This window comes from Eriocheir sinensis, chromosome 7, assembly GCF_024679095.1.
Source record: "Eriocheir sinensis breed Jianghai 21 chromosome 7, ASM2467909v1, whole genome shotgun sequence".
NCBI lineage: Eukaryota > Metazoa > Arthropoda > Malacostraca > Decapoda > Varunidae > Eriocheir > Eriocheir sinensis.
This window is the reverse complement of record NC_066515.1, coordinates 1,170,895-1,236,159: the sequence shown is the minus strand read 5'-3', so window position 1 is coordinate 1,236,159 and position 65,265 is coordinate 1,170,895. Positions and strand designations below refer to the sequence as shown.

General features: G+C 43.3%; 1 protein-coding gene across 1 annotated transcript; it reads left to right on the top strand.

Annotated features, from left to right (window-relative positions):
• Positions 1-4,603: 4,603 nt before the first annotated feature.
• On the top strand, positions 4,604-36,579 carry LOC126995269 (uncharacterized). The gene is made up of 9 exons (XM_050854758.1): positions 4,604-4,702; positions 6,454-6,573; positions 7,331-7,487; positions 11,599-11,741; positions 23,017-23,084; positions 27,230-27,478; positions 29,268-29,444; positions 31,056-31,285; positions 34,801-36,579. Exons 1-9 carry the CDS (start codon positions 4,604-4,606, stop codon positions 34,980-34,982), a joined length of 1,425 nt encoding a protein of 474 aa, XP_050710715.1. The 3' UTR covers positions 34,983-36,579.
• Positions 36,580-65,265: the final 28,686 nt, after the last annotated feature.

Here is a 65,265-nt window from a genome sequence, read left to right as displayed (position 1 = left end):
GTATGGGTTAAGAAGAGGAGGGAAATAGGAAGAAGTGAAATTGAAGGAGATAATTTTGGCTAAGTGCCAGAAGTCTCTGGAAGAATTAGAGAAAGCAAGGTTTTGACATTTGCTATGGATAAAGGAGTTTTGGGTAAGTCGTAGAATATATATTACACGATTCCGGGCGGAAATGTAAAGATCATGGTTAGCGGTAGTTCGAAGGCTCTGGTACCTTTTGTGAGCTGCCTCTTTATCTTTGACAGCACGAGAACAAGCGTGATTAAACCATAGCTTTTTAGCATGGGGAGTAGAGAAAGTACGTGGAATGTGTGCCTCCATTCTAGAGACAATCACCTCTGTGATGCGCTGGGCACACACAGAGGGGTCTCTATCCTGGAAGCAGTAATCATTCCACGAGAAATCGGAAAAGTACATCCTCAGGTCGTCTCACCGAGCTGAAGCAAAATGCCAGAAGCATCGCCCCTTCGGTGGGTCCAGAGGATGTACAGGAGGGATAGGACAGGATACATAAATAAGGTTGTGATCGGAGGAGCCCAACGGAGAGAACAGTTTGACAGAGAAAGCAGAAGGGTTAGAGGTAAGGAAGAAGTCTAGTATGTTGGGCCGGTCTCCAAGACGGTCGGGAATATGTGTAGGGTGTTGAACCAACTGCTCTAGATCGTTGAGGAGAGCAAAGTTGTAGGCTTATTCACCAGGCTGGTCAGTGAAAGAGGATGAAAGCCAAAGGTGGTGGCGAACATTGAAATCTCTCAAGATGGAGATTTCAGCGAAGGAAGAGTGGGTCAAGATGTGCTCCACTTAAGAGTTCAAATAGTCAAAAATTTTTACATAGTTAGTAGAGTTAGGTGATAGATAACAGCACAGATGTATTTAGTAATAGAATGACAATGAAGTCTTAGCCAGATGGTGGAAAATTCTGAAGAGTCAAGGTCGTGGGCACGAGAGCAAGTGATGTCGTTGCGCACGTAGACGCAACATCCAGCTTTGGATTGAAATTTAGGATAGAGATAGTAGGAGGGAACAGAGTAGAGATTGCTGCCAGTAGCCTCAGAAACCTGTGTTTCGGTGAGGAAGAGAAGGTGAGGTTTAGAGGAGAAGAGATGATGTTCCACAGAATGAAAATTAGAACGAAGACCACGAATGTTGCAGAAATTTATAAGAAAGAGGTTCGAGGAGTTATCAAGACACCTCTCAAGTCGGCAGCCAGAAGGGGGAGTCCCTCCTGGGGCAATATGTGGTCCCCCCCACAGGCGGGGACTCCGAGGCATGGTTATGGTTCGCCATTTTGAATTTTGAATTTTGGGAAAAGGTGTGTGTGTTGTGTGAATGTAGTGTGGTGTGGATAGAGAGAGGATCTGTCTCAAGAGAGCATGATGAATAACTCTCTGGTGTTAATGAGACAATAGTGAAACGGTTTTAGAGGACATGGGAAGGGTCTTTGGAGGGCTTCAGTACCCTCCTCGCTTCCCATATATACCTCACCAGGAGTGGCTTGCGCCCGTTCGGTAGGTGTCTTACTACCTACTCGTACTGCCAGTACAGTGTATATGGAAACTGGAGTGACGTACTAGCTATGGCTGGCTGGCAGATCTCCAAGGCACACTCCGGACATAGCTGACCGCCACTCCTGCATTTTGAAACCATGCTGGGCTCTCCCTTCCCCCATCCCACTTTCTCTATCATAAGCTACTTCAATAATCACTTGATAATAATAATGAGCCGAAACATCTGTTAAACTGAAACTCAAAACACAGCAAACTCGTCTGTATGACTATTTCTCCGTACCTTCGCGGCCTCTTAGCTTAAGCGTTTCCTGCTTCCCCCGGTGGGGAGGATTCCACACACACAGCACTGTTGGACTGAGAGGAGTCAATGGCTCTTATTAGTTTCATCATATCTCCTCCTCTTAGTGACAGTCCTCTACGTCTTGAATCTACCGCTACAGAGTTGCCTCTCTATCTTCTGTCGATGTTTTCATGCTGGCTGGTCTTCTGAACTTGATAACTGCATGCCTCTACCCATCCCGCGGCCCCAATGCACATGACTTTCTACTCATGTCCATGCCTATACTGTCGAAATCCCTTATGCAGTAGTTAACCAGCATCTTCATTCTTTCATCCCTTTCGCTGGTAAACTCTTGCTCACCCCTATTCTGTCCAAATCTCTTATGCATTAGTTAACTAGCTTCCTCATTCTTTCATCCTTTTCGCTGGTAAACTCTGGAACAGTCGTCCTTCGTCTGCATTTCCTCCTGCCTACGACTTGACATCTTACAAGAGGGGAGACACCTGTCCATCCGAAATGAACCTCTTTTGGCCTATCATCTTTACTATATTTTTTTTAATAGCAGCAGCGATTAGCGTGTTTTTATTTATTTATTTTTGCCCTTAATAGAGCTGCTTCCTCTAATGTAAAAAGTAAAAAAAAAAATAATAATAAATACAGAAACGTTTGGCAAATATACAGCAGGCTTGGGTTGAGGCTTAGTTAGTCGTACCAAGTATAGGAACAAACCCATTGCAATATATACAAATCCATGTAGGCCTACATGTAAAAGTACTTTATTTATGATTGATTTCATTTATAATTAGGAATACTACAAGATTTTACCTTAGTTGAAGCACATGTAAAAGCGTACTTCATATTGAACATTCAAATACCATAATTTGCGTTACTCTCCCTATGCACCTCAACGTGAAATTATGATGCGTTATGAACACTTTTGTCACGTCCTTGCCCTTTCTTGTATTTGCCTCAACTCTTTACCGCTGGCCACGTGTTTACTCTCTATGGATTTTAAAGTAGTTGCTATTTTTGTTAAGTATATGAACTCCGAGGGAAATTCTTCACCCCGATTCCAACTAGTACTAGGCTATATATGAGTACATAAAACTATAGCTAAGTACAGAGGAACATACACTCGCCGGTAAACACAGACTGACTCAAGAGGGAATACACACGGACATACGAGCATACAAATTGTCAGACAGACGACTAGAAAGATGAAGACAGGCAAGCAGCGTGACACCGCCAGCTAAATAGACACACCGCTAAAATAATACAGAAAAATAAGCAGCCTAATATGTAAAAGATTGATAAACTTTAAGTAAATCAATAGTTTCGCAATGGACGGCTACATTTTCGACGTTTTTCATTTTCAGATGTCCAGACTTCGATCAGGCTTCTCGGCGTGTGTAGAAGCACGCTTCCCGCCGACGCCTGGTGCCACGTTTGGTTCGGGGCAGCGGCTCCACCGCACCTTGTGAAAGTAACTGACAAAGGTTTGTTCCTTTTACTAGCGTGGCTGTTAAGACAGGGGCCGGTCGGGTTTGTCTATTAACATTTAAGACAATTAAGAAAGCTTGGTGAAAGTCTGGGCCCGGAATTTTAAAAATATATGGCACAAAACCGTTTGACAGGACTACCTCTTTTCTCAGATCCAGTACTGTTTTGGGGCACAAAATTAATAGTGCGATACTCCAATAATTCTCTTTTGGGTCCATAGGTTCAAGGGCCCATGAGACGGAGATGGCGTGTGTCTATTTAGCGCATGTCCTGGAAAGCATCCTTACCCCAGTTACTCGTATCTCACCCCACCTCCTTTCCCTGGGAATCCCCCAGGGTGAACATAAGAACATAAGAACATAAGAACGCAGGAGTCTGCAAGAGGCCGGTAGGCCTGTACGAGGCACCAGCTCGTCGAGCCGGTCCGGTATTAACCTCCGACAGGTTTTCCGTGTGAGTGCCTGGAACATCCTGAGCCCCTCAGCAGATCAACGACTACTTCATTTGTCAGCTGAATGCAGGAGGCTGAGAGTGGATGTAGTGGGGCTGCCTGAGACGAGGAGACTTGGCAATGAAAAGATCAGTAGGGACAGGGTTGTACCTACTGTTGGTCAGGCCAGACAGATGGTGCCTGTTGTGGTGTCATCTGCCATCCACGCATCCTAAGACATCCCATCCTGATCTGCGCATGCGCGGAACCCTGTTTACAAACACAAAGTGCTGATATCGTAGTTTGTCCAGGCAAGAAGGCGGTAAGACGTACAAGGGGTGCAGGTTATCTCTTTTATCACATATATTGACATACAAGGGGTACAGGTTATCTCTTATCACATTAACCGACATACAAGGGGTGTAGGTTATCTCTTTTATCACATTTAATGAATACAAGGGGTACAGGTTATCTCTTTTATCACATTTACTAACATTCAAGTGGTGCACGTTATCACATTTATCACATTTATTGACATACAAGGGGTGCAGGCTATCACATTTATCACAATAACTGACATGCAAGGGGTGTAGGTTATCTCTTTTATTACATATACCGACATACAAGGGGTACAGGCTATGTCTCTTTTATCACATTTACTGACACACAAGGGGTGTAGGAAGAAACTTTCATATTTCAAACAATTTTCAAATTCAAAACATACGTCATCATTTTCTTTAAAGAAATAATTTTAGGTGGGACGGATCACAATAGGCAGTCGACAAAAGACACGGTACCGTGTCGAAATTCATCCACCCTCTGTTTGTAAACAAAGCCCGCGCATGCGCAATCAGGATGGGATGTCTTAGGATACGTGGATGGCAGATGACACCACACCGTCTCAGAGGAGTAGCTACAACCATTTCTAGCCGACTGCAGTCCTCTGTAGCTGGTGTTACTCCGGTTGATGAGCGTATGGTGCTGGTGAGGCTGAAGCACACCTTAGACTTCGTATCTTTGGTATATATATATATATATATATATATATATATATATATATATATATATATATATATATATATATATATATATATATATATATATATATATATATATATATATATATATATATATATATATATATATATATATATATATATATATATATATATATCCAGTTGCCTTCCTAAAAACAGGCAGCTGTACACGGCGGACCCTCCACGTGGGCAGCTTCCAGTTGCAGGTGGCGGACGCTGATCCACCCATCGACGAAAGCTCGCCCTCTCTGGCTGAGGTCAGAGAGGCTGTGGCAAAGTTGAGGCACCTGTCACCTGTAATATCAGTGCGGAGCTGCTCAAAGCTGGAGGTGAGGCCATGATCCGTGGGTTGCATGCGGTCTTGACTGCCGTATGGCAGTTTAGTAGCATTCCTCCTGACTGGAAGAGAGGGCTGGTCGTCCCTATCTGGAAAGAGAAAGGGGACCGACAATGCTGCAACAACTACCGTGATATTACACTGCTCAGTGTGCCAGGCAAGGTGCTCGCCCATTTATTGCTGATGCGAATTCGCAGTCAGCTGCTGAAGACGCAGAGACCTGAACAGTCCAGGTTCACGCCTGGTAAGTCAACAACTGACCATATCCTAGCGCTTAGCGTATTGGTGGCGCGCCGACGAGGAATCGACTGGGAGCCCTTCCGGAGTGACTTTTCCAACCCAGTAGTGTGTGGCGTAGGTTTTGAATGCAGTGATCTGTGCCTGTGAATGCTCGTTTATACTGAGAACTTCTTGGGACAGAGTCAACTGCTTCGTGCATCCGGTTGGCTGATATATAACTTATTGTCAAAAACTTTTTGACCTGTTTATTAATCGCATATTGTCGTTGTACAGTTGAGTTACCCGTTTCTGAATTTTTCGGTACAAGTTTTGTGAATAGTGGAAGTGACAGTCAACAATCTGAACCTGTGGCCAGCAAGACCGAATTGCTATACCAGAAATCTGACTGGAACCTTGTAGGAAATGTGGCTCGCTGCCTTTTGTGGTGAAGGAAATGACTAAAACGCTGTAGGAATTGTGACAATAGATTTTTGTGTAGATAAGTTGTATCCCTGTCGGAAATATGTCACTATTCTTAAAACTCCTGAAGTTGTTGCAGATGTGACGTATAGAAAAAGTGTTGGAAATGTGGCGCCCCCCCAGATGAGGCTCGGGTCGCTGGAACGAGGAACCAGCAATCCTTAGCCTTCTGGACTTTGCAATGTTCAGACGGTTTACGTTTACGTTCTTGTTTACGTGTGTGGTGCCATGGGGACCAACACATAACTCGAAGCCAACTCTGTGCCAAGAGCTGCATTGAAGCCGCCCAAAAAAATGAGTGTCCCGTGGGGGGGATGGGGGGCACTGTCCGATTATAGAGTTGAGCTTCACATAAAACGTGTCTTCCTCCTCAAGTTCACACATCTCGGTAGGGGCGCATACCATAGTAAGAAATATTAACCACAAAGTATGCTTCAACCTCACTGGCATCATATACACATGAGGCGGAGTAACTCCAACAACAGAGGGCTGCAGTAGGGTAGAGATAGATATAACTACTTCTTTGAGACGATTACCATTGCCTTGGTTTGACTTGTAATAGGTAAAGTCCCCACTCCTGATCTCTGTATTGCTAGGTCTCTTCGTTTCAGTCCCACTAAGGCCACTCTCAACCTGCTGAGTTCAGCTGACAGATTGGGTAGTTGAAGATCCTTCGAGACTCAGGATGTCCCAGGCACCCACACGGAGAACCTGTCGGAGGTTACCCCAAGGTTTGGCTCGACGAGTTTGCGCCTCATCTGTACCACTCTCAGAAAGGACCGGTGGGTTTGTTCAGTGGGACAGGGGTTCTTCGCTGCCCCAACAAAACGTATAATGGGAGGCTGGTCGTTGGATATATTAGCTCAATAGCCCCAGGGGTAGCAGGAGAATATACGCAGCCACTACCTGACATCATGGTGGCCGCATGGGTCGTAGCCACGCAGACTAGTCGATTAACCGTCCGTCTTGGCCGGTACAAGGGACCAAAGAGGTGTGTAGCTAACCGCAGCACAAGGTCAACCCCCCAGGCTCCCTTCCTTACAAGGACGCCACACACCGCAAACTTGTGAAAATACTAGGCTAACGGCGCACCAACCCGTCCTCAGGGTTTGGTACATCCAACTAAGAATAATTGTTCAGAAAGAGGGGAAGAGGGAAGCAGCTCGGAGTGGTTCAGTGCGCTGCGTTATCCATCCAAACAGGCTTACCCCCCCCTCCCCCCCCCCTTTGTGTGTGTGTGTGTGTGTGTGTGTGTGTGTGTATATATATATATATATATATATATATATATATATATATATATATATATATATATATATATATATATATATATATATATATATATATATCGATGTAACTGAATAACCTTACTAAAGGTTTCAGGGGCCGTGTTCCCCTGTTTTTCGCAAATAAAACTTTAACAAAGCGTCGTGTAATGTGTATATTATAACATACATGTGAATGTGTGAATGTATGTCGTATCGCCATGGCCCAGCGGCGCCAGGACGTTACACACAGACGCTACGTTGTGCTTAGGAGGTGCTCCTTGCCGTGGGAACGGTGTTGATTCAGCAAGCATGGTGCCGCTGGCCGCTCCTGTCCCGGGAGACGCCGGGGCAGAACAGAGCGGGCGGCGGGCGAGAGCACAGGACTTCTCGGAGTGTGCGTACGACTTACGACTCGTCCACAAAATACTGTAACTATTCTGCGAATATATTTAAAAAGCCAATACAACTATTTAATCAACCAGAGAGAGAGAGAGTAAATTAAGTGAACTCAAAGTGAACTTAACGGCTCCGCTCGGCCAACTCATAACCCACATCACTTAACTAAAAGGCTATTGTGTTGTCTCACGACTTCTATCAACTGGAGAAAGCAGGCAACGGTACACCGGACCTGACGTGAGATAACAGTTCGCGCCTTAATCAAAAACACAATAAAACAGCTAACAAAAAGGCTAACAGTCGGACAATGATGTTATTTTGGCAGTGGATGTTTGAGACCCCGACCTAATGGGCAAAAATATGATTTGGTGTCACATGTGGATAATGAAGCACTTATAAGAGTAAATTTAGGGTAAACTTGGCTAAAAGTTAAAGGCACTGTGAGCGAGGCTAGCCCCGCCAACGACAAAGGTGTTGTTGGGTAGTTGGGTGGGGATGATTGTGTGAGGAAGGAAAGGTTGGGTATGGGGGAGGTTGGTGAACCAACAAGGGATGAAACCAGAAACTACTGCTCGCTTACATACATGCAGCATGTACTACCAATAGTCACATTTTCCATGTAAAGGATAAGTAATTTCCTTCGAGTATAACTGTTTCTCCCCAACTGATAGTCCATATAAGGAACATCCATATTTACAGTAGATTAAATATTGCTACGGTGTGTGTGTGTGTGTGTGTGTGTGTGTGTGTGTGTGTGAAGCAGTAAGACATAACTGCCGATTGGATGGATGATTACTCATACGTCAGAGCTAAACGTCACATCGACGTCACGAGAAGATGAGCGGGGCGGGGCTAGATCTCGCTCACAGTGCCTTTAACTTTTAGCCAAGTTTACCCTAAATTTACTCTTATAAGTGCTTCATTATCCACATGTGACACCAAACCATATTTTTGCCCATTAGGTCGGGGTCTCAAACATCCACTGCGAAAATAACATATTTGTCCGACGCTTTGTTAAAGTTTTATTTGCGAAAAACAGGGGAACACGGCCCCTGAAACAGTTAGTAGTAACTTCCACATCATTTGTTTTCCTTTGTCTTGTATCGGGGAGCACCCTTTCCATCTTCAGACCGTAACCGGTTAGACCAGAGTAAAAACATCAAGTCCTACCTCTATCGGTACGAGGCACCAACTAGATGCAGTAATGATCTTATAACACCGAGGTGAACAGATCCAGTGGTTCTATTCTTAAAACTAAAGTGTAAAAAGTTTAAACTACAAAAATAATACTGTCAACTCCTAGCACGCTAGCCACTGAAGCAAGTGTTTGAGTGCGCTGCGTTATTCATCCAAGTAGGCTTGCCCCCCTCCCCCCCCTCTGTGTGTGTGTGTGTGTGTGTGTGTGTATCTATATATAGATAGATATATATATATATATATATATATATATATATATATATATATATATATATATATATATATAATCTTTTAATAGAACACCCTCCCTATAGGAATTACAGAACTTAAGTCTGAACGCTGTAGGACGTTTCAATGAAGTCATTTCTCCACCAGTCAACTCGACACAATTTCTCAAATCTTTATTCCTTATTCTTCTATAACTGTCAACTATTCCTTTCTTCCACAATAAACATTCTCGGCCAATTAACTCAAAATCTGAACTGGAGACGTCATTATTTCATCTCTAGCTAAATCACCTTCGTAGAGATAGGCGCTCTGTATCGTCTCCACTATTTTGTTCCCTTATCCCAGATGGTATTCATATGCAATGGCCTTGTCCGACCTCGTATGGAGCAAGGATCAGAGAGAGAGACAGAGAGAGGATATTTCTCTCCGACTTCATTGTTATGACGTCACAGGGAACGATGACGTCACGCCCGCATCTCGTGCGCACTGGTGCCCAAAGCCATGGCGAAAGCATGGGAAAGCCCCTGCTATTGCGTTATTTCAACGCAGCAGAATATGAAACTAGTACAGAATGAAAGTTTTGTAATAGGCCGGAACATTTATGCACCATATCGAGAAAATTAACCAAGAGAACAGCAAAACATGCTGAAGTTGAGCTGTCACAGATGCTGTATTTCGTCCATACTATACTGTATGTGTGTTTCATGTTTCCTTCTTGTATCCCTACCAAAATATCGGTGACTGAAGCAGTAAGGAATGCCGTACCATTCTCTTATAGTGATGCAAAAACTGGCCTAGCCTACTAATACATAATGTGACATATACCTCATTAATTTTCCAGGAATTTTAATGTTTTGGTTAATCTAGCCAACTACTGCTTTTAATATACTGAAAAAATTGCTTTGGGAGTGCATAGGATACTTCTTTTGCTTCACATTTGTGAAGGTTTTATAGGTATACTGGTCATACCAATTTGAGAACCCAGCCCCTAGTTGGTGTGACAAATTTGGTAGTATAATTATAAAGATGGTGCAACGCACGTACGGAGAATGTTAACTGTTAAACAGCTCATGTGACTATGAAAGTCTCTTGGCACATTTCCTGTCCTAAGTGACTCCCTGTAAATCAATGTGAGAGGCTTGCCCAAAGCAGATGCACAATCAATCAATCAACAAATCAACATCAATCAATAGCTCTGAATTAAGCCACTGGCACCTGTAAATGGCACTGGAGGAGGGCCTGAATCATCATCTGGGACGTGCAGCCACTCGCCTGTCCCTGCACCGACACAACACTCACCCCGCCACCACCACCAGTCACCTTCATCTTCACTGCTTTCACTATACATGCCTGCATGTGGTTTTGATGGAATATGTACAGATGGTGCAGCCCCTGGCTTCAGTGCCCTTGTAGCCTTTAGTCCCCAAACGGCACCATCACTCCTTGGAGAATAATCTCTTTTTAAGAAGTGACGAGAGCACACGCGGGCATTTCTGGCGTCATATTTATCTGCCCGTCGACACGTATTTTCCTCTTTCGACAGGTTTTCTTGTCTCTGGGGAACCTGTAAAACCTTAGGCCACTAAGTTCCTTGTGTTGCTGGAACACCCAAACACTGCACAAACACCCATTTTAGCTTCTTTAATAAGGGGTTTGGGCTCCAGTGGGCGCCAGTTAAACAGCTGGCGGGCGTGACGTCACACACGCGGTGCATGATGAGAAAACAAATGCTCAGTGAAATATCCTCTCTCTCTGATGCTTGGTATGGAGTATGCATGTCATGTGTGAGGGGCTCCACACACGCAAGCCTTTCAGAGAGACTCAAGGCTCTTCGTCTCATCAACTATTTCCCTTACAGACAGCTTTCTGCCTTTGACATTACGCCACAGTGTTGCCTCTTGTTCTATTTTCTATCAATGTTTTCAAGCTGACTGCATTTCTGAACTTTCTAACTGCATGTCTCCACTCGTCCCGCGGCCCCGTTGCTCCATACTTTCTACTCTAGCTTCTACTCTTCATTCTTTCATCGCTCTGTCTGGTAAGTTCTAGAAGAGCCTTGTATTGTTTGATTTATTCCTGCCTATGATCTAAACCTTTCCAATAAAGGAACATTAAGACACCTCTACCAGGGTTGGAGTAATTACACTGGAAAATAAATAATTACAATTACAATTACTTTCAGAAACTTTGAATTACAATTATAATTACATTTGGAAATAGCAATTACATTGCAATTACAGATACTTCAAAACAAATTCAATTACAGTTAGAGTTATAATTACAAATACAAGGGGTTTGGTTGTGAGGGTGAAGGTTAATCTTCGGCACAGGCAACAGTGTATGGAGGCGAGGAATCGAGCAAATAGGGTTTTATAATTCATATCCAGAAGTGTAAGTAATAAAAGTGCAGAGTCCTAATGGAGCTCGACCAGTACCACATCCATTTCATAATAATACAGTTAAATTACAGATTACTTCATCTTTTAATTAATTACAATTACTTTCTATAATTGCATTTTCAATTACAATTAAAATTACAATTGCAATAATACTGTAATTAATTATATTTCTATTAATTACAATTACAATAACTCCAACCCTGACCTCTATATACGAAATTGATTTTCACTTCAAGACACTTATATATCTTTACAGGATCAGCGTTGAACTGTTTCTTTTACTGTAAAAAAATAATTGATTGTATCTCTGCTTCGCCAGACTACCTTGACTACCAAGAGAGAAGCAATGACAGACAGATGCCCTTCCTGCTGAGGTGTCCACTGCCGCCAAACACAACAGCTGTCCCCCTCGCCGTCTCCCTCACCGCAGAGCCGTGTGGCGAGGCAACCAATCTACTGAAGGTGTGGAGGGTGAATTGCGTAACGTGTGTCTTCCCTTGTGTGTGTGTGTGTGTGTGTGTGTGTGTTTAAGTTGTTACTTGGCTTGGGTAGGGGTGTACAGTATTCTTAAGTTCATGCTGTGGTCCTCTTTGCGGTCACCTAGACACAAAAAGAAAGAATTAGGGAAAAGCCGAGAAGGAAACTCAATAATTCGCGTTCCTCCTCTATTCGCTCAGCTACACATCTTTCCGAACATCATTGTGGCGACATGTAATTTGTTGGTTAAACTATCGGAGCAAGTGTTACATTGTTGTGATACTCATCGTAGCCATTGCGAGTACTATAAGCTATGTCACCCAGGGGCGCCATTTCAGATTTTCTTGGGGGGGCAAGAGATGTTAGGGGTCAAGGTGTATTAATGTGGCTAATACTTGGGTCCAGGGGATGCCCGCCAGTGTCTTTAGATTCAAGGGTGTAAAGACAATTTCCTGCCTCTACAAGGAAAATTCAGATACAAACATGATAAATCCATTTATTCTTCTTTAAGAAAATACAGACTATAAATAAGAAAAAAATAGGCAATATAGATTCCTTGAGTGACATTTTCTGAAATATTTGAGATGAAGGAGCTTAAGGTCATAAATATTTTTGAAAGAGGAATATACAATTTTCAGGATCCATAACGAGTCACTAAACTATATTATATGATTAAGGCATATGAAAAGTTAATTACCCTCCACCTAAGCCACTCCTGTCTTGTTATAAAGCTTTTTTTCCATGCCATCACTAACACTCGGGGGCGTGGGGGGGGGGGGGGGAGGGCTGCCCCTTAGGACCTAAATTGCGCTTTTTCAAAGATTCACTGAGATCTGGGGGTGGTATCATTCCTGTGAACACTACTATTAGCCTACTCATTATAATGATAATAATAATAACACTACTACTACTACTACTACTACTACTACTACTAATAATAATAATAATAATAATAATAATAATAATAATAATAATAAAAGAAATAATAAACATACAATACAAATAATAGAAATCCTGCTCACCCCTACTGTACTGTACTCTCAGCGCCCCAGCCACGCAGCCAGTCAGTTGTCGCCTCGTGGGCATTCGTCAGCCTGGCGCAGGATCCAAAAAGCGTTAGGGAGCTCGCTAATTGAGATACCGATGTAAACACTCGTTAATGGCATCCAAGAAGCTAAACTATGACGTCACAGCGTGGTTAACTTAATGAGAGTCCCAGACCACTCTTAAACGTAGCGAGGTTCATCATGATAAACTTTTTTTATGATTTTTTAGCATTAAATATAGGTTTTAGAGTACACAGAGCAAATTCAATTATAGAATGATGATCTGTACACACTGCACACGACTAAATATCAACACGAGCGCTGCGTCTATGCCGCTTACCTCCACCCCGGCCCGTGCCCCGGCCCCCTCCCCGGTAAAGAAAGTGTCACTAGAAAATCTGGCATCTCTTAGCACCATTGCCAGATTGTCGTACTCAGAGCAACGTATTCACCGGTTTCTGACCCTTAACTATTGCCCAGAAGCACTAATAATTAATCATTATAACTATAACAATATATGAATCCAGTTATCGGGGCCCAGGAGAGAGTTTTTGTGTCGGAAATCGGCAAACATAAGAGGCTGAGGACGACTTGCTGGGTTCAACCATTTTCTGGGTAAAAGTACTTTCCTGCCGTGTGTAAGGTGAGGATTATCGCACTCAGAGCATAGTATTTACCAGTTTCTAACGCCTAAGTTGCCTAACTATTGCTAAGAAACATCAGGATCTAACTCTTTTAACGATAACTATAAATGAGTTTCGTTATTGGAGTCCATAAGACCGTTTTGGGGTAGGAAGTCGGGAAATATAAGCGGCTGAGTACGACAATTTGGTAAAGTTGGCCGCCACAGCTGAGTGAGGCAGCCGTATGGTTGTCTCCTCTTTGGATCTGAATTTAGCGATGTCGTCCGGGCAAACGCTCGGTAACGAAACCGATGTCGGGAACCAGCCTTCTCTTTGGATCCGGCGCCAGGGCAGTTCACCGAGGTTAATACACTTCACAAATAGGCATATATATATATATATATATATATATATATATATATATATATATATATATATATATATATATATATATATATATATATATACATATAATATGGTATGGTATTTTTTTTTTTTTTTACAGCAGAGGAGACAGTGCAATGGCGTAAAAAAACAAAGAAAACAATAATGAAGAAAAAGCCCGCTACTTACTGCTCCTAGATACGTAGAGTGGCCAAAAAGAGAAATCAATTTCGGGAGAGGTGTCCTGATACCCTCCTCTTAAAAGAGTTCAAGTCGTAGGCAGAAGGAAAATATAGATGAGGGAAGATCGTTCCAGAGTTTACCAGCGTGAGGGATGAAAGAGTGAAGATGCTGGTTAACTCTTGCACATATTGTATATCAGCCCCCCCCCCTTCACCTGGATCTGGATTCGGCACTGCTACCATTCATTCATAGTAGAGGATAGCGACGTGGTTGCACTTGAGCAAAATCATCTACTTGTTTCTCCAAATCAAATGACTTAACCATTCTTTGTTCAATAGCCATTTACATTAAGCTACACAGACGGTCATCCCCAGTTGTTGTTCTCAAGGTTTTCACTCGCTTAAGAACATATAAAAATCTCTCATTAGCAGCTGCAGTGACTGGAATGGATGATGGTTAGCATTATTATTATTTTTTTTTTTTTTTTTTAAAAGACAGTTCAAGGATAAAAACAAAAAAACAAAAACAAAAAAAAAAAAGCTAAAGCTGAAGATAAAAAAAAAAGAATCCAAAGGCTGATGAGAAAGCCAAGTCAGTTTCTGAGAGGAAGAGTGATACTCCCCTCCCTTGAAGATAAGAGCAAGTGGAAAAGGACAAAAAGGAATGAGATGTTCCAGACAGGGAAGAACAAGGGGCAGAATACCAGAGTGAAGAGTGACGAGGAAGGTGATTTAGGGGTTTGGAGTATAGAAGTTTATGGAGTTTGAGAATGAATGAGCATGAGTAGCGGGAGGGGGGGGGGAGAGGCATGGGGGGAGGCATGCAGTTAGCAAAGTCAGCGGAGATATCGGAAGATTGAAAGAAGAGAAGAATTGGTGGCGGAATTTAAAGAATTGAAAGACTATCAAGGAGGAGAGGAGGAGAGCGATGAATATAGAGGCCTTAGCTCCACTCTGTCCAGAAGAGCTGTGTGAGGAGCCCCACACATGAGAGATGCATATCATACGAGGGGGTGACAAGGCCCTGTATATGGACAGCAACTGTGAGAACTGAAGAGACGGTACAGACGACAGAACCCAGCCTCGAGGAAGGAGATGGTGAAGAGAGATATAGTTTCCAGTTGATTCAGTTGAGATTTTGGTGGGTGAGAGGATGTGGAGTGATGTGGTTGAGGAGGGTGGGGGTGGGTGTTGTCAATAGGGAGGGAGTTTGTTTTGTGTGGATAGGATAGGGAACTGTGTTTTGTTTTTGTGTTGGACACGGTTCTATGGGTCTTTCTTGCCCCAATCGGAAATAATAGTAAGGTCTGAGGCTGCTGCCCAGCAGCCCTCCGTTGAGTCGTTAAGTTCCCTGGGGGTCTTCTATTAAAAAAGTTGATAATGCAGAGTGGAATCATCGGCGTAGGAAATCAACAAACAACAACAGAAAGAAGAACCAGAAGGACAGGACACCACTGTTAATAGTTATAGTTAGAAGAGTGAGAAAAAGGACGTCTAGAACGCAGAAACCATCAGAGAGAAAGGAACTGAGATAAAAGGTACAGAGAGAGATAGAAGTGGTAGGAGGGTAGTTTGGAAAGCAAGATTTGAAAGACCCCTAAGCAAAGCTTTTGTCAGCGCAAGCAGCAAAAGCAATCACAGCAAGAGAGGATGACAGACAAGAAGAGTCAAGAAGTTAGAGAGATCACCAGATCCGCTCTGAAACGAACCCATACTGGCGATCAGATAGCAAGCAGGAAGTGGAAAAGTGCTTTTGAATTGAATCGTTAGTTTTTGGATTGATCAAAAGCTGAACAAGAAAGAAGTAAAGCAATGGGACGGTAGTTTGAGGGATTGGTACGTCACTTCTTAGGGTACAGGCTGTAAGGCATACTTCCAGCAAGAAGGAAGACAGGGGAGCACGGGAGGCACAGTTTTTTTAACAATAGAGAGGCCTCCCATCAGTCCAAAGTTTTCTGAGGATTGAGGCGAATTTTTGCAGCATACTCAGTATCTCAGAAAAGGCAAAGGGTAATGTGTTCAGGCTTTTGTTTACATCAGATATGTCATCATGTTTGGTTTGCTTCAAGAACGCTTGCTGAATGAACTTGTGGAGCCAACATGACTGAATCAATGTGTTTACTATAATGGCTGGAAAACATATTAAGCTTTTCTTCATCAAAGCAGTGTTCTGACTGAACATCAAAACAGGAGAGAAACTTGAGAAGATTAATGTTATTACTAAACCCACGATCATATTCGGCAATGCACCTATCAGTTACTGGGAAATATAACTGTGTTTTCAACTGCTGCTTTAGGCTGATCTTTTGAACACATTCTAATTGTTGTGGTTGTTTCCCGAGACTACTGTTTGACAGATAGTCTTTCACTCTACTTGATATGTGCTGCACTCTCTTGCTGTGGGCCGATACCACACTTGCCTTAACATCTGGTACATCTATTCCCAGTTTCCTGGCAAACTCTCTTTCATCATCATATAGTTGATCAAAATCACTGTCACTTCTCATTTTCACCAAGTTTGCTCTTGTTGCTGTTATCAGATCTAAAGCTCTGACAATATTTATTCTTCCTTCCTGAAGCTGCTCAGACAAATAATTTGTTTTCATAAATATCTTCTCAGAAATGAAAAGGCAAACTATAAATTTCCAAGATTCCATCTTTGATTCCAGACCAGAGGCTTCCATAGATACCTCGTTGCTGGACTCTGACAAAGAATTTAGTACAGCAAGAATGGCCTCATAGCGAATGCGAATTTTATGGATACTTCTGTACCAATAGAGCCATCTTGTTGTCACAGTTCTCTCTAACTCTAGTATCTCCTGTTCAAACTCTTTTTTTGTGACCTAACAAAAAGTTCATGTCTTGTGGTACTCTTTGAAATGAAATTATATAGAGTCTGTGCAATTGAAAAGAAATCCACAAAGTCATCCAAGTTGTAGGTATAGTTGATAAGCACCAGGGTAAGTCTATGTGCAAAGCAATGTATGTATATGGCATGGGGAATTTTCTTTGCTATGCGGGCCTTAACTCCGGAAGCCCATCCACTCATGACGCTTGCTCCATCATAGCACCGTGCAATGTAGTCTGATATTTCTAACCCCATCTCTTCTATTTTATCAGTTATGAAATTTGCTAGAGACTGTGCATCTAACTTTGCATGTGATAGGTGCCACAGCATCTCTCCTGAACTACTTCACCGTCAAAGTATCTGATGATTATGCTTAATTGTTCTTTTCGTGGCTGATCTTTTGTCTCATCTACTAATATGGAAAAATATTTAGCTTTCTTTACCTCTCCAGATATTTCACTCAGAATTATTTTACCAAACATTTCTATTATATCATTTTGATATTCAGGGGATGTGTAGTGACCATATCTTTTTTCCATTTTCTTTTGCAGAGCTTCATTGGTGTCAGCCAGCATTTATAGTGTTTCAATAAAGTTGCCTCTATTTGTTGATGCTCCACTTTCATCATGACCGCGAAATGGTAAACCTTGCCTACCAAGGAAACTTGTGACACGTATCAAACACTTCACAATCATGTTCTCTATTTTCGGCTACAAAGTTTATTCTAAACAGATATGTCTTTTTTGCTAGGTACTGCTTTCAAGCTCTGACACCTACTCATGGAACTCACATGTCTTTCACTCTGGGCATATTTTTCTAATGATTCTGAACAGTCCTTCCATTTACAAAATCCTACATCTATGAATGTACGCTTACCATATACCTCACCTTCTCTTACAAGATTACTGCTAAAGTGTCTACATGCAAAGCAGTAGGCACTGTCCTGTAGCTTAGAGTATTAAATTCACTCGTACTTTTTGTAATATCCTACATTAAATTTTCTCTATTAGTTTGAGGGAATGCCTTAAGGTTGGGTTGTGCAGGATGTTCAAGTTCAGATGTGCTTATTAGTCCAGCGGATATGTGCAATATTTTGGTCGAATTGTGGCTTTGATGATACAAGCATGAAATTTGGCACACTGGGCATACCCTTATAGAGAATTTTGGATATAGGGACTATCCAGATTCCTCCTAGGGCTAAAATGGCAGCCATTTTACAAAATGGCGGAAATAGATTACAAATTCTGCCTACAAGTTCAGTCCTGTCATATGTGGTAGGTGCAAAACACAATGCAGTGAACATATTAACTATTATGCTCATGCTATGCATATACTTCACATGACTCAAAAAATTGCTGGAGATCTTGATGAATTCTTCGCCCACGAGAACCAGGATTGTCCCCCTGCACTGTCACATATGGGCAAAATGAGACTCTGAAAAAAGTCTGATCTGGTTGGGTGCTTGGAAGATCTGATACCTCCACGGGAGAGTGCTGCTGTTAGTCCTCCTGTTGAAGTCATGATCCTTGATGGAGCAGCTATAGTCAACATGCTGGCACCTGGCTACAGCATACGAGCAGGGTGGATATTGTCTGGGATGAGTATTTTCCAGAGAGTTTGGAAACAGACACTAGGAAGAAGAGGGGCAAAGGCATCCGGAGACTAGTCGAGCCATCTAGTTTCATCCCAGGAAACTGGCAGGCCTTTCTCCGCGCATAGACGAGAACAAGGTGGAGCGGTTTGCCTTCTTAGCAACGAGGATAGCAACCACAGAGACAAAGAAACAAATCATCAGCACACACCACAAAGATGTGCTTTGTACACAGCCCCGAGATGTTGCTGGTCTTGCCCCGTGCAGCCATGAGGAGGCAGACACAAGAATACTACTCCATGTTGAAGATGCTGTGAGGCAGGGCTATAGTAAGGTGGCAATCCGCACAGTAGACACAGACGCTGTGATCCTTGCAGTGACAGCAGCTGGACGTCTGGATATCGATGAGCTCTGGATCGCTTTTGCCACAGGAAAGAACTTCAGGTTCCTGGCAGCTCACGAGATGGCTGTGGCACTGGGACCGAACAAGTCCCAAGGGTTGCCCTTCTTCCACGCCCTCACTGGGTGTGACAGCAGGGCAGGGGGAAGATAACGGCATGGGAAACCTGGAAAGTCCGTGATGAGGTCACTGATGTCACTGCAGCATTCTGTGCATTGGCTGCCTCGCCAAACCTTTCAATCGTAGACGACTACATGGATGCATTGGAGCGTTTTGTTGTCATGCTCTATGATCGCACCAGCAGCCAAGAACATGTAAACGAGGCTCGCAAGCATCTGTTCACCCAGAATGGCATATCAATAGATGCCATCACACCAACTCGAGAAGCCCTCAAACAACACATAAAGAGAGATGCCTCCCAAGCTGACTTCTGTTGGGGCCAGATGATGGTTTGCACACCAGAGCTCCCATCGCCAAGTGAGTGGGGGTGGGTTCGCAGTGATAATGGCTGGGGCATTTATTGGACAACCCTCCCAGAGGCAACTGAGGCATGCCGGCAACTGCTTAAATGCGGCTGCAAGAACGGTTGCAGAGGACAGTAGGGATGGGCAGGTACCGTTAATTTGAGTACCGGTAGTACCGGTACCGAAAACTTAGGTACCGTTAGTACCGGTACCGGTGTGGTGTCATGAGACATCCGGCTATAATAAGACATCCCATCCTGATCTGCGCATGCGCGGAACCCAATGTTTACAAACACAGAGTGTTGCCATCGTCGTTCGTCCCAGGCAAGATGGCGGCAAGGTACCATGGCAGCTATTGTGGAAAAATGGCCAAATTCAAGGATGACATGGACCCTATTATTCAGATACTACTAAATGGAGAGTATCCAAGAAACATGACCGTCAATGAGAAGAGAAATCTGAGGAGACAGCGGGAGAATATTTACTGAAATACAAGGGTGCAGGTTATCTCATTTATCACATTTACTGACTACAAGGGGTGTAGGTTACCTCATTTATCATTTACAGACATACAAAGGGTGTAGGTTATCTCATTTATCACTTTCAAAAAGATAAAGAATAACTTAGGTGGGACGTTTCATGATAGGCAGTCGACAAAAGACACGTTACCGTGTCATAGCTCATCCACCCTCTGTTTGTAAACAAAGCCCGCACATGCGCAGATCAGGATGGGATGTCTTATTATAGTGGCTTTCTCATGACACCACACCGGTACCCAGAAGAGTTTTTTTTTTTTATCTGAATGCCGTCTGATGAAATTCCTAAATAAATTTTCTGTAAACTCTCTCTCTCTCTCTCTCTCTCTCTCTCTCTCTCTCTCTCTCTCTCTCTCCTGAATGAAGTGAATTTTTTTTTCGATAAAAAGAATAGCATATGTATACGTAGTTATTATGGATGTACTCATAGTCTAATAACAATAACAATATATATTAGTATCCTAAAAAAAAAAAAATCGAACATGAAGAATCATCCAATAAATCCAATAATAAAATAATGGAGACGGGAGCTATGATGGAAACGAAAAGCAGGACAAAATGGTGGGAACTTGGGAAGACGGCCAGCGAGGCAGTGACTCAGCAGCCAGCACAACATTCAACGCTTATCGTTTCCACAGGGCCCATACCGGTACCGCATGGTGACTGGCGAGGCCGCGCGCCGCCGAGCGTCACCAAGATCCAACCGGTACCGGCACTAGTGACAATGGTCAGTGCCGAGTGATCATGAGTCTTCCCGGCACTGGGTACCGGTACCGGTACCGGGTGACGGCTGAATCGATTCTTCTCGGCACTTAGTACCGGTACCAGGTGCCGAGAAGAATCGATTCAGCCGGCACCCGGTACACACCAGTGCCGGGAAGAATCATGATCACTCGGCACTGAGCATTGTCACTAGTACCGGTACCGTTTGGATCTTGGTGACGCTCGGCGGCGCGCGGGCTCGCCAGTCACCATGCGGTACCGGTATGGGCCCTGTGGGACGATAAGCCTTGAATGTTGTGCTCGCTGCTGAGTCACTGCCTCGCTGACCGTCTTCTCAAGTTCCCACCATTTTGTCCTGCTTTTCGTTTCCATCATAGCTCCCGTCTCCATTATTTATAATATCTATACATATATTTTTACCGAAAAAATAAATATTCACTTCATTCAGAGAAGAAACAGAAGAAACATCCTAATTAAGGGCAGAAATAAATGAGAGGAAAAAGTCCACTGTATGTGTGTGTGTGTGTGTGTGTGTGTGTGTGTGTCTCACACACACACACACAGTGGACTTTTTCCTCTCAATTATTTCTGCCCTTAATTAGGATGTTTCTTATGTTGTACACTCTCTCTCTCTCTCTCTGAAGGAAGTGAATATTTATTTTTTCGATAAAAAATAGCATGTATAGTTATTATGGATGTACTCGATCATGGTCTAGTAACAGTAACAATATTCATTAGCACCCTAAAAAAATTAAAAAAAGAATCGGACATGAAGAATTATCAATAAATCCAATAAATAAATCCGAGGAATCTGGTACCGGTACCGTACCGTTTAGCTGGTACCGTTAGTACCGGTACTGGTACCGGTACATGTCCACCCCTAGAGGACAGTGCAACTGTGTGAAGGCAGCACTCCAGTGCACACCTTTTTGCCACCGCGGTGGGGAGTGTACGCGAGAGTAGAACAGGGACTATATGAGATCACATACCTTAACCTGCAACATGTATACATGTAGAAGGCTCTATGTTACTTGGATATAACAGATCCTCCATTTCCCCATGGATTGTATATTATGTAAAGGTCAAATGAAAACACTTCCAGGGTGTTGAATTGATAATTTCCAACTCATTTCCATGGTGCTTGCCAAGTTTGTTGAAGAAAACCGTCAAAAAAAAAAATGCACAATTTGTGTACTATAAGGACCAAATGAGTATGTTATGTAAGCTTTGTCACATTTAATTGCCATCCTGAAATCTATTTAAGTGAAATAACATCATCATCATAAATAAATCTAGTTACAGCCGCATGGATCCTGTGTCGCGTTACCCGAAAACGGCCATTTTGTAAAATGGCCGCCATTTTGGCCCCGGGAGAAATCTTAAATGTCCCTATATCCAAAAATCTTCTACAGGGGATGCTCTAGCAGTGTGTCAAATTTTATCACTACAGCCACATTCTTTTCACATATCTGCTGTGCTATATGTCGTGCAGAGCAGTGCCACCAGCAACATTACTGTCGACAGGCGGAAGGACATGTTTCCTGCAACACCGCGACACGTAATCACGGAGGGCTCCATAATTGGAGGTCATTAGCCCCAACTCTGTTCGCTAATGACCGTGGCATCCAACCATATCACTAATACTACTTAGCATTAAATCTATACATAACACTACTACTTACTACCTACTACTACTACTACTACTACTACTACTACTACTACTACTACTATTGCTGCTGCTGCTGTTGCTGCTGCGGCTGCTGCGCCTACTACTACAGGTACCGTACTGCTGCCATCACTAGCTATAATACTGAAACTGGAATAAAATCATGCCGTCTTCGCGACTGGTCAGGTGGCGACACACCCTGAATGAGGGTCTTGGGCACGGGCCTGGGGCGAGGTGGGGGGCAAGCCAGATCTTGGGGGGGGGCCAAGTAAGTCTTGAGGGGGGCACTTGCCCCCCCCCACACCCAGCCCCCCCAAATGACGCCCCTGATGTCACCCAAGCAGGAGCGTTCAGGTGTGATAATTACACTTGATTGTCATTTGTTTATTTTCAATATAATTTGTAATGCAGTAAATGATCATCTTTTGTGTTGATTTTAGATTGGCCTTATTAGCAAACTTGTGCCAGGCACCCAATCATTTACATTTGGAAATGAAAGAAGTTAAAGGGCTAGAGTAAGTCTGGTAAAGTATGATAGGAAAAAATTATCAAATGTAAGTTTCCTCGGTCAATAAGTTTGATTTTCTTCTCTTGACAGTAATTAATGTTATAAAAAAGTCAAAATACAAAACTATAAAATATATATATATATATATATATATATATATATATATATATATATATATATATATATATATATATATATATATATATATATATATAATGAGTATTATTTATAATAGATAGACAAAATGTGGCATAAAATTTTTCCTGAAGAATGTACATCAATATTTCAGGTGATTGGAGGCAAGAAACGAGAAGTGTCAGCCTACAGAAACAAGAAGGTGCCCGACGACCCAAGGACGTAAGTTAGACGACCTTTCAACCTTCACCTTCGTGCCCACTATCCCTATTATGACCATCGGCTTTTCCACTAGGTAGGGGCAGGACTGTCTGGACGAGTAGGCTACCGCTCAACCACCCCGGGCTGCATTACCTATTCTTTCCCTGTTATGTCCATATTATTAAACGTATAGGTCCTCATCACGACTATTTCCCAAGTCCACAGAGAAGATTCATGGGGTTTCCATGGGTGATTCTCCCGTTCAAGATGCGTAAGCCGTGTAAACTAACTCACTGGGATCACAAAACAGTCCATGAAAAGCCCAGCAATTCCTACGAGAGGCTTTTCAAACAGATGAACAGAGGTGCCGATAGGTTTAGAAATACGGGCTTTAATGTGCTATATTCACAGTATAAACGATCTTGTAGAGGGATTGCATTCGCTTGTCATGCTTAATAAACAAAATGACTTCGTACCAGTTATCATGATATAACTTTTTCGGTTACCGCACGCTGTGGTCACTGGTGACCTGAATTTCGTAGAATTCATACGTATCTGGATGATCCGTAACACTTGCTGATATTGGTAAGTATTATTACCTTAACTCATTAATATGTATGAGAAGGTACTGTCCTCTTTTACAGTGAATTGCCAAAAATAAACTATGCTTCCAAACAAGAACTGTGAGGCTATAGGCACACGAAAATTGTTCCCAAATGTGAACAACGGCTGGATCTGCCTACATAATTATAGTAGCCCAATTTTGTCGATATTTATCTAATATATAATGTTATATACTTTTTGTTCCTTCTTCGTGTTCTATTATATTGTATTGGCATACGACTAGTTATTACTCAGTATTTTTCATTTGCATTTCTTTTATCTTGTTTTTTTTTTTGTAGATTTTTTCGCAGGAGATGCCGGAGTTTCCCACTTTTGCGGAAGCCGTTGCCTTAGTACTGCAAGAGGGTGGAGGTGAGATCAGTAGTCTTCCTGCAGACAAAAAGTTCAAGCTCACTCTGATGAAGAGGCAGTTGATGGTAATACTTGAAAACTGTCATCAAGGCCATGAGAAGCTGAGCAACTTCTGCCTCGTGCAGTTTATGGCAGAGTAGAAGTCGCTGAGAAGAGTGGTGCAGGAAGGGATCAACCCATTTCATCACAGTCACTTGACAATGGCGCAGTGACTTGAAGTAGGAGTCACTCATCTGAGAGAGCTGGAATGACTAAGCCTGTTACTGTAATCACTAACCATGACAAAATTGACCCACTTGTAGCCTACATGTTGAGCGATGGAGTGTTGCTGAAAGAGAATTCTTACCCAGCAACCTGAAATCATCAATACGTGCAATAAGTTCAAGGGGGCGAAGATCTTATCGATCGCTTTGTGACTGAGTACAGGCTCTCAGTTTGCTCTAAGAAGTGGTACCTCCCCATTATTTTCAAAATGTTCAGTATATTGCGCCTTGAACATGGTTGATACACAGAGAGGTGTCAGGTACAAAGCTAGAGCAGTTGAAATTCACACGAAGTGTTGTAAGGTTTCTGGCCTCTGAAACACCAGCACATGAACCCTCACTTGTAGGTCCATGTGGTCACCAAAGCCATATCAGGATGCAGCATTCCTTTGAAGTTTTCCTTTATATGTTTGTGTTCATAACATTGTGTGCGTGTTCAATTTCTCCGTATTATTATATGTAGTGCGGCGACGGCCTGATGAACGAGCCTCCCATAACCCACTTAGCCAGGGGGGTACCTCTTTGGCCGACTCGGATGGCCGAGGATGCTCCGAGGTTGATAGAAAATGGGAGTTGGAGGTATGTCTCAAAGGGACATTGTGGAGTTATGTCTTAAAGGGACATTGTCAACACACAGAAATTAATCTACATAGGGGGGAAAGCCGTGTAGTGCGGCGACGGCCTGATGAACGAGCCTCCCATAACCCACTTAGCCAGGGGGGTACCTCTTTGGCCGACTCGGTAAGGAGTGGCTCTCCCGTCACGCTGGTCGTGGGTTCAATCCCAGGCAGCCGGGGAATACCCTCACTCTTGATTAATTTCTCGTGTTATTTCGATACACGCAGAGGACGTGTTGAGAAATAGGAAGGATAGAAAAAGAAGCTCGTCGGGGCATTACATAAATACGTTAGGAACAATAAATGTCATAAACATTCTCGTAGTATTCTTCAAGGCATGATTGATAGCAGAGATCCAGCCAGTGTTCCCTTTTGGGAACATTACGTTTCTAGGTAGCGAATGCATGTATTTAATTTCCAGGGACATAACACTTCCTCAAGGTCCAGAATGATCAAACTAAAAAGAATGAAGCTTATTTTCATTTTACATTGTGTACTGCCTCTTTAAAGGGCATGAAGTAATATATATATATATATATATATATATATATATATATATATATATATATATATATATATATATATATATATATATATATATATATATATATATATATATATATATATATATATATATATATATATATATATATATATATATATATATATATATATATATATATATATATATAATATATATATATATATATATATATATATATATATATATATATATATATATATATATATATTATATATAAAATATATATATATATATATATATATATATATATATATATATATATATATATATATATATATATATATATATATATATATATATATATATATATATATATATATATATATATATATATATATATATATATATATATATCTATATTTAAGATATATATATATATATATATATACTATATATATATATATATATATATATATATATATATACAATATATATATATATATATATATATATATATATATATATATATATATATATATATATATATATATATATATATATATATATATATATATATATATAATTTATATATATATATATATATATATATATATATATATATATATATATATATATATATATATATATATATATATATATATATATATATATATATATATATATATATATATATATATATATATATATATATATATATATATATATATATATATATATATATAGTAACGATAATAAAAAAAAGCCATATCCGCTGCTCTAAAGAATCAAAGAGGTGGCCGAATGGGGTCAGTTTCGGGAGGAAGATTGTCCTGATACCTCCTCGAAGAGTTCAAGTCGTAAACTGGGAGGAAATAAAGATGAAGGTGTTCCAGAGTTTACTGTGAGGATGAAAAGGTAGAAGATGCTGGATTCAACTCTTGCATAAGGGTTTTGGACAGTATAGGATGAGTCGGGTGGGAAGTCGAGTGCAGCGGGAAGGGGAGGCATGCAGTTAGCAAGTTCAGAGGAGCAGTCCCAGCGTGTAGAAGAGCAACATTACGGCGGAATTTAAGAGTAGAAGACTAGCAGTATGAGGAGGGAGAGCTGATGAGACGAGCTGCCTCCACTCTGTCCAGAAGAGCTGTGTGAGTGGAGCCCCCATGGGATGCATACTACTCATACGAGGGTGGACCAAGGCCCCTGTATATGGACAGCAGCTGTGGGAGAAGAACTGGCGGGAGACGGTACAGAACCCAGCCTCGAGGAGATGAGATATAGAGTTTCAGTTGAGATTTTGAGTTAAGAGCTGGGTGTTGTCAAGATAGGGGATGGTGTTTGGAAGATTGTGTCCAGTGGATAGGTGGAACACCGATTCTTGCCCCAATCGGAAATGATGGAAATAATAGTAAGGCCTGAGGCTGTTCTGCAGCCTCCAGCCTGTTCTGAAGGGTGGTCTCTATTAAAAGAAGTTGAATAATGCAGAGTGGAATCATCGGCGTAGGAATGGATAGGACAGTTCGTTTTGGAAAGAAGATCATCAATGAACAACAGAAAAGAGTGAGATAGGACAGAACCCTGTGGGACACCACTGTTAATAGACCGTCTATATATATATATATATATATATATATATATATATATATATATATATATATATATATATATATATATATATATATATATATATATATATATATATATATATATATATATATATATATATATATATATATATATATATATATATATATATATATATATATATATATATATATATATATATATATATATATATATATATATATATATATGATGTTTTTTTTTCAGGTTGGTAAAGGGATGGGTGCCCGCAGTGTGTGGTCCTGCACTCTACTACTACCACGAAGACTTCTCCGTCCGCCTGGTGGAGTGGCTGGAGCTGCTGAGGGCGCTGGGCTTTGGTCAAGTGTTCCTCCACGTCACCGATGTCCACCCAAACATCACTCAAGTCCTGCGGCACTACGTTCAGGATGGATTTGTCGAAGTTACTGACTACCATTACCCGCCGCCGTACCTAAACGATCCCAGCCTGAGAAGGTTTGGCATACTTAAACACTTTTATTGATACGGTGGAGTACTCCTGTAGTTAAGCAGGGAAGGAAACCGTAAATGTATTCTTTATTAAGATCGATGTCAAGCCACGTAATATTCACAAACTGTCATGGGAATTATAAGGCTCCCTTACTTGGCTGGCCGGGGAAACTATCCTCTCAGGTTTCTTGCCTCCCTGCCCGGGGCTAGCAGTCAGTCCAGCCCCTGATCTGGGTTGGCTGGTGAGGGGCTAGCAACTCCTACATGTAAAGTCCGTGTTCTCGTCTAAACAAATAAATGATACAGATTAGGGTCGCTGCGTAAGCTTCGACTCCGATCCGGCGACTCCGCTCATCGGGTGAGCTTGCCTCCTATAACGGCTGCAGGGCAAAGACTCTGAACCCCTGCATCTCGAGACGGAAGTTCCTCCTAACTCCTTATTTGGATTTGGGTGTGGCTGGGGTGATGCAGATGTTGCTCACGCCAAAAGAACCAGGCCCTAGACCCTATATTACCTTTGAAGTGCTCAACCCGCCCTGAGCCTCTCGGAGGCTCACCGATTGCCTACAAGCGAATGAGCTCAGACGGCTGAAGGTTGATAAAGTCAGTCTCTTCAAGAAACCTGGCAGTTGCTAGATCAGTAGTTGCATGAGCAGTGGTGTAGTGCCCGTCTTAATTAAGAACTTTAGGCATGTATTTTGTTGTAGTGTACGCTCCTATTGGGATGACTGAACTGAAGAGAAGAGTGAACTGAAGAGAAGGAACTGTTCTACGCTAAACTTGACTTTTAATTAGACCACTGCTTCACCCCCTCGTGACGTGTTCATTGTCGCCTGTTGATCGGTTACTGCCCGTTAGTGGCGCAGATAAGTATTTTTATATGCCGCCATCCTTATGTTGGCTTTTGGTGCCACCCTAAACTCCATTTGAGTGAGTTTCACCGGAGTCCGGGCTGATAGGTGTACATTAGGACACCATGCTCAGCTACTCGGCGATGACTGAAAATTGTCAGCTATTGCAGCGGCGAAGGAGCCTGAACTCGAGTCCTCCAGGACACTGCGCCTGCACTCATACGTGTAAGCACTCGTTAGAAGATCCACACTGTGTTTCATCTTGGGAGACTGACATGGCACGTGCCGCCGGGTATGCCGTGACAGTTCCAAATCAGTTCAGTGTGCTCAACACCCTTGGGGACCCTTCAGAACTGTGGGAGATCTTTTAACGTGAACCTCTCCAATCTGCAAAAGAGTGCACCCGAGATCAAGAAGTGGTTCTGCTTCGAGGGAGACGCAGAAGAAGTCCCACCGCTGGCAATTTTCAGCCCTCGCCGGGTGGTCTAAGCTGCTCACATGCTGTCCTGATGACCACCAATCAACCCGGACTCTAGCAAAACTCTTGATGCGACCATGTAGCTCTCCGGGGGGTAGCATGTGACAGGGAAGAATGACGCAATTATAAATCAAATTTGCCCGCGCCACCACTGGGCTGGAGTCGACCGACTTAGGAAATTGATATATCCAGCCATAAGGCTGTTAGGATGGGAAGGGAGCTGCATGGAGACTTGAAAAACCTTTGGGTTTGGCGCCGTGGCGTTAGCGAGGCGAAGCTTCCCCCGGCATGTGCCCTATTAATGGATTGATGTGATGTGCATTGTTCTGTTACTAACACGAAGAGGACAAAATGGTAATGACGGCGCTCATTATTGCCTTATTTTGGTTTATAATCTTAGTGTGTTCTCGTGACGTAGTGGGAATATTTTATAATTCTTTTATGAGTGTTTTATCGTTCCCCGCAGGTTATGGACGGAGGTGGAAAGGAAAAAAATGTTTGCACAAGAAAATATCTACTTCACTGACTGTGTTTTACGCCACATGCACCAGTACCGCTTTCTCGCACATCTGGACCCCGACGAGCTGCCCATTCTGCCCAACCATGACAATTTTACGCATTTCTTGGATGATTTACTGGATGGGTACGTGAGTCGCCAAAATATCAATTACCGTACGCTTCATTAAGTTGTATTTTTAATGTATTTGAATATCTTTTCATACAATGGTATGAGTTGTTTGCCAGCCAAGTATATTCAGTCGTCTCCATCATAACTCATTTCAAGTTTATCTCCAAAACTGTTTATTTGTTTTATTTTTTGCAGCAAAGGAAGCAGCCAAAGGGCAAGGAAATAAAGCCCGCTAATCAGGGTTTTATTTTCCACAATGTTACTTACCCTTGTTTTCAAAATTTTTTTTTTTATTTCCTTCTCGTTAATACGAGTACGAGTATGATTGTAACAAAATGTACAGTGTCAATCTTCAGTGACTAGAATTTTGTAATTATTTAGACTTCATATGCTATTAAGCTCTACTCATTTTCGTGCTGGAGTATTAGTGTTTTGCCAGCAGCTTCCTTTACTTATTAACTTGGTGAACGGGACTGAAACTGTAATTTTTATTTATTTAATGTTTTCCTTTTCTTACCCTAATTCTTTTGCGCAACTTTTTTTTTCGTTAAATGCGCCAATCAGGCATGATTGTCCATGGAATACTTTTGCGTCCGTGAAACAGACCAGCGAGATGCCTGGGAGAGGGAATCAATGAAACACGTTTCTCTTTACATAACGCTAAATAACTATGACTCCATCTTGCCTTTCACAGAACCATCATGGCTAGGCATCATCTGGAGATTACAGAATACGTAATGCTGTACAAAAACAACTAGATCTGTTGTGTGTTAAAATATTACCTGAAGTTGAAATCTAAACCATCTTTTTAAACTTTCTAATATTTTTTTCATGCGCAGCGACCGATTCATAAATTCGCAAATTCAACCGTCCCAGCACATTCACTAGTCGGGCTGGCAACGTGATTATAGCATTAGAGAATGTCCCCTGAAGAAAAATTTCCCCAGCCAGCTTCCCGAAGTTGGTGAAAATCGGCTTGTTTTGCACGCATTATTCGTTTGTGTGTCACTTATAAGACTCTGAAAGCTATTTTTATCGAAATGTAACTTTTCAACTGTATTACACCACTCAAAGTTTGTCACACAGATTGCAATCGTTCATTTTCTTAAAAAAAAAAACGTAGAATATATGACAAAACAATATTCATCATAGTTTCAAATTTTAAAGTGTCTGAGGAAAAAATGATGTTGAAACCGGAGTTGTTAGGCTCGCCAATTGATAACAGATGAAACATTTTTACGCTTCATGATCATTCCAACGTGACATCAATCAGTATTGTAGGTCCATTGATCTTGGGAGAGTTCGGTTCAAAACAAGGGTAAAGAATTAAGTGATGAAACATAATTTTCGTCTTTAATTCCAGTGCTATAATTAACTGATTTTCAATTGCAAGGTTTCATATGTCCTCGTTGTCTGTTCCCTTTTGTGTTTATACTGGTTGAACTAACTTTAGTAATAGCGAAAACGCTGTATGAACCTTTTGCTCCCGATAAGCTTATCCTTTGATAATGTTAATGCTAACAGTATTGTAACTATTATCTCTAAGAACAATAATTTTTCTCAAGCATTTGGTTAAAATTTATTTCTAGGCGATTTAATGATTTATCTGTTCACCGTTGATTGCAGCATCAAAGAAAATGGTCCCCCTGGCTACCTTCTCCCGTGGATTTACTTCTTCAATAATCTTCCACCGGTGAAGGAGGCTGCGGCGCTTCCCGACCACCTGTGGATGCTGCGACACACTCAGCGACAAGCAAAGCCCATAGGAAACTCCTATGTAGGACATTTTAAGCCTTTGTATGACATGAATGTTGTCAGGGGAGTGTTTTCCCACGGAACCATCCTGTGTTTATCAGGTCAGTAAGAATTATTTTAGAGCTTGACAAAAACATAATTAAGACCGAGTATGTTAATTATCAGCTATCAACTGAAAATAACCTGTAGACTGTCACTCGCACAAAACAACAACAAAAAATAATGTTAGCATATAAAAGTTAAACGTACATGCTACACCTAATTTATATTTGTGTGTGTGTGTGTGTGTGTGTGTGTGTGTGTATATATATATATATATATATATATATATATATATATATATATATATATATATATATATATATATATATATATATATATATATATATTTATTGGGAAGGCGGTGGCTGAGTGGTTAGCGTGACGGCCCCGCGTTCAGGAGCTCCGGGAGGGACGCGGGTTCGAATCCTGGCCGCCGCACAACTGAGGGTTTTTACTCACCGCCGAGTTGCCAAAGGGATGAGCATGAGTAGAAAGTCGTGTGCAGCAGGGCCGCGGGAGGGGGGGAGGCATGCAGTTAGCAAGTTCAAAATAGCAGTCAGAATGAAAACATCGATAGAAAATAGAAAGAGAAGCAACATGGCGGGGGAATTTAAGAGGTAGAAAGCTGTCAGTAAGAGGAGAACTGATGAGACGAAGAGCCTTAGACTCCACTTTGTCCAGAAGAACTGTGTGTGTGGAGCCCCTCCACGCGTGAAATGCATACTCCATACGAGGGCGGACAAGGCCCCTATATATGGAAAGCATCTGTGCGGGGGAGAAGAACTGGCGGAGACTATACAGAACGCCCAACCTCGAGGAAGCTGATTTAGTAAGAGAGGAGATGTGAAGTTTCTAGTTGACATTTTGAGCTAAGGATAGACCGAGGATATTTAGGGTTGAAGAAAGTGACAGCTGAGTGTTGTCGAAGAATAGGGGATAGGTGTTTGGAAGATTGTGTTGAGTTGATAGGTGGAGAAACTGCGTTTTTGAGGCATTGAAGGACACAACTCCTTTTATCCCAATCGGAAATGATAGCAAGGCCTGAGGTTAAGCGTTCTGCAGCCTCCAGTCTGGAGTCATGTAATTCCTGTAGAGAGGGTCTTCTGTTGAAAGAAGTTGAATAATGCAGAGTGGAGTCATCAGCGTATGAGTGGACAGGACAGTTTGTTATGGAGAGATCATTGATGAATAACAGGAAGAGAGTGGTTGATAGGACAGAGTCCTGTGGAACACCACTGTCGATAGGTTTAGGGGAAGAACAGTGACCGTCTACCACAGCAGAGATAGAACGGCCGGAAAAGAAACTGGAGATAAAGGAACAGAGAGGGATAGAATCCGAAAGAGGGCAGTTTAGAAAGCAGAGTTGTGCCAGACTATATTGAAAGCTTTCGATATGTCTAGCGCAACACCGAAGCGGCTAAGAGAGGATGACCAAGAATCAGTTAAGAGAGCAAGAAGATCGCCAGTAGAACGCCCTTTGCGGAACCCATACTGGCTATCAGATAGAAAGTCAAAAGTGGAAAGGTGCTTTTGAATCTTCCGGGTAAAAATTGACTCAAAAGCTTTAGATAGGCAGGAAAGTAAAGCTATAGGGCGGTAGTTTAAGGGATTGGATCGGTCACTATTCTTAGGCACAGGCTGTATGAAGGCATACCTCCAGCAGGAAGGAAAGGTAGATGTTGACAGGCAGAGGCGAAAGAGTTTGGCCAGGCAGGGTGTCAGCACGAAGGCACAGTTTTTAAGGACAATAGGAGGCACTCCATCAGCTCCATAAGCCTTCTGAGAGTTGAGGCCAGAGAGGGGATAGAAAACATCACTCTTAAGAATCTTAATAATAGGCATAAAAGAGGCAGAGGGGGGGATGAGTAGGAGGAATATGCCCAGAATCGTTCAGAGTGGAGTTGTTACAGAAAGTTTGAGAGAAGAGTTCAGCTTTAGAGATAGATGAGACGGCGGTGCTGCCGTCAGGGTTAAGGAGAGGAGGGAAAGATGAAGAAGTGAAATTGGAGGAGATATTTTTGGCTAGGTGCCAGAAGTCACGGGATGAATTAGAAAAAGCAAGGTTTTGACATTTTCTATTTCTTAAAGGTGTTTTTGTAAGTCGAAGAATAGATTTGGCACGATTCCGGGCTGAAATATAATGATCATCGTTAGCAGGATAGCGAAGGCTCTGGTACCTTTTGTGAGCTACCTCTCTATCTTTGACAGCACGAAGGATAAGCATGATTAAACCAAGGCTTTTTAGCATGAGGAGTAGAGAAAGTACGTGGAATGTATGCCTCCATTCCAGAGACAATCACCTCTGTAATGCACTGGGCACACACAGAGGGGTCTCTCTCCTCGAAGCAGTAGTCATTCTACGGGAAATCGGAAAGGTACATCCTTAGGTCGTCCCACCGAGCTGAAGCAAAATGCCAGATGCATCGCCTCTTCGGTGGGTCTAGAGGATGTACAGGAGCAATAGGACAGGATACAGAAATAAGGTTGTGATCGGAGGAGCCCAACGGAGAAAACAGTTTGACAGAGTAAGCAGAAGGGTTAGAGGTAAGGAAGAGGTCTAGTATGTTGGGCCGGTCTCCAAGACGGTCGGGCATACGTGTAGTGTTCTGAACCATTTGCTCTAGTTCGTTGAGGAAAGTAAGGTTGTAGGCTTGTTCACCAGGTTGGTCAGTGAAAAGGGATGAAAGCCAAAGCTGGTGGTGAACATAGAAATCTCCCAAGATGGCGATTTCAGCGAAGAGAGAGTGTGTCAAGTTGTGCTCCACTTTAGAGTTCAAGTAGTCAAAGAATTTTACATAATTAGTAGAGTTAGGTGAGAGATAAACAGCACAGCATTTTGTAATATAATGACAATGAATGAAATCTTAGCCAGATGGTGGAAAATTCTGAATAGTCAAGGCCGTGGGCTCGAGAGAAAGTGATGTCGTTGCGCACGTAGGCGCAACATCCAGCTTTGGATTGAAATTTTAGTAGAGATAGTAGGAGGGAACAAAGTAGAGATTGGTGTCAGTAGCCTCAGAGACCTGTGTTTCGGTGAGGAAGAGAAGGTGAGGCTTAGAGGAGGAGACGCCTTTAATCTAAAGAGAAACACTTAAATGTTTGAGACAAACGGAGGCGTTTGTTCCTGGCCTCTTTGTGGTCCAGTGTGCGCCTCGCTCCTAATACGTCACCGTTCGTACTTGTGTGATGACCCTCTCCGGAAAATTCAGAGCTTTGAACTTTCGCCTCCGCACCCGGGCCATCGAAGGGCGGACACCGGAACGTCAGTGAACACACAAAACCCTCCAGGATAGCAGTACATGACGGTGTTGTATCCGCATCTTGAAAGGTGTTTAAAACACCCTTGAAGTGTTAAGTTTTGTTGAGCATGTCAGACGGTATTATTCTTTTAACTATATAATGAATAAAAACGAAAGTCCTTGCTAATCGGTGAAAAGAAATATTCATTAACCTTTTGTAAAAAATAATTTCCATCTATTGAATTGAATACTTGTTTAATCCTTAACTTACCAGAACTTTACGGATATTGATGCCTTATTAACAAAATTATTTGTTTTATTTCTATCTGCAACAGGTGGCTGTAATCACTCCAGCATGAAGAGAGTTGCTCCTGAGGTCGCATACATGGGGCACTTCAAATCCACATGTGATGGAGAGTGCACGGAAAACACAGTTCAGGACTCAACTTTGCTGAATTTGAAAACTCGGATAGTCCCCATAGTGGAAAAGGTACTGAAAACATTACATTTGATTTGATGGTTGACTTGGACTTCAAGTAATTAAAATGTTATTACTAGAGGAGTCGGTGGCTGACTGGCTATCGTGCCGGTTCGCAATCGCCGTGTCGTGGATGATGTGGGTTGGAATCCGCCGCTGCCACCTGAGATTTTTTCAGTCATCGCCGAGTGGCCTAAGACTACCCACATGCTGTACTGAAGACCATCCATCAACCTGGACTCTAGAGTAACTGTCCAAGGGAAATCAAGAATGAGCTCTGGGGGGCAGCATGAACCAAGAATAGATGGCGCCTCTATAAACACTTGCCTGCTCCACGACGGGCTCGGGCCGACCACCAGGTCCCCAAAGAAAGCCAACCGGCGCCATAGGCCAAGACGTAAGAAAAAAAGCTCTTAAACAATCTTAGTGGTGTCAAAGTGATATTCAACGAATTATGTATAGTTATGGCACCTTCCATAACGGAACCTGGTATACTTGCTCCCAAAGTCACACTATAGTATTAGCAAAGAGAACCGAATCGCTTTTATGCGTTTCATCGTGTCGATTAACTATATAGCGGTGGAGGTGGGCCGGTAGAGTAAAAGGAGAAACGGGAAGGGAATGGTGGTACAAGTTCGTGGTGTCGTATTTGATAGACAGGGACGTGGAAATGTTCGAACAATCTGGGGACTTGTTTCACACGAACCTGTTTCCAACTTTGATCAAGGTCTTTGCAATGGGATCGTGTGTAATATCTCTACATTCAGTTTTATTTAAATAGCAATATGTACTCGAGTTAGGCTAACGAGATAAGATAATGCTAAAAAAAATAGCTTGCTGAAATTGTTTGAATATTTTACTTGGAACTACATTAATTTGAAGTGCTGATTATCATGTTGTAAATCTGATGATAATAGAAATATTTATTATAACTTATTGTTAATTTCTTTAAAGTCTGTTCTCAATAAAACAAAATTTTTACGTTCATATACTTGCCTCGATGAAAGATTACATTTGATCTCTGCAGACAGGGTAGTGCTTCGTGGCAGACTTAAAGACGGTTATCGTTTGTCACACAGGCAAAGCATACAGTTGTATAGTATAATATTTTGAACACGTATCTAATTCAAACCTTGCACGATCATATTTCGGACTTCACTCACCCTTCCTGGGCACGGCCACAGGGGAGCGGTTATGTACTTGCTAGCTGGTGCAGATGAAGTACACAAAATATAACAATGCACACATAAATACATTCAGATTATCAAATATTTGATTTTATTTGTGGCAGGTTTATAAATAATCATCATATTCAGCCATTATTAGTCCACCTTAGGATAAAATCCTTTCCGAGTGTTCTCCATCTCACTGTTTTATGTTAGTGTTCTCTATCCGGCAAGTGCCATACCTTCATCATTCTCCCTGGTGCTCCCTTCCCTCTCTCTGCCTTGACTTGTACAATTTTTGGGTTGCCATGTTATATTTTCCTGTATGAGGTATAATACGGAGTTGACAACCAGCGGGTATTGGGCCACCGGGCCCACGAAGCAAATTGCCTGTGTTTCTCTGGGACTTGTAACAATTACACCTCAATATAAAAAGTGACACTATCGTTAATAAAAATGCAGCTGATCATTCTCGTTGTTTTATTTATTGGTAAACGAGAGACTATATAAATGCTGTCCGGCAGCCTTTCCTATTTCAAAATCGTTCTTACATGAAAGACCTGTGAAATATTCATCCAGTCTAGGAAGTGAGCTGAGATCTGAAAGCGAAGCTGAGCAGCCGTGGGTTATTGATTCTGTTTCCTTTATACTGATACTAAGAGGTTCAGCTAGCCAAGATGGTCCACACATCCGCAATTTACTTGATACAATCTGATCACCTAAGACACCTCTAGAAACTAAATCAGCTGGGTTCTCATGTCCAGGACAGTGATGCCAAGAACTTGGTGGAGTTAAGCTTTGAATTACTGTGACTCTGTTTGCAACAAACATTTTCCACTTCAGAGGGTCACCCTTGATCCAAGCTAGAGTTATCTGTGAATCAGTCCAGCAAAATACCTTGGCATTCATGTTTAATTGGAGGGCATGCTTCACAAAGCTTACTAATCTAGCACACAATAAAGCCCCCATCAGCTCCAATCTGGGCAGAGTTATGGTCTTAATAGGTGCCACTCTAGACTTTGAAGTGACCAATACAACCCTGTAGGCACCATCTGGTAAGCAGGTACGGATATATACACAGGCACCGTAACCTTTCTCTGAAGCATCTCCAAAGGCATGAAGCTCTACATCAGTAAGGCTATTCCATTTAAGAAAAGGAAAATAACATCTGTCCATCTTCCAATCCCTGAGAGATGCTGCACTCAGGACCCATCTTTCAAATTTATGCTTCACATCCTGAGACAATTTATCATCCCACTGAAGACCCAGCCTCTAAATATCTTGAAAAAGTATTTTGCCAAACATCACAAAGGGATTGATAAGACCTAGAGGGTCAAAGATCTTGGCAATCAAGCTCAGCATGCTTCTTTTGGTATATGTCAACTCAGTCTGGGTGTTCAATTCTAATCCTTTAAAGGAAAACTCATCAGAAGTGTTACACCACTGTAGGCCTAACACTTTAGTACCTTCTTCTCCATGTACTTGATCAACTTTATCCTGAAACATGGAAGTTACTAATTTACTGTTTGAAACCCACTTAGTCAGAGGCATGCCAGCATGTGCCAAAACCTCACAAGCCTCTCTAAATTTGCAGGCAGCTTCCTCCACACTGTCAGCACCACTCAGCCAATTATCTACATACATATTCTCTTTTAGTTCTTGTATTACTTCAGTACTTGGATACTTCTCTAAATGATGTTTTATTGTGGCATTCAATAGAAATGGGCTGGCAGTGTTTCCAAAGGGAACCCGCAGGAATCTCATGTACTTAATCTCATCCTCATCTCTCAACAAGAAACGGTGTACATCTCTGTCTCGTCTTTTCACACACAACTGTAGAAAGGCCTTGGTAACATCAGCAGTAAGAGCAATAGGCCATCTTCTAAACCTGATCATCACTTCTACTAAATCTGGGTTGAGTGATGGACCCTTCAAGAGACAATCATTCAGTGAAATTCCATTATACCCACTGGCTGAAGCATCAAAGACAGGTCTCACCTTGGTACTGTTACTAGTTTCTTTAACCACAGGGCGGTGAGGCATATAAAAGATAGGATTCTCACAGACTACCTCATTACTAGGGATTTCCTCAACAATACCTTCTTGCACATAGTCCTCAAAAACCTTGTAATATGCAGTTTTCAACTCAACATCTTTATCTAGTTTGGCATGTAACTTATCTAGTCTCTTCATAGCAAGTTTCTCATTGTTGAGTAGGGCACTTTTCAAGGAGTCACTTTTCCAAGGTAATGACACATCATATCTGCCTTTAGCATATGAAACATTCTGTGAAAACTCTTGCAAGGCAGCATCTGACTCAAACTTATGCTCTGATTCCTTGGACTGTATCCCTATAGTCTCTAAGTCCCAAAACTTGCTTACATCATAATCAGACACTTTAGAAATACATAACATCTGTGGAGAGGTTACTGGTACCTTAGAACTAGTGTCAGCATTCCAAGCCCCTGACAATACCCAGCCAAACAATGATCTTTGGGCCACTACGCCCCCCACTTGCACAGACTCATTAGACATTATGTATTTCCAGTAAGCATCCTGACCCACCCGTATATCTATATCCATATAGGAATCACTCTGATAGTCATCTACAAGAGGCACAGGAAATTTGCATAGTATACCTACAGGCACAGTGGTTCTCACTAAGGGTTGGCATATCACTGGAATCTCTACAGCTGTTAACTTGTGTGGTGCATCACTGCAATCAAGAACCTTCATATCAAACAAGTTGCACTGCTTTATATTAGAGGAATTATTACCTCCAAATACTGAATAAGAAATGGGTTTGCTGGAGTTCCATGTGGGTTTGCATTTCTTAACAAGTCTGCTACTGACATATGTCCTACTGGAGCCACTATCAAACAATAACTTGGCCCTATGAAGGACACCATTTGCTCCTGGAACTCTCACCTGAGCAGTGTGCAGTATAGTACATGTCTCCTTATTAACTGATATATTAGACAAGGAAACTCCAGCAAAATTAGTAGCCTGACTCTTACTTGCTTCTCCATTACTATTATCAGCAGCTAGTTCTTGAGTTCCCTTTACTGACTCACTTCTTACAGGTTCACTTTTACTATTATCTATCTTGACACCACAAATGAGATGGTGGTGATAGCCTCTACATTTCTGACACTTGGCATAGCACCCTCTAGCAATGTGTCCTTTGCCTAAGCACTTGAAACACATTCCAGCAGTCTTAATTCTTTCAACGCGTTCTTTTCCACTAAGTCTCTGGGTCTCAAAGCATCTCTCGAAAGCATGTTTCTTGTTGCAAAACCCGCAAAGGAGCTTCTCCCCTTCCGAAGATGTGTGTAATGCAGCCGCGGATGATACCTTTCCCTTAGGCTCCCGCGTCTGCCAATTCTTCTTCTCCTCAGGGGAAGACAGACTCTCCCTCTTACCCGCGGTGACGTCCTTGAAGGCCCCTGACTTCTCGATGCTCTCAATTTCTTGTCGTAGAAACGTCAGAAGCCAGTCGAGGTCACTCTCATGTCCAGCACCCTTGCGAGCCCACTCCAGACGAATCTCAATGGGCAGATGGGACAGGATGATGGGAGTTAGGAAGATTTCACACTGCTTGCCTGACACACCTAGGGCCTCTAAACTTCTGATGTGTGTCAGTATCTCATCTCTGAGACTCCAAAGTCCCTTGGCCTTCCCAGGGACATGGCCACTCAAAAGGGACTGTACATGGGCAAATATAATTCTCTCAGGCCTGTTATATCTCTCCATCAGTAGATCACAAGCAATACAGTAATTAGCACTAGTATGTGAGAGACCTTGAACTACTGATTTAGCTTCTCCTTCTAACAGAGACACCTGATAAGTAAACTTGCTTATAACTGGAATCTCTGTGTCATCTATGTGAGGGCTAAACTGATCCCAGAAGGACTGCCATTCTGTAACATCTTTTAAACTTTGGCAGTTCAAGCTTGGGTAACTTCACTTCAGGTGACTTGCCAGTTGCAGAAGTACTCCCAACAGAACCTAATTCAATCTGACTGGCCTTCATTAGTTCTTGTAACTTCTCATTTGCACGTAGCCAATTCTCTTGACTGGCACGTCTGTAGCTGTCTGCTTCATTTATGCACTTATCTAGGTCACCGTTGTCTACTAGAAGTTCAAGTTCTGCCTGTCTCTCATCTAAAGTGCTTAATCTACGGTCAAAGGTCTCTATGGCACTTCTCAGCTCAAATTCACTGATGCTGGGTTTGTCTAGTAAGACCTTTAAGGCTGTGGACTGTCCGGTAACCCAGCCTCGAGCAGCCGCCCTTTTCTTTGTTGCTTCTTCTTTCCCTTCCCCCATTCTGACAGGTTATCTTAGAACATAGGAACGCAGGAGTCTGCAAGAGGCCGGTAGGCCTGTACGAGGCAGCTCCTTTGACCCTAAGCTCCCGTGTATCTAACCCCACCTAATATCGCTGTCCATGAATTTATCTAGTCTATTTTTTAATGTGACAATTGTATTGGCACTCACCACATGACTGGTAAGCCTATTCCACTCATCCACCACCCTGTTTGTAAACCAATTTTTGCCTGTGTCCCTGTTGAATCTGAATTTATCCAGTTTAAACCCATTACTTCGTATCCTACCCGGTTCTCTTACCAACAAAACCTTATGAATGTCTCCCTTATTAAAGCCCTTCATCCATTTATAAACCTCGATCATGTCTCCACGCACCCTTCGCCTTTCTAGAGAATGCAAGTTTAACTGTTTGAGTCTTTCCTCGTATGGCAAGTTTCTCAACCCCTGAATCATCTTAGTCATCCTCCTCTGCACCGATTCTAACATTTTGATATCCATTCTATAGTGAGGTGACCAGAACTGAACCGCATAGTCAAGATGAGGTCTAACTAATGCTAAATATAGTTTGAGGAAGACTTCGGGGCTTCTGTTGCTTATGCTCCTTGAAATAAATCCCAGTACCCTATTTGCTCGATTTCTAGCTTGAATGCATTGTGCCCTTGGACGGAGATCAGAGCTCACTAAGACCCCTAAATCTCTCTCGCACCCAGACCTGCTTATGAGAGTGTCATTTAAGCAATAGTTATGTGAGGGGTTGGTCCTACCTACACTCAGAATACTGCACTTCCCTACATTGAACTCAATCTGCCATTTATCCGCCCAGTCATACAATCTGTTGAGTTCACCCTGGAGAATACTAGCGTCCTGATCCGACTCAATTACTCTACCGATCTTGGTATCATCTGCAAATTTACTAACATCACTACTAATTCCTGTATCAAGTCATTGATATAAATAATAAACAAAAGTGGACCTAATACCGAACCTTGTGGGACCCCACTCGTAACACATCCCCAGTCAGATCTTTTACCATTGATTTGCACTCTTTGCTTCCTATTGCTAAGCCACGCCTTGACCCAGTTCAAAACTTTACCCTCTACTCCGTGAGCCTGTAATTTAAGCAACAGTCGTCGGTGAGGAACTTTGTCATCCGCTTTACTAAAATCAAGATAGATTACATCATAATTTTCATCTCTGTCAACCGCCACAAATACTTTATTGTAGAAGGACAAGAGATTGGTGAGGCATGACCTACCTTTTGTGAACCCATGCTGCGAGTCGTGAATTAAGCCATGTTTCTCTAAATGCTCCCGAATGTTCCTGGCTATTATGGACTCCAGCATTTTGCTTATAACCGATGTTAAGCTAATTGGGTGATAGTTTGAAGCAACTGACCTGTGCCCCTTTTTAAAAATCGGCGTCACATTAGCTACTTTCCATAGGCTCGGCACATAGCCAGTATTTACCGACATCTTAAAGATGTCGGTTAGTGGATCACTGAGTACATCACCTAATTCCTTTAATACCCTCGGAAATATCCCGTCAGGACCTGGCGACTTGTTTTTCTTAAGCTGATCTATCTCATACTGAACTACTTGCCTGATAATGATTATATCCCTCAATTTATCGCCATCCCCGCCCTCGTACACCTGAACCCTTTCCGGTATAGTCGTTCGATCCTCCTGTGTGAATACTGAAAGGAAGTAGTCGTTCAACAATGTGTTCATATTTTCGCAATTTTCTACTAGCTCCCCTGTGTTTGTTTTCAGCGGGCCACGATTACTCACAGGAAAGTCTTGAAGGCTCCACTTCCCGGGTTTGGGCACCAAATGTTGAAATTATCAACACCGTGGCTAAGATCTGGAGGTGAACGGAGGATAGAGACAGGCTGGTGGCGGCTTGGTCTCGCTCTTCTTGCTGAGACGTGTTTATTTTCAACGACAGGAACTTGTACAGACAAAACCCGAGAAAGGCAAATATATACCTATCTCAGTTCAACTAAGAATACAAAACTTGATTTACAGAAACTAAATGAAATTAATTATAATAAAGGAAAATAATGGATTCAGTAATTTCAGCTTAAACTGCTGGATATATAAAAAATATGTGGAGGAGTAATTAAAGAAACTGTACTTTACATGGGAAACTTAAATAACTTCTTCACTAACTTCAACAGTACATACATAGTTGTACACACTTTCTCAGTACCCTTACGCCTGTGCGTGTGTGCTTCCAGCCCCGTAAGGAGTAAGTAAGAACCCCATGGGTGATTGAGCAGGTAAGTCTTGTTATCACTCACATTCTTGCAGGGTGAGGACACTTTACTGTGTTCCTTACAACTTGCAGGGATCAAACCCTGTTGAGTTTCGCCCTCGTCGAATCACGCACTGTTTAATATTATTTTCCCCGTGACAAAGGTATTTAATGAAAGAAGGTAGCCTCAGTAACCCTGCAGCAAGGCCCTCGTCTCTAAGAGTTGAGGACTGGCTTTAGTTCAGGAGAAGGTTAGTGGAACATCACAAATATGTTTAGAGACAAAGGGCAGAGCGTCTTCCTCTCGTGAGCAGTAAGGTAGGAACCGCTTACTTAGCTGCCTGTTTATTTAACGAGAGGCTAAGAGGCTATATGAGTGGTTTGCTCAAGTGCCACTGTCTCAGAGAGTCTGAAAAAAATAGTCATTTGTTTTCCACTAACTGGTGATGTATGTTGCAGGAAGTTCGAGGCGCTGTGGATGGCTCATGCCTGCAATCGTAACAATGAAGAGAGAGAGAGAGAGAGAGAGAGAGAGAGAGAGAGAGAGAGAGAGAGAGAGAGAGAGAGACCAATGATTAATTTATTAATTACTTTTATCACTACAACTTTAATTTTCTAATACCAAGACTGATAAATGTCGGACGCAGGTGGAAAAGGCTGACCTCATCAAATATGGGAGTCTGTCTACTTATGCATCAGCATCTCCCGCTTCGGTGCCATTCACATAACGAGGTACCTAACAAGGCCTGTGGGACTGTTTTATAAATCATACAGTTACACAACCAAAGCATGTACGCAAATCAAGCAATCCCGGAGCCCCAGCACTTATTTCATCCTTGGTAGGAGGTTGACCTTACCACCTGGGGGACCGTCCACTTATGCAGCGACATCACTCAGGCCAGTGACAAGTTCTTCAGCAACACCTGCAGAAGCTTATGCTTGCTGCTCTTTGATTTACCATGACGGCCTTTTCAGCTCGACTCCTACTGGTGCTGTGCGCAGTAAGTATGTGAGTGCATGTACGTCATGTGTAAGTACATTATGCAATGGGATAAGGAAGATATGTCGAGCTGAGGAAGAACGAGGTTCAGTGGCTAAGGAAGAGTGAGATGGAATGGGGTGAAGTAGAGTGAGATAATGTGCGCCGTAGAAGAGGGAGGTGGACCGAGATGGAGAAGAGTGAGGTGGAATGCGTTGAAGATGAGTGAGGTGGAGTGGGGTGAGGAGGAGTGAGAATTGGCTAAGGAAGAGCGAGATGGGATCGAATGATTGACTGATTGGGCTGTTTCGGCATTGCGCTTGGGCGCTTGGCAAATCCGATCAGGGTGGTCAGGGATACGTGTAGGATGCTGAACCAACTGCTCTAGATCACCGAGAACAGCAAAGTTATAGGTTTGTTCACCAGTCTGGTCAGTGAAAGAGGATGAACGCCAAAGCTGGTGGTGAACATGAAGAAAGAGTGTGTTCCACTTTAGAGTTCAAATAGTCAAAGAATTTTACATAGTTGGTAGTTAGGTGAGAAATAAGCAGCACAGACGTATTTAGTAATAAAATGACAGTCTTAGCCAGATGGTGGAAAACTCTGAAGGATCAAGATCGTGGGCACAAGAGCAAAAAATGATGTCGTTGTGTATGTAGACGAAACATCCAGCTTTGGATTGAGATTTAGAAGTGAGATAGAAAGAGGGAGCAGAGTAGAGATTAGGTACTGTCAGTAGCCCGAGAAACGTGTGTTTCGGTGAGGTTTAAAGGAGAGATGGTGTTCCACGGGATGAAAATTGGAACAAATGTTACAGAGGTTAATACAGAAGTTCGAAGAGCTGTCAAGCCACCTCTCAGGTCGAAAACCAGAAGCGGAGCCCGTTCTGGGGCCATTTATGGTTCCCCCCCCCCCCCCTAGACGGGGACTCCGAGGTACGTGTATTAATTAAGAGGCCATTTTGAATTTGATAAAATTTAAGGAAATACTGTGTGTGTAGCGTGTATGTAGTGTGATGTGGAAAATAATAGAATTTGTCTCTAGAGAGCATGTTGAGCTACTCTGGTGTTGATGAGACAACAGGGAAACGGAAAGTGATGACACGGGAAGGATCTTTGGTGGGTTTGCAGCACCAACCTCGCTCCCTGTGTATACCTCACCGGGTGTGGCTTACGCCTGTTTCGGTAGGTGTCTTTCTACCTACTCCTACATATATACACCATACAATCATACTAACCATACACCCCCATACATACTCAAGGTGATAGAGCTCGTGTGGCGACCAAAAGAGTATATGCAAGGTAACAATCGCTATCTACAGTATAAAATAGGTGGTAGGAATCATTGCTACAGGCAACAGTATTAAAATGGCCGTAGAAAATATTGCTCTGGTTAATTTGTATAGACTGGTGGTGGTAAATATTGTTAAGCCTAAAGGCCGGGTCACACGAGTATTTATTTCGGCAATTTTAACGCCGGCACTTTTTCACGCCGGTGATTTTGCATCCGGTATGGTCACACGATGCTAGCCGAAATAGAGGTTTAGTTTGGCGGGCTGTAATATTTCGGTGCTGGGCCGAACCGTATTAGTATCAAAAGTTCAAAACAAAGCGGTGATCAGTTGACCAGTTGTCATTCGTGATGGAAGATTGATTATTGGGGCGTTGTGTCTTGGCGCCGCAACTGCGGGGTCATATGGCGCCGAATAGTGTACAAAATGAATTGTATTCAAAACTATATAAAACCAGTTAAAATTAAAAACATGATAAAAAAACACTACGAAGCTATATAAAACCGCTTAAGAATTAAACACGATAAAATAAAAACCCTAATAAAACTATATAAAACCGGTTAAAAATTAAGGGCATAATAAAAACAACAACTTCCTTCCTGTAGGAAGCCATAAACATCATGCCCGGGGAGGAGTGCCTTCTCCCCCAGCGCCAGAGAGAGAAACTCCCTTCTCTGCCCCGACACCGGTAGAGGTACCGCTCTCGCAGGTCCCCCAGACTGGGGCACTCGACCAGCAAGTGCGGAACAGTCAGGGGGACCAAACAGTCATCACAGTAGGGCTGAACGCCCCGGGACATGAGAAAGCCATGTGTGTATCGTGCGTGACCAACCCTAAGGCGGGCCAGGACAGTCTCCTTACGACTTCCTGTGTGGGAATACGACCTGGGACGCACAGCCCTGGTTGTGACCAAGATCAAAGGACATCAGGTCTTTTTTTTTTTTTTTTTTTTACAGCAAAGGAGACAGTTCAAGGGCACAAAAAAAGTAAACATTAATAAAAAAAAAAGCCCGCTACTCACTGCTCCTAAAAAGAATCTAAAGAGGTGGCCGAAAGATAGGTCAGTTTCGGGAGGAGAGGTGTCCTGATACCCTCTTCTTGAAAGAGTTCAAGTCGTAGGCAGGAGGAAATACAGATGAAGGAAGATTGTTCCAGAGTTTACCAGCGTGAGGGATGAAAGAGTGAAGATGCTGGTTAACTCTTGCATACGGGGGTTTGGACAGTATAGGGATGAGCATGAGTAGAAAGTCGAGTGCAGCGGGGCCGCGGGAGGGGGGGAGGCATGCAGTTAGCAAGTTCAGAAGAGCAGTCAGCGTGGAAATATCGATAGAAGATAGAAAGAGAGGCAACATTGCGGCGGAATTTAAGAGGTAGAAGACTATCAGTATGAGGAGGAGAGCTGATGAGACGAAGAGCCTTAGCCTCCACTCTGTCCAGAAGAGCTGTGTGAGTGAAGCCCCCCCACACATGAGATGCATACTCCATACGAAGGATGACAAGGCCCCTGTATATGGACAGCAACTGTGCAGGGGAGAAGAACTGGCGGAGACGGTACAGAACGCCCAGCCTCGAGGAAGCTGATTTAGTAAGAGATGAGATATGAAGTTTCCAGTTGAGATTTTGAGTTAAGGATAGACCGAGGTTGTTTAGTGTTGAGGAAGGTGATAGCTGGGTGTTGTCAAAGAATAGGGGATAGTTGTTTGGAAGATTGTGTCGAGTGGATAGATGGAGAAACTGTGTTTTTGAGGCGTTGAAGGACACCAGGTTCTTCTTGCCCCAATCGGAAATAATAGTAAGGTCTGAGGCTAAGCGTTCTGCAGTCTCCAACCTTGAGTCGTTAAGTTCCTGAAGGGTGGGTCTTCTATTGAAAGAAGTTGAGTAATGCAGAGTGGAATCATCGGCGTAGGAATGGATAGGACAGTTCGTTTTGGAAAGAAGATCATCAATGAACAACAGCAAATAAGTGGGAGATAGGACAGAACCCTGTGGGACACCACTGTTAATAGATTTAGGGGAAGAACAGTGACCGTCTACCACGGCAGAAATAGAACGGTCAGAAAGGAAACTGGAGATAAAGGTACAGAGAGAAGGATAGAAACCGTAGGAGGGTAGTTTAGAAAGCAAAGATTTGTGCCAGACCCTATCAAAAGCTTTTGATATGTCCAGCGCAATAGCAAAAGTTTCACCGAAACGGCTAAGAGAGGATGACCAAGAGTCAGTTAAGAAGGCTAGGAGATCACCAGCCCCTTGCGGAACCCATACTGGCGATCAGATAGAAGGTCAGAAGTGGAAAGGTGCTTTTGAATCTTCCGGTTAAGGATTGATTCAAAAGCTTTAGATAGACAAGAAAGTAAAGCAATAGGACGGTAGTTTGAGGGATTGGAGCGGTCACCCTTCTTAGGTACAGGCTGTATGAAGGCATACTTCCAGCAAGAAGGAAAGGTAGATGTTGACAAGCAGAGGCGAAAGAGTTTGACCAGGCAGGGTGACAGCACGGAGGCACAGTTTTTAAGGACAATAGGAGGCACTCCATCAGGTCCATAAGCCTTCTGAGGATTGAGGCCAGAGAGGGCATAGAAAACATCATTTTGAAGAATCTTTATAACAGGCATAATGGAGTCAGAGGGGGGATGAGTAGGAGGAATATGCCCAGAATCGTCCAGAGTGGAGTTTTTAGAAAAAGTTTGAGAGAAGAGTTCAGCCTTAGAGATAGATGAGACGGCAGTGTTGCCGTCAGGACTGAGGAGTGGAGGGAAAGATGAAGAAGTGAAGTTGGAGGAGATGTTTTTGGCTAGATGCCAGAAGTCACGGGAAGAGTAAGAGAAAGCAAGGTTTTGACATTTTCTATTAATGAAAGAATTTTTGGTTAGTCGGAGAATAGATTTGGCATGATTTCGGGCAGAAATGTAAAGTTCATAATTAGCATTAGTTTGAAGGCTCTGGTACCTTTTGTGAGCTACCTCTCTATCATTGACAGCACGAGAACAAGCGTGATTAAACCAAGGCTTTTTAGCGTGAGGAGTAGAGAAAGAACGAGGAATGTATGCCTCCATTCCAGAGACAATCACCTCTGTGATGCGCTGAGCACACACAGAGGGGTCTCTATCCTGGAAGCAATAATCATTCCACGGAATGGAAAAGTACATCCTCAGGTCGTCCCACCGAGCTGAAGCAAATGCCAGAAGCATCGCCTCTTCGGTGGGTCCAGAGGTGTACAGGAGCGATAGGACAGGATGCAGAAATAAGATTGTGATCGGAGGAGCCCAACGGAGAGAACAGTTTGACAGAATAAGCAGAAGGGTTTGAGGTAAGGAAGAGGTCTAGAATGTTGGGCCGATCTCCAAGACGGTCGGGAAGACGGTCGGGACCAACTGCTCTAGGTCGTTGAGGATAGCAAAGTTGTAGGCTTGTTCACCAGGATGGTCAGTGAAAGAGGATGAAAGCCAAAGCTGGTGGTGAACATTGAAATCTCCTAGGATGGAGATTTCAGCCAAGAGTGGGTAAAGATGTGCTCCACTTTAGAATTCAAATAGTCAAAGAATTTTACATAGTTGGTAGAGTTAGGTGAGAGATAAACAGCACAGATGTATTTAGTAATAGAATGACAGTGAAGTCTTAACCAGATGGTGGAAAATTCAGAAGAGTCAAGGTCGTGGGCACGAGAGCAAGTGATGTCGTTGCGCACGTAGGCGCAACATCCAGCTTTGGATTGAAATTTAGGATAGAGATAGTAGGAGGGAACAGAGTAGAGATTGCTGTCAGTAGCCTCAGAAACCTGTGTTTCGGTGAGGAAGAGAAGGTGAGGTTTAGAGGAGGAGAGATGATGTTCAACAGAATGAAAATTAGAGCGAAGACCGCGAATGTTGCAGAAATTGAGAAGAAAGAGGTTCGAGGAGTTATCAAGACACCTCTCGGGTCGGCAGCCAGAAGGGGAGTCCTCCCTGGGGGAATTTGTGGTCCCCCCCCAGGCGGGGACTCCGAGGCTTGGTGTATGTGCGCCATTTTGAAATTTTAATTTTGGGAAAAGGTGTATATGTTGTGTGAATGTAGTGTGGTGTGGATAAAGAGAGGATCTGTCTTTACCGGAGAGCGCGTCAAATTTTGAATCAACTGGCGCATGACGTCATCAGGCGGAGGGTTGGTGGGTTCAGCTAAGGTTTACGCCTCAGTAGCCAGCCGGAAGCGGTGGTGTATGGGTTGCTTCTTGTTGTCAAATCACAATGCCTTGCAGTTGTTCAGTATCTGGCTGCAAGTCTGTAAGTAGGCTATTTAACGCTCTAGAGAAAGCACCTTAGTCTGTGTGTCTTGGTCAGGGATGTCCAAACTTTTTTTCACAGAGGGCCACATGCGGAAAATATACGAAATACGTAAATACTTTCGATTTTATTTGCGTTACCGTTCGACGTGAATACTTGTGTTTTCTATTTCATCTCTCCTTGCTCCACATGTTGACGTCATTTTCTGCGCGCCGGTTGACCCACTGTCCTTTGATCCTGGTTGTGACTTCCACCATCTTTGGCATAACAATCACAGCCGCCCATCTGCGCTGCCACACCCTCTGGAGTGCAGACCGCACGGTGGGATACAAGTCCCTAATTGAAGGAGTGCACTGTGAGGGAGGACGAGGAGCAGCGGCCCGCGCCACCTCATCGGCCTCCTCATTACCACACACAGAGACGTGGGCAGGTACCCAGCAAAAACATATTTGGTGGCCACGCCTTTTGGCCAGAACCAGCCAGCTAAAAATTTCTAAAACTATAGGGTGGGTGCTTCTAAAATCTTCCATTGCGGACAGGGCTGCCTGTGAGTCAGAGTAGACGGTATAAATACCGACAGGCAAAGTGAAGATTGTGCGAATTGCTAAAAGAATAGCAAATAGTTCTGCGGAAATAATTGAGGCTAAGGCAGGTAAAGTTCCGAAGCGGGAACAGTTTTTAAAGACAGCTCCAAATCCGACGCCAGCATCGGATTTGGAGCCGTCCGTGTATACTGGTACATAATTGGAGTGGCTAGCTGTGTGAGACAGGAAAAGCTGTCGAGCAGTTGCTGTTGAGATGCTTGCTTTGTTGAAATTAAATTACCGGCAGAAATGTGTGTTTAGGAACTCCCACGGTGTGATGGGGGGTACCTGATAAACTGCTATAGGGAAGTATGATAGTGAGAGGTCCTCAATGGTATTCCTGACACGGAAACCAAAGGGGCGAGGTACAGTATATCTAAATTGGTGTCTATGGCAACGGTGTAAGCAGGGTTGTTAGGTTGTCGTTTTAGTCTGTACCAGTACTTTATCAGAAGTCCATCTCCCTACAAATCTACGGGTGGCACTCCCTCGTCAACTAAAAGGCTTGATATAGAGGATGATCTAAAATTATCTGTTGACAGTCGAACTGCCGCGTGATGGACTGCATCAAGTGTGCGAAGACGTGTGGTTGTTGCCGATGTGTATACTTCGCATCCGTAGGACAGTCTCGACCCGATTAGTGCCTGGTAAAGACGTATGAGTATTGTGCGGTCAGCGCCCCAAGAAGTGTATGACAGAGCACGACAGAGATCGAGCGATCTCATGCACTTTGCTTTTAAGGCTTTTAGATGTGAAAGCCAAGTAATTCGCCTGTCGAAGATGAGTCCCAAAAACTTGTGTTCTTCCGCAACAGGTAGACGTGAACCGCACATGTCGAGATCAGGGTCTGGATGGTGGCCTCTCAGGCAGCGAAAGTGCATGGCAATCGACTTGGATGGTGAGAATCGGAAGCCATGTTTCTCCGCCCATCTAGATCTTCTGTCGATGGCATTTTGCAGTTTTCGCTCTGCGGTGGACATCCGAGACGCCGAGTTCCAGATTGCTAGATCGTCGAAATAGAGGGAGGACGACAACCCCTCAGGAAGCGATGTTGCAGTACCATTTATGGCCACAGCAAAGGGGGTGACACTGAGGACCCTACCTTGGGGCACTCCTTCCTGCTGTTCATAGGGTGGTGAGTAGGAGGTACCAACTCTGACTCGGAAAGTCCGATCTTCAAGAAACCCTTTAATAAACTTTGGCATCCCTCCACGGAGACCAAAGTCATGGAGCTGCTTTACGTAGTATCCCATATGTCCATGTCGCGTCGTAAGCTTTCTCGAGGTCAAAAAAGATGCACACCAGGTGTTGTCTGTCCGCAAACGAGCGGCAGATAGCTGACTCAAGACGCACAAGGGCGTCTACTGTTGATCTCATCTTCCGAAACCCTGACTGGTGAGGAGACAGGTGGCCATTTATCTTTAGATGGTGTACTAGGCGGAAGTTTACCATTTTCTCCAGGAGTTTGCACTGGAAGGATGTTCGTGCAATGGGTCGGTAGTGTAAGGGCTGTCAACCATCCTTCCCAGGTTTACGGATGAGAAGTACAATGGCTTTGCACTACTCACTTGGTATGATGCCTGTCTGCCAAACTTTGTTGTATATTTGGAGCAGCAGGGTCGTGGTGGTAGGACTAATGTGTCCGATCATGGCATATGGAATATTATCGGGACCCGGCGACGTGTCGTTGCAGTGGGAGAGAGCTGATTGTAGTTCCCGCATGGAGAAGGGAAGGTTGTATATTTCAGTGTTTAATGATGGAAAGTCTAGCTGGCGTCTCTCCTGTTCTTCCAAGTGCCGGCGTACTTCGGGAGGTCTAGAGTCCCTCTTAGACCCAGTAGCAAATGCCTGGCTATGGCGTCGGCGACTTCTGCGCTCCCTGTTATTATGTCATTGTTGATGTTAAGTGCTGGTGGTGGGCTCGATGAGAACTTTCCTGCAATTTTGTGTACCCTCTTCCAAACTTGTGTCATTTCCGTCTGTGAGTTGATTGCGGATACATAACTGGCAAACGAAAAACGTCGTGCTTCTTTTAGCGTCCGGCGTGCTTGTGCTCGTGCTTTCTTGTAGGTGATGTGATTGAACTCTGTCCTATGCCTCTTGTAACGGTTACAGGCCCGGCGTCAGCAAGCCACTGCCTGCTTGAACTCGCCCGACCACCATGGCACAGGCCGACGTGATGCATGTCCCGTTGTCTGTGGGACTGTGAGTTCTCCCGCCTGGTGAATGTGCGCCGTAAGAAAGGTAACTGCATGGTTGTCTCGAAGTCATCAAATGATGTCTCCGTATGAGTCATGGTCTGAGTAAGGTCCCAGTCCGCTCACTCTTAATTTCCAACGTGGTAATCGGGGTGACGGTTGGAAAGTGGAGTGGGAGATGAAGATAGGGTAGTGGTCGCTGCCATGTAGATCCTCTGATATTTCCCATCTGAAGTTCAGGTATGCGTCGGGAACTGAGTGAGAGTCAATAATTGACCGTGTCAATTTGCATATGGGAGTGTGTTGGATGACCGGTGTTAAGTATGCAGAGGTCTAGGTCTTCAATTACAGATGCAACAGTGACTCCTCTTGGGTTGCTGGTGGTATCCTCCCATAGTGTGTGGCGACTGTTGAAGTCGCCAACTAATAAGAAGGGTGAGGGCAGTTGGCGTACCTGCGTCAGGTCTTGCTGATTGACTGGTCTACTGGGTTGAAGATATAGGGAGTATATAGTGTACGTACGTATTATGTGGATTTGAGAGGCAGCAACCTGCAATGGAGTGTTAAGTGAGAGCGGAGTGTGTGCTATGTCATTGAAGATTTGAATAGACACGTACCTCCCGAAGGAGCTTGTGTGGGATCTGCTGGAGAGTATATGGCACTGTAATTGAGTGGGGGAGGATGAGCGTTTGCTCATAACAGTGTCTCCTGGAGGCAGAGACACTGGCTGGGAGTCCTTTATCAGTAGTTGGAGTTCCTCCCAGGTTCCTCGTACCCCTCGGCAGTTCCATTGGAGGAACTTTAATTCAATTTTGTGTTTACAGGGCGCCCCCGGAGAGGGACCTCCCTGTAGTATCACCGGGCTTTCGCTGGAGGGTTGACCCCGGCGTTAGCATTTTCTTTCTCGGCCCCAGGGCCAATGTGACAGGCCGGGGGACACCTAGATTTCCAAGGCCTCTTGCTCCTGCCGGCGGCTTACTCACTCTGCCCCCCCCCCCCCCCAACCTTCTGCCACTCTGGTGAAGCGGCAGGGAGGAGGACACGGGTGAAGCCTCCGGCACAGACCGTGCGGAGGCGGAGGACACGGACGCCGGCAGGGTCGCACCGTGACCTTGAGTGGCAGCGGTCACCGGCTGAGGGTCAGCCGGGGCCACTGGTGCAAGGGTTGCGGCCGCAGCCGGCACCCGGGATTCTTCCAGCGACCCAGAGCCAGGCGCTGGAGAAGGCACTGTAGCAGAAGGGATGTACCCGAGGGAGGCGTCCTTTTCCGTTAAAGTTGGAGTTGTGGGACGAACAGGCTTAGCTGTGGTAGAGAGGCGATGGGCATGGACTTTTGAGGACAGCGACGTATGTCATACCAGGGCTTGACATCTTGTTAAAGGGCAAATTGTTTCGCCTCAGCAAAGGGCACTCTTTCCTGGTTCGTATTGAGTACTTCCTTTTCGAATCAGTAACGCTCACAATCCTTTGATGAGGCAGGATGAGGGTCACCACAGTGGTAGCACTGCACAGGGCCCGGGCAATCGTCACCGTGGTTATCCAGGCCACAAGACACACATACTTTTGAGAGTCCATTTTTCAAGCGACGGCAGGTCTGGGTGACGTGACCCTATGCTCGACAGTGAAAGCATCTTCTTGGGTGGGGGATATAAGGCTTCACGTTGAGATCGAGCCATGCCAGCTTGACAGTCTTGGACAGTACTAAACGGTTGAAGGTAATGAACAGGGTTGGAGTAGGTGTGAGTACTCCGTCTAATCTGCGCTGCACTCGTCGCACTGAGGTCACATCGTAGTATATGAGTTCGGTCACCAGTCTTTCTTCTGTATAGCGGAGAAGGTCCCGTGAAAAGACAACACCCAGAGATTGGTTCATGGTGGCGTGGGGAGAGCAGGACACTGATGCACCTGGAACAGAAGTAAGGGCGCGGAGCTTTGAACTCTCCTCAGGTGACGATGCTTCAACCAGCAAGCTTCCGTCCCTTTGTGGCATGATCTTAGGCTCACAGCCGGAAGCTTTGACCAGAGAATGGTGTACTTCAAAGATTTCGAGGTCGTTTATCGAGCAGCCATCCACAGACTTAACTACAATGTACTTTTCGTATGAAACAGGCTCATATATATTAGGCAGAATTTCTGTTTGTGAGTCTGGGGAGTTACCAGGTTTACGTGAACTATTCCGTAGACTTTTCTGTCGCACGGACTTGTCTTGGGCAAACACACTAAAGTCCCAAATACACTGCCGAATTTTGGCCACGAACTTTTCGCCGAATCAGTTCGTGAAAAAATTCGGCGCCCCGCCCCCCTTGCCCCGCCCCGCCCCGAGCCCGCGCAATTCCTGTCGCATCCTGTCGTCGCACGATGTCGCCGCAGCGCCCGCTGCTGCCGCCGCCGCGCACATTTCGCGAGTCATTTTTTATATATATATGAGCCAGATCGAAACATAAAAGCGTTTCATCCATATGTTTCCACAAATCGAATGAATTTTAAGACAATTGTTGTTGTTTTTTCATCCATTTTTGATAAAGGACATATAAACAAGTCAAACAAACTCAATGTTTATTGGAATTTGGTCAAATTATGATTACAGATTCATCATGTGCAATTTTATAATATCATAGACTCCAGCATTAGTCCTATATACAGAGCATTATAAGAGCATTTGATTTATTTCTTCCTGTTGCGCACTGTGAATCCCTGATAGCCAAAGGTAAATGTTTGCTTCTGGAATAGGACGTCTTTGTATCGCTGATGAGCAATTTTTTTCTTTATGAACTTTGGAACGCTCTTAGCTGAACTCAACCGGTCACCGTCTGCCAAGAGGATGGAGTAGCACTTTGGTCTTACACCTACAAATTCTGAGCTGGTTCTTTCCCTCACTTCAGACTTGAGAAATCCGAGCTTGCCTTTGTTGTCTGTGTTGTACAAGGAATGTGAGGAGCTAAAGTTACTTGTGTCTATATAGCTTTTAAAGGGTTCCTGCGAGTACTCTGTTAATAGATCAGGAGTTTCAATTTCTGTTATTAAGGAATCAGTGTCACAATACACTAGTTTCGCCCGATCCCCGTAATGAACCTTCATGATATTGTAAAAGAAATCATATAGTCGCAGCTTGGACAGCTCTAGGATGTAGCAGGCAATGCAGTTTGGATGATTCACCTGTGAATATTTCTTATGGCGAACTACAACTACATGACCATCATTGAGGGGTACAACACGTTTAAAGTAAGGACTTCGGACCAGCTTCAAAAACTTTTCGCGGTTGGTGACAATATCTATGTCTTCACTATATTTGGCCGCGTTCATCAGGAATCGACCAAAAATGCTGTTTGAAATACACTTGATTGCAGTTTTCTTGATAGGGCAAGTAGCACTTTTGCGGGCTTCTATGTTATCCTGAATGAAGTCCGCAAGAAAGTGCTTTTGCTTAAACATATAAATAGCATGCACTTTTTAACAACCCGGCCTAGTTGAATAAGCAGTTTAAGGAGGGACAGAGCAAACAGCATTTTCTCCTGAGCAACATGTGTTCCAATCAGTTTTATGTTCTTACACGGTACTGGACGGTTTTCTTCTTCATACCATTCGTGTGCGGCTGACGATATATCTCTATTGATGATATTGTGTCTTCTGATGGTCAGTGGGAGGTCATCCGTTTTCTCAATGACTTCACGTGAGACAGCCTCAGTATCGCACAGAATGAGGTATCCAAAATCGCCATCGATTGCTTGATTGACCTAGCCCCGCTCAAAAACCATTGCATTTCTGTCTCATCTAGTTTTCTCATATCTCCACATGGTAACTTCTCTTGCATTACAGTGGGATAAAGACTGTTGAAGTCAAGATATGAAAGGAAAGTGTTTCTATCATGTTTTGGATTAAACTGAGGGTTCGTGTAGATGTTATTGGCGCGTACAAAACGACGCACAACACTTGTGTAGCCCCCACGCACATTTGTTTGAATGCAATGATATATGTCTGGGCTACTAAGCATCTCTAATTCCTGCTGTGTTTTTAACAGAAAAGAGTCATAGGCAAATCCTGGCAGGCTAACATAATTTACAATATCCAACCTCCACTGGGTTTTCAAAATACCTCTCCACTCTAGGAAGACATCACATAGAAGGCCAACATCCACTTTTACATAAAGCAACAAATAGTCCTTTAGGCTCTGACACCCAGCTACTTTCCAAACATTCTGAGCATGTTTATAATCACTTTCGGAAAGTTCTGCTTCTTGAAGCGAATTGAAAAAATCTTCGCGAGATGGAAGACGTGTTTCAGAAAGTCGTTCCATCGAATCCATATAGTCATAACAAAAAACCTGCTTTCCCTTGATCAATAATGGTAACGCAGGTGCTGGCACATCTTTCAACATCTGTTATGTGTATATGGGTTCGTTCCCATTGCTGATGAATTGGTTCGCTAAAGCCGCGAGTGAACCAGACATAAAGACATACGCGTCAATAAATCTCAAGTCATTTATGATGACTTCATGGTATTTGTGAACTGAATGTTTTGGTCTTAGTTTGATTTTCAAGTCAGGTAGCGTTAATTCACGCGGGATTAACGACATGTCGTAATCCGCATTATGTGCAATGAGAGTGAGCTGCAATTTGTGATTTTTCATTTAAAGGTTGCATCTATTGCAATAAGCTTCAATGTAATTGTTAACTGATTTTTCATGGTCATGATGTTTTACTCCTTTACCTTTTAAAACTCGTATTTACAGAGAAGACAGTGAGTTTGTTCTTTGTGACGTGCCGTATCTTCATCGGTCATATATTGATTTTATTGTAGCCTTTAGAAAATTTTAACTTCTTCCAGGAGTGTGGGTTCAGCTAATGTAAGTTCGTTCTATATTCAAAACAGTGTGAGTTCAGCTAATGTAAGTTCGTTCTATATTCAAAACAGTGTGAGTTCAGCTAATGTAAGTTCGTTCTTTATACAAAACAGTGTGAGTTCAGCTGATGTAAGTTCGTTCTATAATCAAAACAGTGTGAGTTCAGCTAATGTAAGTTCGTTCTATATACAAAACAGTGCGGGTTCAGCTAATGTAAGTTCGTTCTATATTCAAAACAGTGTGAGTTCAGCTAATGTAAGTTCGTTCTATATACAAAACAATGTGAGTTCAGCTAATGTAAGTTCGTTCTATATGCAAAACAGTGTGAGTTCAGCTAATGTAAGACCGTTCTATATACAAAACAGTGTGAGTTCAGCTAATGTAAGCTCGTTCTATATACAAAACAGTGTGAGTTCAGCTAATATAAGTTCGTTCTATATACAAAACAGTGTGAGTTCAGCTAATGTAAGTTCGTTCTATATACAAAACAGTGTGAGTTCAGCTAATGTAAGTTCGTTCTATATACAAAACAGTGTGAGTTCAGCTAATGTAAGTTCGTTCTATATACAAAACAGTGTGAGTTCAGCTAATGTAAGATCGTTCTATATACAAAACAGTGTGAGTTCAGCTAATGTAAGTTCGTTCTATATACAAAACAGTGTGAGTTCAGCTAATGTAAGTTCGTTCTATAAACAAAACAGTGTGAGTTCAGCTAATGTAAGTTCGTTCTATATACAAAACAGTGTGAGTTCAGCTAATGTAAGTTCGTTCTATATACAAAACAGTGTGGGTTCAGCTAAAATGGTTTACAGCATTACTTCCACAATAGGATCCGCTTTCTACTGTTTCTCCGTTTCTATTCACTATAATGTAAGCATACGCTATGGCAAAGTGATGTCTCTTTACACCCATTCGAAGAAGGCTTTACGAGAATACTCTCAAAGTCATAGAATGCTAAATAAGATGGCTCATATGCTTTAGCATGATTAATAAATTTCACAGTATATTCCGCAGGTGGGAATCTTAGTCTTGTGATCATCATTGGGTGCTCAGCAAGCGTTGTCTTGTTCTCACAGGCACACAAATTTCCATGCAGTTTTTCCATGCTGCATGGTTCTTTTTCATTTCCCGCCGTAGGATAGTTTCCTTAAGCAGTTAATTAGAACACCAACGAGGGAAGAAAATATTTTGGATTTGTTATTAACTAATAAAGAGGACATAATAAGCAACATTGAGGTTGGGGGTTCATTAGGTAACAGTGATCATAAGGAAATTAGATTTAATATTAAATGGGAGGATAGAGTCAGCAGAAACAACACTTAATACCTGACTTCAGGAAGGCGGACTTCGAGGGTTTAAGAAAGCAGCTGCAAAGGCTTAAGAGAGTAAGATCATAAGTAGCTGAGAGCTTAAACCATAGGGTTCGTTATGCTGGGAGTATAGAACGTGTAAGAGTTCCTTTTTCCTGGAGTTCACCATTGGAATACGCGTTCACCTGGGAGGCTCTCCAACAATGTTTGAGCGAAACTGTAGGGATTCAGGAGTATTTATACCCAAATCAACAAGAAGATATCCATAAGGACGTGAATATACAGCATATTTATATATATATATATATATATATATATATATATATATATATATATATATATATATATATATATATATATATATATAGGTAGGAAGACACCTACCGAACGGGCGCAAGCCACTCCTGAGGTATATATGGGAGGTGAGAAGGAGCTGAAGCCTCCAAAGACCCTTCCCATGTCCTCACTAACCGTTTCCTATTGTCTCACCAACACCGGAGAGTAGTTCAGCATGCTCTCTAAAGACAGTTCCTCTCTTTATCCACACCACACTACATTCACACAACATATACACCTTTTCCCAAAATTAAAATTTCAAATTGGCGCACATACACCAAGCCTCGGAGTCCCCGCCTGGGGGACCACAAATTCCCCAGGAGGACTCCTTCTGGCTGCCGACCCGAGAGGTGTCTTGATAACTCCTCGAACCTCTTTTTCTCAATTTCTGCAACATTCGCGGTCTTCGCTCTAATTTTCATTCTGTGGAACATCATCTCCTCCTCTAAACCTCACCTTCTCTTCCTTACCGAAACACAGGTTTCTGAGGCTACTGACAGCAATCTCTACTCTGTTCCCTCCTACTATCTCTATCCTAAATTTCAATCCAAAGCTGGATGTTGCGCCTACGTGCGCAACGACATCACTTGGTCTCGTGCCCACGACCTTGACTCTTCTGAATTTTCCACCATCTGGTTAAGACTTCACTGTCATTCTATTACTAAATACATCTGTGCTGTTTATCTCTCACCTAACTCTACCAACTATGTAAAATTCTTGGACTATTTGAATTCTAAAGTGGAGCACATCTTGACCCACTCTCCCTTCGCTGAAATCTCCATCCTAGGAGATTTCAATGTTCACCACCAGCTTTGGCTTTCATCCTCTTTCACTGACCATCCTGGTGAACAAGCCTACAACTTTGCTATCCTCAACGACCTAGAGCAGTTGGTCCAGCACCCTACACGTATTCCCGACCGTCTTGGAGATCGGCCCAACATTCTAGACCTCTTGCTTACCTCTAACCCTTCTGCTTATTCTGTCAAACTGTTCTCTCCGTTGGGCTCCTCCGATCACAATCTTATTTCTGCATCCTGTCCTATCGCTCCAGTACACCCTCTGGACCCACCGAAGAGGCGATGCTTCTGGCATTTTGCTTCAGCTCGGTGGGACGACCTGAGGATGTACTTTTCCGATTTCCCGTGGAATGATTATTGCTTCCAGGGTAGAGACCCCTCTGTGTGTGCTCAGCGCATCACAGAGGTGATTGTCTCTGGAATGGAGGCATACATTCCTCGTTCTTTCTTAACTCCTTACGCTAAAAAGCCTTGGTTTAATCACGCTTGTTCTCGTGCTGTCAATGATAGAGAGGTAGCTCACAAAAGGTACCAGAGCCTTCAAACTAATGCTAATTATGAACTTTACATTTCTGCCCGAAATCGTGCCAAATCTATTCTCCGACTAACCAAAAATTCTTTCATTAATAGAAAATGTCAAAACCTTGCTTTCTCTAACTCTTCCCGTGACTTCTGGCATCTAGCCAAAAACATCTCCTCCAACTTCACTTCTTCATCTTTCCTCCTCCTCAGTCCTGACGGCACCACTGCCGTCTCATCTATCTCTAAGGCTGAACTCTTCTCTCAAACTTTTTCTAAAACTCCACTCTGGACGATTCTGGGCATATTCCTCCTACTCATCCCCCCTCTGACTCCTTTATGCCTGTTATAAAGATTCTTCAAAATTATGTTTTCTATGCCCTCTGGCCTCAATCCTCAGAGGGCTTATGGACCTGATGGAGTGCCTCCTATTGTCCTTAAAACTGTGCCTCCGTGCTGTCACCCTGCCTGGTCAAACTCTTTCGCCTCTGCCTGTCAACATCTACCTTTCCTTCTTGCTGGAAGTATGCCTTCATACAGCCTGTACCTAAGAAGGGTGACCGCTCCAATCCCTCAAACTACCGTCCTATTGCTTTACTTTCTTGTCTATCTAAAGCTTTTGAATCAATCCTTAACCGGAAGATTCAAAAGCACCTTTCCACTTCTGACCTTCTATCTGATCGCCAGTATGGGTTCCGCAAGGGGCGTTCTACTGGTGATCTCCTAGCCTTCTTAACTGACTCTTGGTCATCCTCTCTTAGCTGTTTCGGTGAAACTTTTGCTATTGCGCTGGACATATCAAAAGCTTTTGATAGGGTCTGGCATAAATCTTTCCTTTCTAAACTACCCTCCTACGGTTTCTATCCTTCTCTCTGTACCTTTATCTCCAGTTTCCTTTCTGACCGTTCTATTTCTGCCGTGGTAGACGGTCACTGTTCTTCCCATAAATCTATTAACAGTGGTGTCCCACAGGGTTCTGTCCTATCTTCCACTCTTTTTCTGTTGTTCATTGATGATCTTCTTTCCAAAACGACCTGTCCTATCCATTCCTACGCCGATGATTCCACTCTGCATTATTCAACTTCTTTTAATAGAAGACCCACCCTTCAGGAACTTAACGACTCAAGGCTGGAGGCTGCAGAACGCTTAGCCTCAGACCTTACTATTATTTCCGATTGGGGCAAGAAGAACCTGGTGTCCTTCAACGCCTCAAAAACACAGTTTCTCCACCTATCCACTCGACACAATCTTCCAAACAACTATCCCGTATTCTTTGACAACACCCAGCTATCACCTTCCTCAACACTAAACATCCTCGGTCTATCCTTAACTCAAAATCTCAACTGGAAACTTCATATCTCATCTCTTACTAAATCAGCTTCCTCGAGGCTGGGCGTTCTGTACTGTCTCCGCCAGTTCTTCTCCCCTGCACAGTTGCTGTCCATATACAGAGGCCTTGTCCGCCCTCGTATGGAGTATGCATCTCATGTGTGGGGGCTCCCTCACACAGCTCTTCTGGACAGAGTGGAGGCTAAGGCTCTTCGTCTCATCAGCTCTCCTCCTCATACTGATAGTCTTCTACCTCTTAAATTCCGCCGCAATGTTGCCTCTCTTTCTATCTTCTATCGATATTTCCACGCTGACTGCTCTTCTGAACTTGCTAACTGCATGCCTCCCCCCCTCCCGCGGCCCCGCTGCACTCGACTTTCTACTCATGCTCATCCCTATACTGTCCAAACCCCTTATGCAAGGGTTAACCAGCATCTTCACTCTTTCATCCCTCACGCTGGTAAACTCTGGAACAATCTTCCTTCATCAGTATTTCCTCCTGCCTACGACTTGAATTCTTTCAAGAGGAGGGTATCAGGACACCTCTCCTCCCGAAACTGACCTATCTTTCGGCCACCTCTTTGGATTCTTTTTAGGAGCAGCGAGTAGCGGGCTTTTTTTTATTAATGTTTACTTTTTTGTGCCCTTGAACTGTCTCCTTTGTTGTAAAAAAAAAAAAAAAAAAAAAAAAACTGGTTTGCCTTCTCTTTTCCGAATATTTGTCTGCCCAGACAGTGAATTTGAGATAAATCTGACTTATTTAATCACACGAGGGAAGGAACGGGAAGGGAGGAGGGAGGAGGGGGAGGAGAGAAGAGGGAGGGAGAAAGGTATGATGGAAAGGAGAGTTGAGCGAAACTGTAGGGATTCAGGAGTATTTATACCCAAATCAACAAGAAGATATCCATAAGGACGTTAATATACAGCATATTTATATATATCTACAAACTGGTTTGCCTTCTCTTTTCCGAATATTTGTCTGCCCAGACAGTGAATTTGAGATAAATCTGACTTATTTAACCCTCTCGCGCACGATGACGCATTTCGTGTCATCAAGGGTAAAAGGTTCTGGCGGACGATGACGCGAAACGCGCCATAAAAGTAAATAAAAAATTATTAAAAATTAAGTTTTCGATGAAACTGCGTCAAATTTGCAGTTGTTGGGGTAAGTTTCTTAATAGTAACATATGGCAATCTTTCTAAGGAACGTAGATGAGGAGATTTGAGTGATTTTTATTTGTTAGGCTACTCTGACGAGAGAAAAAAATTCAGCTTTCTCGGTGTAACTCGGGAACTAATAGACGCATGAGGAATTTGAAGATACCATAAGAATCCTCACTAAATTCCGCTTCGGGACATATATTCGGCTAAAAAAGTTGGCCCACAAAATTTCGAGCTAGCCGCAGATTTCTCAAGAATCAGAGGGGAATGGAACACACACACACACACGCATGATCTTTTTTCACTTTATGCCTTTTCCCCCGTCTCTTCCGTACCACTTTCCCTCTCACATCGCTCTCTCTCCTTTCCCTTCGCTGACTCACTGAGGTATTTCTGGGTTGCCTTCGTTTGAGCGCTATCTTGATCAAGGGAAAAAGATAAACTCGATGCGGCAACGTCTAAGGTCATATGACACCGAAGAGCAGGCAGAAAATATAAAGAAATGCAAGTTGAGAAAAGAAATAAGAAGAAAGAAGTTAAGAAATGAGATATAAGACATTAATTAATGCAAAATCAGAAAAAAAAGACTTGGTGCTGCAGTGCTTAGGGTTAGATGGCACCAAATAACCGGAGTAAAAAAAAAATATATATAAGTTGAGGAAAGAAATAAGAAGAAACAAGTTGAGAAATGAGAAATAAGAAGATAATGATACAATACACCTAGCAAAAACTTAAATAACTTATCGAGTCTTACGTTCAATGGCGTTTTTTTATTTTATTTTCGGACTTGCATTAGAGAGTAAATTCATATTCCAGCCTGGTCATTAACCTAATGTCTTTAACCTTTTCCGTGATTATAATCTTGTGGTCATTCGAAACCACGATCTTAACTTAACCCTTCAAGTACCTCCTCTCCCGTCACCGCCCCCCCCTCCCTGCTGGGCACCCCTACTCCTGTCACCCTCCCGCTTCCGTACGCTAGCCCGAGAGGGGTGGGGGTGGGCTGGGGTGGAGGGGTGGTGAGGGGTGTTGGTGAAAAGGTGAAAGAGATGGGAGGGGGAGGGGGTCCAGATACCCCCTCTTCCGTAACCCCCCCGCTGAACCCCCAACCCCCACTTCCAGTCTCCCCCGCTGAGGCAACCCCCACTTCCGTACATTTGTTACTACTAAAGTGATCCCAGACGTCAACAAACGTGACTCCCTCACGACTACACAAATCCCTGACACATTCGTTAATCCCCAGCATTCTACTGAGAATGAGGGAACTAACATCGTTGATTGATTTGATTATTAGGGCGGTCTGTCTTGGCGCCGCAACTTCGGGGTCATTTGGCGCCGAATCTAATACAAATTAATTATCTTATAAAACTATTTAAGCTTAAAATTAAAAACGTGATAAATTCAACACTAAGAAAACTAAATAAAACCAGTTAAAAATTAAACCATGATAAAATACATCTATAAAAGGCCAATAAAAACTACAGGAGGTTGACAACGCTAGCCTCATGTAGGAAGCCATACACGTCATGTCCCGGGGAGAGTGCCTTCTCCCAAAGCACCAGAGAGAGAGAGAAAATCCCATCTCCGCCCCGGCATCGGGGGAGGTACCGGTCTCGCAGGTCTCCCAAACTGGGGCACTCGACCAGCAAGTGCTGAACAGTCATTACAGTAGGGCTGGACTCCCCGGGACATGAGGAAGCTATGTGTATATCTTGTGTGACCCACCCTAAGGCGGGCCAGGACAGTCTCCCTCCTACGGCTTCTTATATGGGAGTACGACCAGGGACGCACAGCCTGGTTGTGACTTCCACCATGTATGTACGCCATACGAATACAATAATAACATATATTTACTGTTCCTTCATTTTAGGGCAAAACAAGAACATGCAATGAAGAGGTGGGAGAACATGCGAACTGGTTGTGACTTCCCCCATCTTTGTTGTGGCAGTCACAGCCGCCCACCTGCGCTGCCACACACTCTGCATGGAGTGCAGACCACACGGTGAGGTACTAGTCCCTGAGTGGAAGAGCGCTCTGTAAGGGAGGGCGAGAAGCAGTGGCCCGCGCCACCTCATCGGCCTCCTCATTACCACGCACAGAGACGTGGGCAGGTACCCAGCAAAAGGTCACCTGATGCCCACGCCGTTTTGCTAAAACTAGCCAGCTAAAAATATCCAAAATAATAGGGTGGGTGCTCCTAAAATCTTCTACTGCGGTCAGGGCTGCCTGTGAGTCAGAGTAAACAGTATTAGTATCGCGACAGGTAGAGTAAAAATGGTGCGAATTGCTAAAAGAACGGCAGATAGCTCTACGGTAAAAGTTGAGGCGATAGCAGGCAAAGTTCCAGAACGGGAAAAGCCTGGAAAGACAGCTCCAAATCCAACGCCAGCAGCATCGGATTTGGAGCCGTCCGTGTATACTAGTACAGAGTTGGCGTGACTAGCTGAGTGAGACAGGAAAAGCTGTCCATCACTAATCTTTACGATGTTTGCTTTTTCAAAGTTAATATACCGGTAGAACTGTGTGTTCGGGAACTCCCACGGTATGACTGCGGGTACCTGGTAAACTGCTATTGGGAAGGATGGTAGTGAAAGGTCTCCAATGACATTCCGGACACGGTAACCAAAGGGGCGGGGTGTAGGATAGGCTTGTTTCCGTATTTTATATCTACATTAGTGTCTATGGCAACGGTGTAGGTAGGGTTGTTAGGTTGACGTTGTAGTCTGTACCAATACTTGATTAGATGGCCGTCTATCTGCAAGTCTAAAGGTGGCACTCCTGCGTCAACTATAAGGCTTGATATAGGGGATGATCTGAAGGCACCTGTTGACAGTCGAACTGCAGCGTGATGGACTGCATCAAGTGTGCGGAGGCGGGCGGTTGATGCCGAAGTGTATACTTCGCAGCCGTAGGACAGTCTCGACCCGATGAGTGCCTGGTAAAGGCGTAGGAGTATTGTGCGATCAGCGCCCCAAG

Coding starts and splice junctions, on each gene's coding strand:
- LOC126995269 (XM_050854758.1), top strand. CDS start 4,604: ATGACACCACACCGTCTCAGAGGAGTAGCTACAACCATTTCTAGCCGA. Junction 4,703..6,453: donor TTGATGAGCGTATGGTGCTG/GTGAGGCTGAAG, acceptor CAGATTGGGTAG/TTGAAGATCCTTCGAGACTC. Junction 6,574..7,330: donor ACCACTCTCAGAAAGGACCG/GTGGGTTTGTTC, acceptor TGTGCTTAGGAG/GTGCTCCTTGCCGTGGGAAC.